The following is a 62101-nucleotide window of genomic DNA, read 5'->3' as shown; positions in this document are numbered from 1 at the left end:
TCCTCCTCGCCGCCGCATGTCGTCCTCCTTGCCGTCGCCGTCGTCCTCCTCGCCGCCGCCTGCCGTCCTCCTCGCCGTCGTCGACGCCCTCCCCTCCCACTCCGGCCGGTAAGCCCCCCGCCCCCTCCTCCGCAACACTCCGGCCGGTAGAAGAAAAGAAGAAAAAGGAGAAGAAAAGAAGAAAAAGGAGAAGAAAAGAAGAAAAAGGAGAAGAAAAGAAGAAAAAGGAGAAGAAAAGTTTTTTTATCATTTAATTCCTATTGTTATTAGGTTTGTGCTAGATTATTAGGGTTAGTAATATTTAGAATTAGGTTAGGGTTACAAGAAGAAGAAAGATGAACAAAAATAAGAAAATAAGATTAGGAAAAAGGAAAATAAGAAGAGGAGGAGAAGAAAAGAAGAAAAAGGAGAATGAGAAGAGGAGGACTGGAGAAGAAGAGGAAAAATAGAAGAAGAGGAGAAGTAGAAGAAGAGAAGTTGAAGAAGAAGCGGAGAAGAAAATAAGAAAGAAGAAGAAGAAGAAGAAGAAGAAGAAGACATTTCTACGTATATAGATGGTTAATTAGTGTTTCTTAGATTATTGCTTAATTTTGCTATTGTATATGCTTAAGTGTTAATAGTTTATTTTACTATATATACAATTAGTTTATTTTTAGCAAGAAAATTAATAGAACTAGTTTATTTTTTTAGTTCATTTTACGATGCCTATCCCGCATCCTCGTCGTCGACTCGGCGGAGGACACCTGCTTGATCAGAGGGGCCGTGTCTGGGACTGGGCTCCGCCCGGCTGGTATTGGGAGGTGCTACCTTCTGGGGGGCGTAGGTTGGTGAGGAGCCAGCCCGTTGTTGACCCGATCCTTGTTTGGTGGCGGTCGCGTGGGCCAGTGACGGTGTCGAGGCTTCCGGACACCGCGGAGGTGGGTACGTCACCATGTTAGCGAGGAGGATGAGCACGCCCGTCACTACATGGTTGCGTTGGAGGGCAGGTTCGAGCATACCTGACAGGTTCTTCAGGGATCTCACTGGAGCTATGATCCTGTGATGGTTCCTTCTCTTTGGGTGTCCATCGCCCGCGACGATACCCATCGGGCGTTACGATTCTAGTTGTATCAGTGATGCTATATGTATGATAGTATTCGAGGAGTATTAGTGATAATATTCGACGATGTACGGACAAAAGAGATGATGTAGTTTTGCTTATAATTGAATGCATGCTAATTTGAATACTACTTTATTTTACGATTTGGTTTTGCTTATTGAATGCTCAAATTGGAAAAGTACTCCTACTTTGAATACTATGCAGAAATCTAGGAGTCCCGGGTGGAGCCACGACCCGGGACTAAAGTTGTTTTGGAACAGAGTTTCTGATAGAATAATTCTTTTTTGGTACAAAGTTCAACAAATTCCTTTGACACTAGACAATGTGACATATAGAAGGGTAGATGAGATCAGGAAAAATAGGATCATTTTCTACACATCTAGAATGTCGCCATTTTGTTAAATCCTTAAAGGTTAAGAGAATCCGTTAGACATATTTTAGAGTTTAGGTTCTAGCCAAGACCCGGGACTAAAGGTCCTCCTATATAAAACGACACTTCGAAGTTTCCAACCCCTCTTATATAGTTTGTTAGTTTATTAGTTAACCAAATGTCCGTTTTTTACAGAACTATGGATCCACATATCAGGAACCTCGAAGAGGAAGAACTTCTCGAAGATATAATCAAAGACGGCCCTGACGTTGAACCAGCTGAATCTCCGTCGTCATATCTAAACCCCTCCGGATATGGAATGGAGGTCGACCGACACGAAGATGAAGCCGATGGGGCAGGAGATAGGTCCAATGACGAAGAAGGTGATAGCTCCACTGATGGAGAAGCCGGTGGAGAAATAATAAAGTCCGGCAAGGTATACATATGAAGTTCGACAATCACTTGTAATATGTGAAAAATATTGGAGATAGCTCTATATTGTATACATATACATTCATTTGACGAATGTTTCTCCCTCTTAGGCCTCCACATCGAGCAAAGCTACGAAACAAGGCCCGACTAGAAAGTTGGATGCACGGACGCATTACACCTTTGAGGTGATATTGCCTACGGGCGAACCCAAGCTTCCTAAGAATGCTGCTGACACATTCAAGAAGCAATGCGGAGTTCTCATTAGGGATCACGTCCCGATCACCGTTCGGGAGTGGAACAAGCGCAAAGGGGCAGCCGATAGTGACTATGTCGCCGAAAGGTACAAAGATAATCTTTGAAATGATCTCATGTCACATTTCAACCTGCCAGAATGTGAGAATGAAGACGCTGCAAAAAAACTGAGGGCCAAAGTCAAGCAGTGGACTCTAAAGAAGAAGGCCGAACTGTTCCGTAGCTGGAAGAAGAAGCTATGGAAAAACTATCTGAAGACAAAGAAAGTGCCAGTATTCAAGGGGTATCTAGCCAAGCAGGCGAATCACCGGAAGGCATTTCAAGAGTACAAGGAGTCAGAAGATGCCCATGCATTATCAGAAAAGAACAAGAAAAATGCCGACAAGATGAAATATCACCACAAGCTGGGGCTAGGGGGCTATGAGACTGCCATCCCAAAGTGGGATAAGAAAGAGCAAGATCTGCTAGCTAAAGGCATCATACCTGAACCACTCCGTGATGAGTGGGAATTGAGAGCAAGAAATTGGTTCCTTGCGCATGGTGGTTCGTACCATGAAGAAACAGGGGACCTCATCTGTAGTGACGGTCTTAGAATACCCAGGGAGAATTGGAAAAAGATAGTGAAAGAAATTAAGGAGGGAAAAAGACAGTTCACTGCAGATAGAGAGAAAGATTTGCTCACACTGGTCCTCGGCAATGACGAACATGGAGGACGAACGCGAGGCTTCGGTCCTTCTTACCCGTGGTGGCTTGGGTTTGCCAAAGACCAAGACACTTACAGAAGCCGAGCGAGAGCAAAGAAGCGACAGCAGGATGAGGAGAATGACAAGTTCAACCAGTTGCTTGCCAGGATTAACGAGCAACAGAAGCAGATTGATGAGCTTAGAGGAGTAGCGCGGCAGAAAGATCCTGCACTCGATATTACCGGCGCCCCATCTAAGCGGAAAAGCAGCGTGGCTGAATCTGAGGCCCCGCCCGACGATGCACGAAGAATGATAGAGGGCGGTCCCGGCTACCCCGTGGATGGAATCAAGGAGTCAACATCATGTGAACTCCATCAGAAATTCAAGAACATATCCATGAAGGTGGCCGTCGGACAAGCTTTACCTTCTGGCCCTGATGCACACTGGCATGGCCATGAGATTCCAGCTGGCTTTGCTAAAGTCGGGGTGGATGAAATCATGACGGGGTTTCATGAGATGGAGCTCGACATAGCTGGACCCAAAGATGAGAGGACACTCGGAGAAGTACTAGGTGGAGTCATCCTATGGGACAAGAACTACATCAAGCTTCCAGGCTCGGCCCCAAGGACAACACCGCCTCCGAGTCATCACAGGTCACCTACACCTCCATCACCTCCAAGCCCTCCACATGACGACAGCCAGCACAACACGAGTTCATCTCGATCACCGCCGCCGGACTTGGGTCGTCCGTCTCCGCCGTCGCCCGCTCCAGATACTAAGCGGAAGCGTGCCAGCAAGAACGCTCCGCCGATGATTTCTAAGCGACGGAGCTCCCCAAAGCGCAAACTGTCGCCCCTCCCAAAGGTACCTCATGCTAATCTTCCTATCAGACCTTATGATCGTACCGCCGAGGAAAACGCCAGGATAACAAAGGAACATCATGATGCGCAGATGAAAAAGAAGGAACCCGAGCCCCGCCCGGAATACACCGAGAAGCAAATAGCATTTGCAAAATACTTCACGAACCTTCCATCACAGTATGACTTACACCATAAGCCTGATGACTATACACGCACATTGCAGAAGGAAGTGAAAAAGAGCAGATCACGTGCAAGTGCAAGTGGGAGCAAATCAAGTTCAACTACAAGCAAAAAAAGATCAGACGTTCCTCAGCTTGGACAACAGGCCAAACAGTCGATCCCACTCCTCAGGGTGTTACCCGAGAATGTCCCCCCTCTGGTGCAGGGGCAAGATTTGGATTTAGCAAAGAAGTGGGCGGATGAATGGGGTATCCCGGTTGAAGACGTTCTGGCTTCCCAAGACGACAGGTTACCCAAGGCTGTGGTAGCCCCTAAGCCACAGTTTGTCATGGGAGCGCCTTTGATCAGCAAAGATGATCTCGCAACAAATATGCGTTACTTGCATACATGGTACTTAAGTGAATCAAAGAATGAGAGAACGATGATCGTGGTGAGTGTCCCACGGAAGTACTACGGCCGCCCCGAAGAAATCCATATCAACTTTGATGAACTCTTCCAGATGTACAATGCCGACACCCTCGACAAATCGCTTATGAGTTGCTATTGTCTGTAAGTTTTTTAATTCGTTGTCTACATATAACTCGTTTAGTTATTTCAATTCATTGTCTACATATAACTTGTACTCTATTATGCAGAATGAAGATTCTGGATTGTAAAAATAGAAACATCCTAAATATTGGGTTTATTGACCCAGATAAAATACATATAGCGACGCTAACTGATAAACCCAAGGAGACGGAGGAAAACCTTCTAAGGTTTCTAGCAGATCAAAATTTCTGTGACCACATACTGTTTCCATACAACTTCAGGTGAGGGTCTTTACTCTGTTGTGTCCATTCACTTATACGTGTAATTGATAAGTTACACACACACACACACACACACATATATATATATATATATATATATATATATATATATATATATATATATATATATATATATATATATATATATGCAGCTTTCGTTGGATTCTGTTGGACATTCAAATTGATAAGGGAAGAGTTGATGCCTTCGACCCATTATCGAAACCCTTGGAACAGTTCCAAAGCCTGCAAGACATGTTCCAAGGGTAATTTCAATCATTCTTGCGCTCTATCGGTCTCTTTCAATGATATTCTGATATATCAATTAATGAAAAACTTAGCAAATCATTTTCCTTATCGGGCAGGGTTTGGAAGTGGTTTAAGTGCGTGAATCCCGGTATCGAGCCTGAGAAGCTGACCTTTAGAGCGGCTCAGGTAAGTAGTAGTATGATATACTTCTATTTTCAATACATTTATGATGCTAGATTATTATTTTAATTATATATATTCTATTCTCGTAAAGTGCGACCAGCAGCCACGGGAGACGCATATATGCGGATACTATATTTGTGAGACCATTCGCACGTTTATCTCTGAGCACAAGGATCACAGATACGACGTAAGCAATGAACATTCACACCTTTATTTTTACCCGTCATTCTTTGTTATCATGATTGATATTCATATTCATCTTCTCTTCTTATATAGTACACGACCATGAGGGAGAAGTCCCTACCAGAGCAACGCGCGATTGCTGTTGCAGAGGAGCTTGCGACCTTTCTGAGGACGGAAGCTATAGATGACAAAGGACAATTTAGTGTAGCTAGGGGCCATTACTGATGTTGGTCCATATAATCGAATAGACGGGCTCTAATCCCGATAATTCAGATCTCCATGTAATTGTATACATATGCTCGCTTGTAAGATAAGTTAATCTTATATATATATATATATATATATATATATATATATATGCATAATTATTTCTATTTAGAATTATATAAAAACTAATTCCCGAACACGAAACGAGGCATCACGTGAATCTCCCGAACACCTAAATCTTAAAACTCTAAAACCCAAAAATAAACAAAATCTGCAGAAATTCTTTAGTCCCGGTCCGTGTTAAGACCCGGGGCTAAAGGGCCTGCCCCTGAGGGCGCTCCGAGACGCCCACGTGGAGCAACTTTGGTCCCGGCTTGGAACAGGGCCGGGACTAAAGGTTAGGCCTTTAGTCCCACCCCTTTAGTCCCAGTTGGTGAACCGGGACTAAAGCCCCTAGTGTTTGTTTCTCGATGAATCGACCGTGTACCTCGGTTTAATTCTAACACAAACTAGATCTAGAACTAGTAGGTCGATTGACCAAGTGTGATGAGCTGAAAGAGATGCCCACAAAAGACCGCAAGACGATGTCGAATCGCCCATGCATCACCATGGCGCGGCCGCCAGCTGCAGCACAGCAATAGCATGGCCCCTCCTCCTCTCCTCCGCGATCTCCTCCATCTCCGTGTCCATCTCCTTGAGAGCATCCTTCAGGCTCGCCATCTTCGACTCGAGGGCCCTCACCTTATCCGCAGCGCGACCACGCTCCAGCTTCATCACCTCCTCGTTGTACTTGTACCCCTCCTCCGGCGCCGCGTGACCATCCAATGATGGCCGGGCGGCGTCGAGGAGGAAAAGGAGCTCGTCGACACGCTTGCGCATGAAGCCCACGTCCATGCCCAGCAGCTCCATGGACTCCAGGGTCTTCTTCCATGCCGCGAGGTCCTCGCAGGTGGTGGGGTCGTAGGACCTGATACCCTCGGCGATGCTGGCCGTCTCCACGATCACTCCCGCGGCTAGCGTCGGGTTTATGTTCTCCGGCAGACGCCTGTGGAGGAGCGCCTTCTTGGCGCCGCAGAGCTTGTAGTACGTCCTAAGCAGGCGATCGGGGACTAGTTTGCGGTCGATGACAGCAGAACTGTCGATGGCGGTCTTGAAGGCTCTGAATGTTTTCATCATGGCGTTAAAATCAGGGCCTGGATCTGCATCTGCCGATCTGATGTAGTCGTTTCCTGCTTCTTCACTGAAAAGGTCATTGCAGCTATCATCTTCGGATGCCTTGTTGGTGATGACTTTGGTGACCTCTGGATCCTCCTCCTTGGACTTTGCATCTTCATCCCAAGTTTCTTCATCTTTTTCTGGGTCACAGAGAAAGACAACACATACATGATTAGAAACAAATATTTCGTAACATTGCAAGATGAAGATGATCATACTTTTACTTACCGTCGGGTATGTTGTTCTCCATGGACGTGTCTAAACTCAAGAGACCAAGCGCTCCATCGGTTGTAGTGAACTTATTCTCTCTCAGTATATACACCTGCCCACAACAGTGAATTATCAAATCATACCATTATCAGTATCATGAAGGAACAACTAGCTAGTACCCTTGTCGTGCACTCGGGAAAGGGATCTTATAAAAGAATTACAGAGCAGTGGACATAACATTTGTGAGGCACTCACCTTAAATCTTTTCAGTCCCACTAGTTGAAATATCACGGCATCGCCGACCTTAAGACCATGGCGTACCACAAACCCATGCCACCCACCACTTAGTCCCTGCTTGCGAGCTAGGTAATTTGTATCAAACCGGTGTCCATCCTCATCTTCTAATGCAATTGTAACATCATCTTTTGGAAGATGATCTCTACAAAAGCTGAGCGGGACACCCTGGGATAGCAACACAAAATTCAAATGCGATGGAAGGAAAAAAAATAAGGTAAAAACTAATCGGGGCACTTGATTCCCGGCTCCTCTCTCTAAAAAGCTGAATATCACAAATGTAGACGCGCTCTAAATTTTATGGCTGCATTTTCTGGAGATATCAACTGCCTTGTAAATTAACCTTCTAAATAAAAAGTCCGTAAGAATAAAAAAATCACCAGATTATTCGGCACTGAGAAAGAAAATCAAACACCTAATAAATAGATACTTACCAGCCAAAAACCCTTAACAACATGTGATTTCCTCATAAGCTTGACGAAGCTTGGACCTTCTGCTGGCAATTTGTTTTCTACCTCTAAAGCTCTGTCAAAAGCACTGCCATAGAAGCCCGAAACACTATATAGTTTGTTTGAAGATTCAGATGCATAATTCAGATAGACACACTTGACAACTTTTGAACACTCTGCTGACGAGAAAACAACAAAAGTTGAAATACCTTGCATATTTCTTCCGGACATCACCATCAGGTATCTGTCAAGTCATAAGTTGTTCACAGTTAGTCTATTTTGTCGAAATAAGAAATTTTGACTATACCATCCATATTCGATAATGCCGTACACATATTGGCCTGCTTATACTCAGTTACAACATCATATTTTGTTTAAAGGGTGTGATATATCAACAAGTAATTACTGGGATCTTACCTCTGGTTCAAAATCAGCATCCATGTCTTTATTGCTCTTACTAATATTGGTGTTGTCAACCAACATTGGCTTTTTCACTATCTTTCTCTTGCTATATCTCTTGGAACCTGCTGGCCTCCCTGTCTTCTTCCTCTGAAAATAGTGTAACCATCCAAAACAGAACAATGAATTCGGTACTCCCTCCGTCCCAAAATAAGTGACTCAACTTTGCGCTAGTGCAAAGTTGAGTCACTTATGAGTCACTTATTTTGGGACGGAGGAAGTATATGTTTATATATGCGACTGGATATAACAAATAATCTGAGTTGTGAAATTTTTGGATGAGCCAAAATCAAGCATTACGAGTTTATTTATTTTTTTCTCTCAAACACCGATCAAAATGTGTATCTTTTTGTATTAGAAAAAAAGGAAACCAAGAAGACATGATACTTACATGACTGCGAACCAAATGAGCCAAAAAAAAAATCAAGAAACTCTACACATAATAGAACTATTGGTAAAGAAAAATCTAGAGACCAGTAAAAGAAAGACAAAAGAAGCAAAGAAAAGCTACTCTTAACATTATCCAACCATAAGAGGCATCTTGAATTCATAATGTATTTGTACACAATTTATTTATTTATTGTTCATATCACACTCCTTTTCCAAAAAAATATCACACACATACAAGGATGGAATAAGGGAGTGTATCTTACTTTAGAAGTTTTAGTGATAGTTCTCTGGGCTTTGTGCTTATATCGAAAGCCGGGATGCTTTCCAGGCTCACTCTTCACATTCTTTGTTCTCATCATCTGCCATAATGAGATTACACTAATAATTTAGATGATTGTATTTTATGAAAATTATGATCGAGATGGAAACGAAAACGAGGAACTATTGCAATGATGCCAGACATTATGTTTTCACCAAAATTGATGCTGTGAATGGGTCCATGTGTGGTGTAATGTAATTGGTGCATATACAAGAGAACTAAAGCAATAAAACACTCACTATCAGTGGAACAAAGTTGTCATCGCTGTCATCAACTGCCGTATTCTTCTGACGAACATCAGCAGCGAACTCCTCATCCTATAATTGCCAAGTTTTTATTATCGCGTCACGAGAAGTTCAAAATTAGTAAATATTTAAAAAATGTGTACATATGATATATTCTACTCCCTCCGTTCCAAAATATAAGACATTTTAGGGATTCCACTAGGAGACCACATACGGAGCAAAATGAGTGAATCTATACTCTAAAATATGTCTATGTACATCCGTATGTAGTTTATAGTGCAATCTCTAAAAGGTCTTATATTTAGGAACGGAGGGAGTAATAACATGGAGGATGCTATGCGGTCACTGTGTACTTGTGCTAGTCGCTGCGGTACTAATGAGCGCTACAAGAAAAACAAAACATAAGCAGTTAATTTTCAGTTTGTCTGGCGGTTCCAGAAGGTAAGCGTGACCGAAGATTCAGAAAGAAAGGAGAAAAGGCAAATGAAATGGTTGCCAAAAACAAAAGAGAGCTGTGGTTGCATGCATCTTATTGATGCAGAGGCAGGAGGAAATCCTGCTTTTCTTAAAAAAAAAAAAGAGCTGCCTCGTAACAAAAGTGAGATGAGATGGTTCCACAAAGGTTCTCACCACCGGCTCAAAATTAATCAATAATTTTGTCACCAAATGCCATGTAGCGATTTACCAACAATCGATGATTCAGAAACACAAGACTAACGAAATACAGTAGTTGACAAAAAAAAAGACTACTGAAGTGGCCTCGTAGCATGCATTTTGGTACTCTGGATACTGGAGGAACAGAGGTGCCTGAAACTGAAATGCAATGCAGCAAGCAGTGTGAGCTCAGAGAGGTTCTCACCATCGTCTCAAAATTGTCGTCGTCGTCGTCTTCGTGTCTGCTGCCTTCATCAAGCAAAGCACGGTTTCGATGGACCATCTTCTGCCCCATCTTGGACTTTGCAGCGTGGGGATCACCCGCTGGCGTCCCTCTCTTCCTCTGGAAATTAGTCAGGCAAGCAATCAATAATTTTTGCTACCAAATTTCATCCAGTGATCTAGCAATAACTAGTAGCAGTAGTTATTTATTCCGTAGAAAGAAAATCCCCTCGCTCTCTAGATAAAACGATGGGGGCTTTTTTTTTTTCCCTTCTTCTTCTCAAGAATCAATCACCTCCCTCTCTGTTTCTATTTGCATAAATCAACCAAATTAACACAAGGAGGTAATCACTCACCGGAAAGACAGAAATAGCATGAAGAAACCCCGATAATTTTTTTTACCATAAATAAAATAAATAAGTGAGTTGAGTGGGGCAGAGAGAGAGAGAGAAGCAGAGGAGGAGGGGGGTTACTTTGGTGGGCTCGTCGATCGCCATGGCTGGCCAGATGCACTTGCTTCGGGAGCTCCGACGGGTGCAGTGAGAGTGAATGTGAGTGTGAGTGTGAGCCAGAGGAGGAGGAGGAAGAAGACACTGGTAAATACTCCTAGAGATACACCGCGTCCCTTCGAGCTGACACGTGTCCAACATGCAGTTTTTTGGCCGGGGGTGGCAAATTTAAGTCCTGCCATTTTTCTTGGAAACGTTTACATTCAGCTGATGGATCTTTTACACGAGCGATCCATCGGCTCTTCTTTTGACATAACTTTATTTATGTTGTAAAATTCTCTTCCCTAACAACATATATGTTGTAAAATATATAAACAAAGAAAACCTGGAAAAAAATTCTATAACATTGTCTGTGTTGCATTTTTTTTAAAACAACACAAATATCCCCTAATAATAAAGCACGCACTGCTTCTACCGTCCGTCGCGGCATTTTTGCAAAAACACTCCTGTAGTTTCCTCTAATTAACCCGCGGTACGTTTTTAAAGTGAGGCTCAACCGTTTTTTTTCACATTTTACACAAAACCCCCTTACTTTCGTGCTAAATAAGCCGCGGTCCAAATTATATTCAGAGCGAATCATTTTTTTAGTTTTTTACGTACACCTCTCACATATGCGTTAATAACCTAGAAATCCATTCAGAATAAATATGTATTTTCAAATAACAATATCTTTTAAACCGTAAATCCAATTTAAACATGTTATATATGAAACTTGATTAGAAAAATGTGTAGAGTTTGAATATGTTATTATTTTACATATTAAATATTTAAAAAAATACTATTTAGGATACAATGCTAATCAATATTTGTCTTTATTTCGTACCGACTATTTGTATTGTAACATGTTAACTTAAGCATCAATATTTGGGAAATGTTATAATCTTTGGACATGATATACTTGCATTAGGTTCTTTCTTTGTACATATTTTATAATCTAAGACCTTACGTACATGCCTTTTTTTGACAGTATCCACGCGCGTTTTTACCAATGGACTACACTTTTTTTATTGTTCATTTTTCTCCCGTTACAAGGGCATTTGTGCTAGTATTACAAAAATATGGAATCCGCAATACAATTCCTGTTGTAAAAAAGTTCCGCAACATACTCTTTGTTGTGCAAAAATTCTGCAACACAATCTCTGTTATAAATATTTCCGCGACAAGGTTTTTGTTGCAAAACGGAAGAAAAGTTCATCTCGTCACATCCTACGGCACACGAGAAAGATCCGTCGACCGATGCGTAGCAGTTCCTTTTTTTATTCTGAAAAGAAACACCCTCAACCATATTTCGGATAAAAATGATTCGAACCCTTGGATCGTCGTCCACATGGTGTCTTGGGAGCAACTAGGATTCCCCCAGGCCACCCTCCTCCTCCTTCGTATCATTGGTCGTCACTAGAGGATGACGATGGAAATGGCCGACAAACATGGTGAAGGTGGCAGCGGGGCTCGCGTTGCTCCGTTTCTCATGCGGAGGGTATTGAACGCCGGGGCAGCAGCCGTTCCTTGTAGGTCCTGGTGGCCGGATTCCTCTGTCCATTGAGCGGCAAGGTGTTGGCGAGTGGTGGCCGATGTTGAAAATATGCCCTAGAGGCAATAATAAATTAGTTATTATTATATTTCCTTGTTCATTATAATTGTTTATTATCCATGCAGAATTGTATTGATTGAAAACTCAAATACATCTGTGGATACATAGACAACACACTGTTCCTAGTGAGCCTCTGAAGGGCTAACTCGTTGATCAAAGATGGTCAAGGTTTCCTCACCATAGACATGAGATGTCGTTTGATAACGGGATCACATCATTAGAAGAATGATGTGATGGACAAGACCCAAACTATGAACGTAACATATGATCGTGACAGTTTATTGCTATTGTTTTCTGCATGTCAAGTATCTGTTCCTATGACCATGAGATCATGCGACTCCCGGACACCGAAAAAATACCTTGTGTGTATCAAACGTCACAACATAACTGGGTGACTATAAAGGTGCTCTACAGGTATCTCCGAGGGTGTCTATTGGGTTGGCGTGAATCAAGACTGGAATTTGTCACTACGTATGACGGGGAGGTATCTCGGGGCCCACTCGATAATACAACATCACAATAAGCCTTGCAAGCAATGTGACTAAGTAGTTAGTCATGGGATCTTGTATTACAGTACGAGTAAAGAGACTTGTTGGTAACGAGATTGAACTAGGTATAGAGATACCGACATTCGAATCTCGGGCAAGTAACATACTGATAGACAAAGGGAACAACATACGGGATTAACTGAATCCTTGACAACTGATAAAGATCTTCGTAGAATTTGTAGGAGCCAATATGGGCATCTAGGTCTCATTATTGGTTATTGACCCAAGAGTGTCTCAGGTCATGTCTATATAGTTCTCGAACCCGCAGGGTTTGCACACTTAAAGCTCGGTGACGTTTCGGTATTGTTGAGTTATGTATGTTGGTGACTGAAAGTTGTTCGGAGTTCCGGATGCGACCATGGACGTCACGAGGAGTTTCGGAATGGCCCGGAGACGAAGATTGATATATAGAAAAAGGGTATTTTGGACTTCGGAGTGGTTTCGGGAATTTCCGGTAGTACACCGGGAATGACGAATGGGTTCTGGGGGTCCATCAGAAAAAGTCCACCCACCCCATGGGACACATGGGCCTAAGAGGTGGCTCACCAGCCATTAGTGGGCTGGACAACCAGCCGCTAAAGGCCCTTGTGCCAAGGAGGTGGGAGGAGGCCAAGTGGGAGGGAGTCCTACTAGGAGTAGGACTCCACCTCCCTTAGTGGAGGAGGATTCCTCCTCTTTTGGTTCGGCCGACCCTAGAGAGGAATCTCTAGGGCGCCACCCCTTCCTCCTCCCTCCTATATATACTAGAGGGGAGAGAGGGCAACCAACACAATCTAAGGCACATCCCCTCTCCCTCCCTCTGGTTTCTTCTTCCTCTAGATTAGTCTGCAGAGCTTGGCGAAGCCCTGCTGGATTAGTTCATCACCTCCACCACCACGCTGTCGTGCTGGAGAACTCATCTACCTCTCCGCCTTTCGTGCTGGATTAAGAAGGCGAAGATCGTCATCGAGCTGTACGTGTGCTGAACGCGGAGGTGCCATCTGTTCGGCACTAGATCGGGATGGATCGTGCTGCGGTCGCGGGATGGACTGCGATTTGGACCGCGAAGATGTTCCACTATATCAACCGTGTTATATACGTTTCCGCTTAGCGATTTACAAGGCTATGTGGATCCGATCTCTCCTCTCGCAGATGGTCATCACCATGGATAGATCTTATGATGACGCAGGATTTTTTGTTTTGTTTTCCATGCAACGTTCCCCATCTGTCGAGGCTAAGGGCCTTCTTAGGCTTTCACCCCTAGATATACAAAGATAAAGCCCCCTCCCGCCTCTCTGGATCACTCCTCCTCGTCAATACTAGTGCACAACGGCCTCGGCCAAATGTCCTCTTTGTCAGCGAGGTGATGGCGGCACAATTTTGGCTTCAGGGTAATCCCTGGCTGGTTAGTTCGAGTATAACAACGACGGCGTTCAAGGGTGCCACATTCCTTCCTGCGGGGGTTGTTGAAGACTTTTTCTCCCATAATCGATCATTTTTCCGAACAAAAAGCTCGAAATCCATTGTGGATTGGTCGGCACATGCTCAAAACTCCGTCAAATTTTCACAACTTCTCCATAGCTTAGAGGTTAGACAAACTTTGAAATCATCCAAACACAAAACTTCCTTCTCAGGAACCAAAATTTGAAATCACACAAACACAAACCTCCTTCTCAAAAGCCAAAATTCGGCGCAATCCCAACAAGCGAGCAAGATCCAGTCACAGTCAGGGTCACAGGGACGAGAGCAGAGAAATCCACAGCCCCAGATCAGATCCACGGCGCGCATGGCGGCGGTGGGCGGCGACGCGGCGAGCATGGTGGCGGTGGGCCTGGTGTGGGGCGCCACCAACGCGCTGATGCGCCGGGGCGCGCTCGTCTGGGACCGCCGCTCCCGCTCCCTCCCGGCCGGCACCGGCGCCGTCCGGCGGTGGGCCGACCTGCTCCTCACGTGGCAGTACTCGGCGCCGTTCCTCGCCAACCTATCCGCCTCCGCCGCCTTCTTCCGGCTCCTCGGTGACGCGCCCATCTCCGTCGCCGTGCCCGTCACCAACGCCACCACCTTCGCCGCCACCGCCGTCGCCGCCGCGCTCCTCGGGGAGGCCACTCGCGCCGCCCCCGCCGCGCTCGGCACCGCGCTCATCGTCCTCGGCGTCTGGGTCTGCATCTCCTAGCACGCTAACCCCCGTCCGTTCCAAGGGTCTGACTGAGATCATCGAATTGCACGAGCTGGGGCATCATCTTGCTCACAGTTCTCATCTTTCTTCAGTCTTGTCTGTAGATTTTTTCTCTTTCTATCAGTAGAATTAGTTCGAATTTGGTGGTCTACTTGTGTAAATCTGTGGGTTCATAATGCGTGCATTTGATGCTAAAATGTAGGCTGTTTGTCATTTGGGCCTTCAGCAATCTTGCTTGTTTCAGAACTGGATAAGGAACATGGTACTACAGTTACTTGTGTAAATCTGTCGGGTCATAATATCACATGGTGTACTGAACAACATACGCACAAATACTGCAGCATCTCAATTCATTGATTCTTCCTGTTTGTGCCTTCTGAATCAGCTCTGTTTGTATCCAGAATCAGTTACCTACAAGAATCAGTGTTACCCTGTTACCAACATAGCGGTTTTGCCATGTGTCAAGTAAGGGCAGATTGATGATGCCTTCAACTAATTATCCGTTTGAGGTCCGACCTCGGTAAAGCATGCGGAAGCTGCTCTGGTGTGCTTGTTAATAAGGATGACTTTCATACTTTTGCAGGTCCATACTTGAATGCTCTGTTTTGGTCCTGGTACATATACCTGGTTCCTCCTAGTTCATGGCACACAAGATCATGGCTGTGATCTGAGGGACAAGCATCCGCTTGACTGCATGCTTAATCCTACGAAGGTATGTTTTTCTTTTTCAAAGCAACACAAAAAGCTTCACATTTTGTTTTGATGTATTATTGGAAAAAAGGTCTATCTGCAACTCTAGTGATGCACATAAGCACGGTCATACAAACTTATACTACTAGGTTTGGACCTCTTCATGCATACATTATTAGACAGACATATTTTTTCATTAACTCTGCAAAACTCCTAAACTAAGACAGTTTAATAATATTTCCTATTTACAAACATACAGATAATTTTTACTCAAATCAAATGTTACATGTCCTCCTTCTGGAGAAACCCGCTTCGTCCTTTCCTCCGTAGGCGGCGCTTGCACCTTACAACTTATCGTTTAGTTGTAGTTGGGCGGTATGCGAGATCTCCTAGCAAGAGCCTCAAATTTTCCTCCATGGACTTATCGTTTAGTTTGTGCTTCTGAATGCAAGCGACTTGAGAAAAATGCCAGTAAGCTTCTTGAGGGAGATAGTCCAACCGAGGTGATTGTGTTATGTTTTTATGAAAATTATAATCATTTTTAGAGTGGTTAAGCTATAAATAATTTCATATTTTTTGATAAAGTACCCAAGAGTTTGCTATACCAACCCATACTAGCATTATTGCGCATTGGGGAGGCTGGTATGTAGGTTGCTTGTACACCATTTTGGTCTTTATCCCTTGCTACTGGAACTACATTGCGGATCGCAAAATTCAGTAAAAAAAAACCTTTCTCCCTATTGATTCATTGGATTCCTTTTTGTTCCACTCAAAAGATAGAAGACACAGCTTAGTTCATTGGATGATAGCCAAGAATCCAACAACTTAATTTTACCTCTATCATTACCTCCTCACATATCTTTTTCTCTACTCTTGTCTCCATGTTCAAGGATTATTAGAAGGCTTAGGTTACATAGTACACATACTATCAGGATCAATAGGATATGGACTCAAGTACTTAACTTTATAAATCCAACTTGTCTTGGACTCTAGTTTAACCGACGATGCAAACATTGCCTTGACTCTGTAAGTACTTACGCAAACACAAGCACAATGTACTCTGGCATGGATAACCTTGTACTACAATATGATGACTCCATGCCTAGTGCCTACACGATAACATACATATATGTTAACACGATAACAGGCATACATGATGTGAGTCCCGAACAGTGTGTTACTCAAATCAAATGTTCTCCCTCCTGATGCACACGCTTTTTCCTTCCTACTGTAAGTTGTGGTGGTTGCACCTTACAGCTTATCGTGTAGTTGTAGTAGGGTGGTATCCGAGACCTCCATGCAAGAGCCTCAAATTTCCCACGTGGTAGTGTACCACCACGTCCTAAGATGATGTCGTGCACACTGATCTTGGGGACTTCCTCGCTGGAATCCAACTGATGATGGTTGCAAACCAAGAAATATTTGCTGCTCCTCGCTAATGTCCAATAATACACTGGTTCATCTTCTCGCAAACAAAGGTTTGGGTGCTTGTCAGACATAAGGAGATGTGCCTGTTTATATGCTCTCACACTTTCAAGAACTATGCGCCAGAATCGAGCATTAAAGTTATCTCGCAGTAACCCACCAATGATAAGCGCACTCTTGGAACACTGTGTCTGCTCCAAAGCAATCTCCATGGTCATTGCTGCTAGTTTTGGCTGCTCATCAGGGTTTGTGCTTCCGAATGCAAGCGACTTGAAGAAATGCCAATAATCTTCTGGGGGGAGGAAGTCCAGTCGAAGTGCTTCTGTTGTTCCCAGATTCACAATTCTATCTGACCGACTTGTGACTATGATTTTGCTCCCACCACACGGTGTCATGCTGGTTGCCAAAGATTTCAACCTTCTCCATGTTCGCTCATTAATATCCTCTTGCGTTTCAACAATAATCAGCAACCTGTTTGGAGAAACAGAATTTTGATGTCTGACTAGACTGTTAATATTGTTTCCTTTCAGGTCAATCACTCCTTCATCCTTGAGACTACCTTCTGGAAAGAACATGATCATCGAGAAGCCATCGCGCACACTCTCATCCCTACAGACATACTCAACAAGAGTGCTCTTCCCTACTCTTATTGGCCCAACAATTGGAAGTACAGCCAAGTCTGAAGTAGCACTGGGACAAAGCAAGAAATTCAGAACCCGTAGCCGTTCTGTTTGGCGACCAAACATGCAGTTGTCCAATAGTAAATATGTGCCATAAGGTCGACGGAGTATCCGAGGATACGCCTCCAAGAAGAAAATAAACTCCTTCATGCCAGCCATGGTGTCTTCAAGGGTATCAACCATCCGCTGCAGCTCTTCCAGCATGTTGCTGTTTGTGCCAAACAACAGTGCTAGTCTGTTGCTGCTGCCACTGCCGGTCCGAGAGAAACGGAGCCGTTTGGCTGGACTGGATTTATACAGCGCAGATGATGTGTGGCTTAGCTCCTCCTCATCGAGGGCGGCTTGGAATCTCAAGGAATCAAGAACATAGTGGCCTCTTTACATTCCTTGCCTCAACATCTTGAGCTGACGGAGCATCCCTGGTTGGTGATGTTCCGCTCCTCGGCCTCCTCGACGACGATGTCGATTCTCGGTAGAACACTCTGTAACCTTTGGACAATCTTGTCGATGTCAGGCTGCTGCTGGAAGTATTTGCTGATAAAAAACGACGCTGACCTGCTGGCGAGGTCACCTAGGATTGCAGAGACAAGGATATCCATTGATTGTGAACCTCCTTGTCTTAGAGTTCGAGCGATGCAATGGGCGGGGGATAAAATTAGCAGTGAGTGATACTGCCTATTTAGGCATCGAGTGTTCTGTATGGAATATTTGAAGGAGAGTGACTATGGTGAAGGAGGTATTGTGAGGCAGTGGGGCTAGTGCTGGATGGATCAGCATGCAATATATATATGATGTGGTGGTGCCCTGCCAATTTCTGAGTGGTTCTTTGCCTGCCTTGTGGAATTGAGACCCTTTTTCCCTTGTCGAATTTCTCCTTTCACGTGTTATAACTTGGACTTAATTTGGGCAGACAGTTCTACGAGGAGTGGTGGTTCGTTAAAAACGGTGGGTTAGTCAAAAACTACCGGTGAGACACGGAGTAGAAAAACCTTGCTGTTTGTTGACTCGAGGGTTGAATTTTGATAAAAGAGTGAGAAATGAATGGCAAGGCAGTCTAGAAGAAGGCCTTTTGGTCTTTGGCTCCAGGAATAGTCGACTTAGATTTGCTTTCTGTATTCAGCGAGAGAAAGCACCCGTGTTTCTTCAGAAGAGCGATGTGACCGAAGTATCGGCATACCAGTTCTTTTTTTTACCGAGGTTAGCAGTATTTTTCTGACACTCATGCTGCAGTTAGCAGTATTTTTCTGACACTCATGCTGCAGTTAGCAGTAACTTGGTAAGCAAACTGAATTAACAACGAGAGGAGCAAAGTCAGGCCCATAGATACCAGCCATTCATTCCTGCTTTGCTAGCAGTGACAAACACCGGCCGGTAACTGAATTTGTATCTTCAGTTTCAGGTGTCGATGTATTCAGTTCAGAGTAGCTGGAGCTCCAGATGGCCTCCTTGGCGAGCGCTTCGTCCTTCCCAGTCCTCTGATCTTGCTGGCTGGCCGCTGGCCTTGCTGTCGTCTCCTGAGCTCCAGCCTCCAGGTACTGCAGCTTTGTTCCCCCCATTCAAGCAACAATGTGGTCAGGCCAATTAGATCTCGTGCTTATCCAATGTGGATGGGGTAATCATAATCGGTCCAGTGCTAACTGCTGAAGCCTTGTTCTTGCAACGGACCAAGCAAACTGGAACAGAGTAAAACCTTAATGCCGAACCACTACAACGAGATTTTGCAGGCATGTTGGTCTGTAAATAGAAGCAACAAAAATTATAATTTTGCATACTCCCTCCATTTTTATATACTCCCTCCATACCAGTGCATAGGGCACATTACGAAAACCAGGTATTCCCAAATCACTTAGGCACAAGTCATTAAATATCCTCCTCGCGCCCCTCCCAGCCTCGTTCCCTGGCCACGTCTCCTCGTTTGCCTCGAAATTTCCCCGAGAAAACCTCTCCCCTCCCCATCTGTTCGATTCTAGATGTGAAACCAGGCTGCATGGCATGCATGCCCTTCCCTCTCCCTCTCCTCCATTATTTAAATAGATGAACAGATTGGTTCAATGGACTGAGGGAGAAGAAAAAGGCCACATAAGAGAGGAGCATCTGCAGCAACAGTACGGCACCATGGGGAAGGAGCTAGTGCAGCAGCAGTATGGCGCCATGGGTGAGGAGTTTGTGCAGCAGGAGCAGCAGCATGGCGCCATGGAGGAGAAGAACTTGGAGCAGCAGCAGCTTGGCGCCATGGAGGAGGAGAAGAACCTGGAGCAGCAGCATCTTGGCGCCATGGAGGAGGAGAAGAACGTGGAGCAGCAGCAGCTTGGCGCCATGGAGGAGAAGAACGTGGAGCAGCAACAGCTTGCCGCAATGAAGGAGGAGAAGAATGTGGAGCAGCAGCGGCAGCAACATGGCGCCATGGGAGAGAAGGTATACTCCATGGATAACAAGGTTTTAGAACTCCCATACGTCCCTATACATGAGTTGGATGTTGCCTTTGGTGTTGAGGTAGTGCCGGATGATGTCCCTCTTGTGAACCCTGATGCGGAGACGCAAGACACTCGAGAGTTGCTCCTCTCCAGAATATGGAAGAAGAAGGTTGGCACCATGAATGTGGGAGTGCAGGTTGGTGGCGGCGACCTGCTTCCTCCATCCTCTCCGCCACGACCTGCTCCATCCTCTCCACCTTCCTCTATTTGCGGTGGATTGTTGAGATCAAAGATGGCCATTGACGGGAGGAGGAAGATGAATGGGAGAGGTTGCAACCATCTGGCCTATTTGTACACATATTTTACAGCTTCGCGCCGTCGATCTAAAACGAAAAATTACACCTAAACCTGACGCCGGGACGAAGAAGATACGCGGGAGGAAGATTTGGGCTGGAATTTTTGGCCAAAGCTGGCGCTGGGAGGAAGAAGATGAGCGGGAAGCAGGCGTTGGGAGGAAATAGGATGAGCGCTGAAGATGCATGCAACGTTGATTAGTATTGCATGCCATTAAAGTATGTGGGCCTGCAAGGGGAGATCAGTGGACGCTGTATTAAGTAGCCATCAAAGTATGTGGGCCTGGAGTAGAAAATTCACAGCTCCAGTTGCTTCTCCACGCCCAATCTACAGCCACCTAGGTCGCGATGCACTCTCTAAAGTGCCCTATACACTGGTATGGAGGGAGTACAAGGCCACTATCAAAATTACAATGTGCATATATACAAGGCCACTAACACTAATCGATGCAATATTAATGGTGTTTGCCTCGTAGTACTAGCAAAGGAGGACATTAATTATCCCTTGCATGCATGCAGGAGTGAGATCATTGGTTTGATATGCATGAGAGAGAAAAATACACATTAATTTACACGGTAAATAAGAAGACAAGTTGTCTTGCAACATTGACTTAGAAGGCATTAACTTTTGCCTTGCTACCTGTAATGTGGGATTGTGGCCTTGTATATAAAAATGGAGGGAGTATTATTGATCAAGGAGCATACTTGGAGATTTTTTTTGTCAGATTATCTTATTTCATTCCATAAAGATTATCTTGTATCATTCCGTAAAGATGAGACTGGAGCTTTCATATATCAGTGTTGTAATTGCTTTTCTTTCATAGTCTACTGTAGGGATGAATCAATATGTACAATGCGCACAACATCTGAACTACCACAGTTACCAATAACATTCGTCTTCTCTCAAAACTTGCAGGCAGTATGGTGGGCTTCACCTTCAACCTTTTTGCCAGCTAGTCAGTCAGTTGCCCCTGATCCTAGCCATATCTTGTTACTCCAGGCAGCATTTTGTTCCTAGCTCTGTTAACCGGAACGGCTCTGTTAACAGTTGGCATAGCCTGTCATAATGTCAATGCTGGAGAAATTGGCCAAGCACCATTGGAGCAATCCAACTTGAATGATGAGCAACTGCTGCACAGTGCATCTTTAACATATGGGTGGGTAATAACTTTTTGTGTGGTAAAGATCACCCCGCCTCCTCCCGGGCAGGTTTCAACTCATATCATTGATTCGGTACTGAATCATGGGAAACAAGTGTGGATTATAATATATTGTGATATGAAATGACTATCTGATCTATTCTTCCCTTCTCTACTATTAATAAGGCATTTGTTCCTTCAGCAGCACATAGCATGAGTTTCATCTGAATATCTGACTGGCTAATAAGTCAAAAAAAGCACTCATTCCGTTTCTACTCTATTTATTTTATTGCATACGTCTCCACTTAGTCGTGTCAAATTTTGATCTGCAACGCTTTTGATAATTGACAGCTATTTATTTTTAGGATTTTTGTAAACCATGCTTTTGATGATTGACAACTATCTATTTTTAGGATTTTTTGTAAACCACAGTTGTGTTGTCCGAAATCACACAACATCATTAAATATCGTTTTTTTTGTTTGCCTTTGTCAAGTAGCATATGGAGTGATTTAAGAGTTGTTTTATAAGTTACACATATTTAGAAACGTGTCCCATATTTAAGATTTTGTTTTTACCAATCAGCCCTTTAGTGTCAAGATGGATTATGAGCAGCACGGAAGAATGGTTGGAGCAATAAAGGATAGATCGTATATATAGCCCACAACTGTCAACAATTTTGCGCAACATACCCTTACTGTTGAACCCCAATATTGTTAGCCAAAGCATGCAGCTGGACTGCAAAATATATCATATATCTCATAACAGCTATGGTGTCAAAGTCTAATTCAGAACCTTTTCCATGTCGAATCTCTCTTTGGCGTGTTATCAAGGATTTTGGTGTTGCATGCTTACTACGCTTGGCACGTGGTTCTCCCATTTTATACTTGACGTTTGCGTAGCTTGTTTTATTGCAGGTGGTCAATGAGACACAATGTAGAAAAATTGAGCAGTTCTCTTGACTGGATGATTCGATTTTGACAAAGGTTGTCTAGAATCCTCATTTTTTTTTGAAACTGCGGCAAAATATTTGCCTCATATATTTATTAAGAGAGGAGTAGAATGTTTGATACAACTGCCAACACAGCCACACTCAGAAGAGAGAAAGGATTACTCTTCCAACATTATGTTCCTCAATTTCTTTGTACTGCAGCCACCCAAAGGGGAGCATCATCTTTAATGGAGTTCAGTAAAATCGTAGGCGGAGCGTTCTTGTTGCGAAAGACCCTAGCATTCCCCTCATTCCAAATGGTCCAACCTATGAGCATTGTGAGGGACGCCATGGCCTTTCTGTTTGCCACTGATGAGTCTGACCTTCTTGTCCACCATTCCTTGACGGAGGTCTCTTGATGCCAATCGTCAGTGTTAATGTTTTCTAGGTGAAGCCAATCTTTTACCAAGTTCTAAAGACGCTTAGTGAATCAACACTTGTAAAAGAGGTGTGTTCCGAAATCTTGTTCCCGCTTGCAAAGCGGACAAAGGCCACAATTTGGCCACCTTCTCTTTGCCAATCTATCGGATGTTCAAAGTCTATCTTGCGTGGCCAACCAGGCGAAGAACTTGACTCTAGGTGGAGCCCGCTTGCTCCAAGGGCGAGTAGAAAGTTCCCAAGAATTGTGCCTTATACGCGGAGGATGCAGAATATTGACTATCACTTGTGTGCTTCCATATGATTTCATCTTCGGTGTTGTCATCAAGCTGAAAATCATGAATGGTTGTCCACAGTAGCACGAATTGACGGATGTGCTCGAAAGTGAAGTCAGCCGTTATCTTGATCTTAGAAACCCAAAAGCGCATCTTTAATCTTACAGTTCTTCCTCTGTGATGCCGCATAAATGAGAGGTGCAATCACCTTAGGCTTGCAATTATTGATCCATGGAGCATCCCAAAAAGGCGTCTTCGCACCATTCCCGATGGTTATGGTGGTCGACCCATAAAAGAGGTTAAGATCTTGCTCGTCACAAGGGGTGCCCATGGCCACCCATAGCTTTGAAGGCTCCTTCCACTCATACCATGACCATCTGAGACGTAAGGCTCTTCAAATTTTGCGGTGTTAAGCACACCAAGGCCACCCCGCTCAAAGGGGCGACAAACCACCTTCCAATTCACCTTGCACTTTTCCCTGGTCGTCTTGTCCGAGCCGGACCACAAGAAAGCACACTCTAGCTTATTCATGCTGTGAAGGGTGCTAGGTGGAATAGTGAGGGGAGTGATGTAGTAGACCTCCTGGGCGGATAGCACTGATTTGACGAGAGTCGCACGTCCAATAGTAGTGATGCCATTCCCTTCCCACGGAGGGATCTTGACAGCCACCTTGTCCACTAAAAACTGAAAATCAACTTTCTTGAGCTTCCAAACCGAAAGGGGCAGCCCCAGATATCACATGGGGAAGGTAGCGGGTTTAGCTGGCAAGCTTTGGAGAATGGTGCCCAGTTGCATGCCCCGGCATCTGATGGGCACCACCGAGCTTTTGTGGAAGTTAGTGTGGAGTCCCGTGGCCTCTCCAAACCCCTTAAGGACGGTGGCGAGGTTGTCGATGTCTCTCTTAATGGGCTTCATGAACATGATCGCGTCATCTGCATACAGAGAGGTACGCACAACGGGCCGTTGACCTCTAATCTTGTGGAGAAGCCCTTTCATCGTGGCCACCTCAAGGAGATGCTGAAGCGGGTCAATGGAAATGATGAAGAGAAGGGGTGAGAGCAGCTCCCCTTGTTGTAACCCCTTCGCATGTCTAATTGGCAGTCCATGCACCCCATTCAGCAGGATCCGAGAGGTAGAAGTGGAGAACAGCGTGGAAATCCATCCTCTGAATTTGGTTGGGAAGCCTCTGCGCTGTAGAAGATCAAGAATGTACTCCCATTTGACTGAGTCGAACACCTTGCGGATGTCAAGCTTAAAAAGGAGGGCAGGGGACTTGCTCGTGTTTGACAGCTAGGAATCGAGTAGCTATCATTCCAGCGATTTTTTCTGAACGTTGTCATGTTTGTTTGAACTTGTCAGTGCTTGTTAATTAATATAGTAGAATAATTATTCAAAGATTGGCAAACACCTACTTCTCCGTATATCTGAACTGTAAATTGAGACATCATTTGTAAATTTCAGGTTACATATTCCTATGACAACAGCTTAAGTGAAATGTAGTTTGTACCACCAGAAATTTTGGAGCACTACTGCACACTTGGATTGGTGTTCTTTTTATACACAAATGAAGAGATATATTGTTTGGTCTTGCATGGTTGCAAGTGTATTTGCTTCGAATTGAGCGTATCATTGTATCTTGACAGATTTCTAAAGTGTAAACTGTATGAAGTTTTTTTTCTTTCTAAATCAAGAGTTTTTTTCCCTTCCTAAATGAAGCCAATTCGTGGACCGTCCTTTTTTGCGGTTTGGTTTATGATCTTCTTAAGTATATGGGCAAGACTTAAAAAAATAGCAACCACAACCAATAAATAACAAATTACCTCACAAATAAAATAAATAAGTAACATATTTGTAGGACAGGAGATTGTACAAACATAATATAGTATCCCATGTTTCAAATTTAAAAGATAGAGATGAGAAGGCATACACCCTTCTCATGTACGAGTAACACATATAAAGGTTTTGGTGCTTAACTACAAGACACAATGGACTTGTATTGTCACTTATTTTAATTGAAATGGCTAACACGCCAAGTCTTTGGAACTTTTATTCTGCAAGTATATAGACTTTTGTAACTATAGCAAATAAATTGCTCCCAGTTGACTACTCGCGCGGTTCATCTTGGCTCACTGCTTCACTTGGCTGGAGTGGCCCAGTTGCACTGCTATCCGCTGAAATCTGGGGTGCTGTAGAGGAAAACCCAACCTCCGCTTCAGATTGTGCATCAGCTTCTAGAATTGCAGCAGCATTACGGAACGAGCGTGCAAGCTGCAGAAAACAGTACATGTAATAAGACTGATAACTTGAGCAAATATCTAGCAAGAATGATCGTTATGACATGAAGTAAAGCCTTGATGTTTGCAAAATTGTGGTATCCAATGTGAAGGAATCGAGGCAGCCATAACTAACAAAGCAGACCACATGAAACTAGATATTGATTCTAGAAACATGAATAAGTACAATAGTTTTTCTATCTCAAATATTTTGGATTGCAAGAAAAATGTATTGGTTATTTACACTATACGCTCAATTAGGACCTGAAAGTTTGAAGATGTGGATAAGTTTTGTAGACAATAGAACATGCCATTAGATAGAGTGCATCTCAGCAGAAAATAAAGAACTGAGTGTAGTTTGGACTGATCATGTTAATTAATTTGAAGAAAACCACACTTAGCAGCATATTGGCAAATGGAGAGATGTGTCTCACGCTAGGTACAATAGGACTAGTTTTGGGTAAAATTATCAGAACAAGTCAACATTGTAGCTCGGGGCACACACTAGTGGGTTTACTAAGCCACTTGGATGCACAAGGTGTTATCTCCAAATTTGTTTTCGTTGTCAAAATGTGACAACCCAATCCAATATGTTTTGGTAGCTAGAGAAGCCAAACCAACACGTGCTACCAAAATTTAAGATTGGTCAAGTTGCCACAAATGCCTCACTATCTATGAGAACATCATCTCCCACCGAAAGAATATCCCCTCCTTAACGAGACACTTGATGTTAAACCTAGGGTTTAATCTCTTGTGGACCAGGAGTACAACCATCCAACCACATATTGATTCTCTAGTCTACTGTTTTTATGGTAGACCTACACCATTAGGTAGTTGCATCTTTGACTTGACTTCCACGAAAAACCCCGTGGGGTAGGATAGTAAAAAGTTGATTATAGGGAAAGCTAGGATTTCGCTTCTGATATTGACGCAATACCGATGACAATGACTGAATGACATTAATAGACGATGAGAATTGATCGATGCATATCCCTAGAAGTGTGTCAAATTTATCCTGTTTGTGTTGTCATCTCATAAATGTTGGTGATGGTAGCTTGTCGATGACTCAACATGTTGTATCTTTGGTTTCCGCCCATTTTTGAAAAATAGAATATGCTGTTCTCAATTGGTGAAACAAGATCAAGATTTTGCCTCTGATTTCGAAAATACACATTCGTAATAAGGTATATCCAGTTTTCTTTGTACTACATATTTCTCGAGGAAGGTACTTATTATGTTTTTGAGTGCTCAATTATTTGTTGCCGACAACTATTTCAAAAATAGTAAAGTTATGGATTTCAGTCATAAGTAGTATACTAGAAACATGAACACAACACTAACAAACTAGATCAATTAGTGATCTATCTTTGTTTTGGAAAATTTGATAATTAATGCCTAACTTCATTGCTTCAAGGAAATAAACGATCATTTTACATGCAGTGCTCTTAATTTATGTGTATAGATATTTTTCAATTTTTTTTTGTCATGTTTGAAATATAGCAAGTTAATTTATACCTATCTAATTGAAGACTTACTTTCATAATCTATATCGGACAAGCATCTTCATTCTTCATTGTTTGATTGGACTACATGTTTTCATATATCTCCTTTAAAAACCACTGAAAAATAGCGCGCTCTACCGCCGCTAATAGCACGCTATAGCGTATGGAGAATTGTCTCGCTAGATTGATCAGTGTATAGTGTCTCGCTAATAGCACGCCTTAGCATGCTACACGCTAATAGCATATTCTAAGGGGTGATGCTATTTGTATAGCGTCCTATTTTTGTCCTTGCTAAAAACACTCTATTGAATTATATGTTTGTTGAGTTTTGAAGTACAATGTATAGAATAATAAAAGTCTAAACTGATATGATGGGTTTGTCCTAAAAACATTGTGTTCTCAAGCTTCAATTACTCATTTTCTTTATTTATGCATTGCTTATGTGCTGAATTTGAAGTGTCAATCTGACGCAACTCGTTAAACTTGTAAATACACATTATTGTTTTAATAATAGCAAATATTAAAAATCATCTATGTTTATTGACTGGGCAGTTACTCAATTAGAGGCGACATCTACAACCAAAATGAACCTCTCAAAATGTAAATGTGATAATTTTTGTATAAACACTTGATATAAATGTTTATTGTTTTTTTGCAAGATATACACATACTTAATTATTAATATCTTTGGAATCATATTTTGATCTATATTGGTGTAGTTTTTAGATCCTATATTATCAATATTTTGGCTATTTTTGTTGCAGTTGCACATATTTGGTGGAACAAATTTAAATTTCTTATTTACCCTATGATCAATAGTCATAAATGGCATAGTCACACACTTGATTTATTCCAAAAATAGTTAGAACATACTACCGCCTCCCTCCACACCCCCACGGGGCGAAAAGGATTTGTTGTATGATATATCTCATTGGGTGTTGAAAGTCAGTTTGCCTGTTATACAGGGTGCTACTTTTATTAAGTGTTGGCTATTTTCTAGATATTTTTGGAAATACTTCTGATCCATGTAATGGTATGAGGGTAAGGCTTAATCCAAACCTTAAATTTTATTCCTTGCCAAGAAAGGTCTAATGTGGTACATCCGAACATGTTCTAGGAACACATCACAAAAGAAATTTCCTAATTTAACCATTTTGAAAAGAACATTTCTTTAGATACACATTAAAATGAGTGAGGTTACTTCATAAACCATCTAGATGCTAACATGGGTGCAATTTGTTTAACCTGAATATGTAAATAAGACACACTTTTGCATTATATTTCAAATTCCATGTATCCATCGTCATCATATTCAGCCATAAGAATTATATTCTCATGCTAAATTTCTTTCACATATTTTTGTAATGTTTTTTTATTACAATGCAACAACTTCAACCATTTGGTGTTTAGCTATTAAATATGATATAAATATATTATTCAGTTGTCAATATTCTATATCTAGCAATAATATTCTCTAGTCTTAATTTAGAAATAATGCATGACATAAGTGCTATAGTATATTGTTGTATGTCTTGGATCTACTTTGGCAAACCTTAGCTTTCAGGTAGGCATTTTCAGCCTTCAGGCAAGAAACACATCGGTATGTCCTCAACGCCTCACGCATTTTTTCGTTCTCAATCGCCAATACTTTGTTCTCAATCGCTAGAAGCTCATTCTGTTGCTTGATGGAGGGCTTCTGTGATGAATACCATTGTTTAGTTTAGTATATTTGTAGTATTATATTTAAATATGATAATATGGTAAATATTAATTTCCAATTACTGTAATCAAGACTACATAACAACAATAACATTGTGGCATGTCCAAACAAAATATTATACACTTGATAAAATTAAAGGTTTTTGCTTGATAAAAATCACATAAATGTTTGTTGGTGCCTAGGAGATTAAGACACACACACATGAATAAATATATATGGTTTTGTGTTGTGACTTTGCGACCTTAATCCGAGGAGCCTTCTTCGTTACCAACAACTTAGCTCGTTTTGATGAAGACCTTGAGTTTCCATCCATTTTGGTGATATTCTCACGACTGATGAAAAGTTCTCCAATATGACTGTTGAAACAATAAAGTGTATGTATCAAAAACTTTAAGACCCGTGGAATAGTATGATGTTTTATTATGTGGAAAGAAACAAATTGCCTACTATATACATATATACATGAATAATTATAAGTATATACATGAATATTTTAAGCCTCCCATGACTATACATATATGCGAAAACATAAGTCTATATGTGAACTCCTGCCTTCCAATGACTACCACAAAATTTGTAGCAGGTAAAGATAAGTTTATTCTGTTTTTGCATTGGTGTGAATATTTTAACAAAAAGTAGATATTTATTGCACAAAATATTAATCTATTGTCAAAGATAGCACAAATCATGGGAACAAATATGTTATGTATTCCAAAGCATTATTAGTTTTCCAAATTGAAAAACTAACAAGGAAATTTCAATGACAAGAAAGAGATTACGTTTCATGGAAATAAAATGGTGTATATGGACTAGTTTATATGTAAACTACAAAATCTTAATTTGGTGTTTTGTTGTTCTGATCCTTTAGCGATCATGTGAGCATTGTCTCTAACGAATAGGGAAATATCTTCTACTTTAGTCAATCAAGTTAAAAAGATCTTCCACTTTACAAGAGGGAATGTTTTTATTAAGTGAGTCATTTTAGGGTGATTTTCTTTAATCAAAGAGAAAAAAATCCAAAATATTTCAAGTTCTTGGTCCGAACTTTCATGTGTAAAAAACTCCGGAGACATGGAAAGTGACAAATCTGTGAAATAAAACATGAAACTTCAGCTATCATTTATCTTCAGAAAGACTATTTTTTCCATCAATACTCTAACATAATACATCTGAACAAAAAGAACACAAATATGCATTGATGTATACTTGAAAACATACAATAACCTATTGTGAGTACTTCACAAACATAATTGCTTATCTACCATTAAAGACCCCATGACGTGCATGACCAAGGAAAAAAGTTATTCAAACATACATAGTATGTAGGAAAATAAAATAATTTTGGGAACCTTGCCAACAAAGACAAACAACAATCCTTCTTTGGTGCGAGCATATACTACAAAAACAAGCTATGATTTTTGAAAATACAAAATACAATAACTCGTAATTTGAAGTTATGCATAGTATGCCTATGATTTTTCAAAGGAAGAATGCCCTTCATAACTATGAAAAGCATACCAGGTAGCGTCCTTACGCTGTGAGCCCTCTTAGATCATAGGGATCAATGCTTCTTGCATTATGCGGGAGAGAAAGTGGTGCTTTATAGGATGGTCACACCGAGTGGTATCAATTTTTGGTCATTACAATATCCATGCCCCGCATTTAAGTAGGATTGGTGCCTAAAGATGTATGCCGCACTATAGATAGATATGGACTGTGTTATTTGGAATAAAAGGAAACTATGGCTCAAATCCTATCGATCGCCTTTTCTAAGTGATAGGGTATGACCTCAGGAGTCATAGGATACATAAGATCCCAAGAAAGATAGAGTTGAAGTTATGCATATATTTTCCCCGACACACTTTCGGTGCGCATGAGACGTAAGAGCCTAAGGAAGATAGAGTTGAAGATATACACATCCATTTTCTGACACACTTTCGGCGCATAGATAGATGGTGCACTAATTTGATAAGTACCCCTCCGTTCCTAAATATAGGATGTTTTGACAGTTCAAAACTGAACTGCCAAAACATCATATATTTAGGAACAGAGGGAGTAATGCATAAAATGTAGGTCTATCTTTTGCTCTTTAGTCCTAGTACTACACCCATTGTACTCATCTAGTGATATGTGGCGTCGATGGGAGGATGTGGGCTACCAGTTTGTGCAAGTCTAGAAGACGTAGTGTCGCGGCTAGGTCATCGTGGGTGGGCTCCTAGGAGGTTTAATAGCTTCAAATAATGATGTGCAATGCTTCAATGTATTGGTGGTACGTCATGTAGTATTGAGAGTATATCGACTAGAGGGTGGGTGAATAGGATATTTCAAATTTATTTTGAAATTTGAAAACTCTCGGTACATCACAACAGAAAATAAATCTAAGCACAAAAAATCTACAAAATATTATCACGCTAGAAGATAAACTATATAGAACGAGAAGATTAGACGAAGGACTACGAAAGAGATGATACCATCAAATTCTCATCAAGTTTTTTTTGGAGTTATGGGTATTTGTGGAATCAATAGAATTGTGTTAAGGGGTCATATTTCAGCATCAAGAAATGAGGAGGGGCATCTTCCCACTCTCCTCTGATTGTGTCAGCATTCCTCTAGGGGCACGGTGATCATCGCCATCTCGACAACCATCTTCTTCCTTTGTATTGGGGCTCCTCCATCACAAAGCCTATTACTACTTAGGCACACATGATTGTGTTATGAATTATTTCCCAACTATTTATTTCATGTTTACCTCTATATATGTTTGAGTAGTTATTTGTTTGATGGCATCGACGAAATAGTATGAAGGTTGGTTGCACATATTTACATTACTCCCTCTATTTGGTATAACGCACTTCAACGTTCATGTCAAACTTTGACTTATAATTTTGGTCAACAAAATATGGGTTATATGCCATATAAATATATCGTCGTAAAGTTCTTTGAAATGTGCATACAACGACATACTTTTTGTGGCATAACTCACATTTTGTTGGTGCAATCAATGGCCAAAGTTGGATATAAAAATATGAAGTGGCCTTGTATACAAAAAGAGAGGTAGTATTTTCTATGATATCATTTGTGGCTTTTGTATGAATGCACACATATATTAAGGGAACACATGCGTTTTCTAATGCATTATGATGAAGGATGAAGGGGATCTTGTGGGAAATATGCCTTAGAGGCAATTATAAATGGGTTATTATCATATTTTCTTGTTCATGATAAACAATTATTATCCATGCTAGAATTATATTGACAAAAACATAGACACATGTGTGGATACATAAACAACACCATGTCCCTAGTGCACCTCTACTAGACTAGCTCGTTGATAAAAGATGGTTAAGGTTTTCTAACGATAGACATGAGTTGTCATTTGATAACAGGATCACATCATTAGGAGAATGATGTGATGGACAAGACCCAACCATAAGCTTAGCATATGATCGTATCACTTCAGTTTATTGCTATAAATTTCTTCATGTCAAGTAACTGTTCCTAAGACCATGAGGTCATGCAATTCCGTGACACTGGAGGAATACCTTGTGTTCTATCAAATGTCACTCTGTAACTGGGTGATCATAAAGGTTCTCTATAGGTATCTCCGAAGTTGTCTGTTGGATTCGCATGGATTGACACTGGGATTTTTCAGTCCATATGTCGGAGACGTATCTCTGAGCCCTCTCGGCAATACAACATCTTAAAGAGCTTGCAAGCAATGTGTCTAATGAGTTTAGTCATGGGATCTTGTACTAAGGAACGAGTGAAGCAACTTACTGGTAGCGAGATTGAACTAGGATTTAGAACTAGGGGAATCAGTAAGTTTGCCGCCAGGCAATAACAGACAACAAATGTCTGTATACAGACGGCAAAGCTTTTATCGTCTACCAACAGACGACAAAGCTTGACGACATCCTATGAATGGGGAAAGAGGTTCTTTGCCGCGAGCTTGCATCAGGCAGACGACAAAGATTTTGCCGTTAGTGTAACTAGTTTGTCGTAAGTGTAACTAGTTTTTTTTGATTGGAGTAAGTGTAACTAGTTTGCCGTCAGTTAAATTTCAACAAACGACAAAGAAAAGTAGTTCACGGCTCTGTTGTTGATAACAGAGTTAACCTCTTTGCCGTTAGCCGCACTTTCTTACAGACGGTAAATATTTTATTTTTATTTTTACAAAGATACGCACAACACTTGAACATCAAAACAAAAACGCATAGGTATGACATTGAGGTGATATTGGAGAGAAAACACATAGGTATAACATTGTACTTTGCATTTCCATTAAAGCAATCTATAATAATGACAATCACTTTATCACAAAATAGTCAATTGCCTAGAACACTTGATCCCATTGGATATCATTAATTCCTTCACGACCATAACACACTCACTCTCTTTAGTTCTTTCAAACTATTTAATAATAACAACACACACTTTAATTGACTTGCCTCTCAAACTAAATAACACATATTCACTTGAATATTTGTGAAGTAATCACTAAAAATATTAGATAACATACATAACTTTAGAGATAGGGGACTACTGACTAGCTACTTTGGGATTTCAACACGAGATACATCCAAATCCATAATTGGAAAGTGCTATAATTATATTTACATTTTACAAAACATATAACTCATTATTTAGGGCAATTCATGTAGTTACATTTTACAAAACATATAATTCCACAAACTCCTAAAATCAACTAAGAAAGTTAATTGAAGTTGCCTTTTCAACCCCTCTACTCAGCATGGTTCATCCTTCAATGTGTTTGGTAATGAGAGAGCAAGCGCTCCTCTTTTCTATGTACATTCTTGAGACAAGGTAGTGCCCACGAGGGAGAAGGATGCCCTATGTTTCCATTCATGCCTACAAAGGACACGATGTCATACACATGGTCTCACATCATAGGTGGATGAGCATGTTAGCCACCTTATTAATGGCAACGCATTATGGTGATGTTAGCGCGAGTCATCATAGGGTTCCATGATGTGGCATGCATTACAAGTTTTTTCGCCTATGTCGTCTTCTAGAAATTAATTCAATATGGACGTGCTTCTCCCTCCCATAATACGATGCATATGCTTTTCACCCCTCGGGCACATCATCGCGTAGGGGTTTGTGGCAGCTAACATGGAGGGTCTTCAGAAGTATCTCACCAATCATATGACCGGCACATGATACTCTTGATGCATCTATCGATGCATGAGTTCCTTATTGTTTCTTTTTTAACTACCAATGCATTTTCATGTTGTCGTCTCTGTAAAGGTTGCCATCGTGGTCAATTCCTTGGTCGTCATGGTTGCCTATGGGGAGAAGCTCATGCCATCTAGGCTTAAGAGGGGGGGGGGGTGAGGAATGCTATGTAAACCGAGGTACGAGCCAATAGCTGCACTTTCATGTCAAACCATTTTGGTTTCATGTTTCTTTAGATCTTATTATTGCTAATGCTAGATTGAATAGACAAATTACCTCATTTTATATCTATTGTTGTTTTCTACATGTTTGAATTGGCACAACATAATTCTCTACTTGATTTGAAAACAATAGATTACCCACAGGTGAGTGTTTGATGTAAGGTAGATATATATTGAGTAGCTGGTGGACTACTACACAACATTAGGTTAGAAGACACATCCAACTATGATAGCCATTGATGACATATGAGGATGAAAAAAAGATAGTGTCGGCAATTGAGGAGATTGTGGCAAGATACTAAGGTTAGCTTGGTGGGAAGAGGTTGAGGCAAATCTGCTGGCACCAATAGCTTTCTAAGATATGAGAATTAGTCAAGGACAACTGAGGAGGCATATGTAGAGCGATATGTTTTTAGTTTGGTTTTATGAGTTGGGAGATGGAGAGAAGGTGGGGACTGTTGAGGATCGTAGTAATTTCAAAATTTTCCTACGCCATACAAGGATCTATCTATGAGAAACCAACAATGAGTGAAGTAGTAGAGCATCTTCATACCTTTGAAGATCACTAAGCGGAAGCGTTGCTAGAACGCGGTTGATGAAGTCGTACTCGCAGCGATTCTGATCTATGCACCGAACGACGGTGCCTCCGCGTTCAACACACGTACAGCCCGGTGTTTTCTCCTCCTTCTTGATCCAGCAAGGAGAGAGGAGAAGTTGAGGGAGAGCTCCGACAGCACGACAACGTGGTGACAGTGGAGCTACGTGGTAACTCCGACAGGGCTTCGCCAAGCACTACGGAGGACGAGGAGGAGGAGGAGTATGGCTGCACCGTGGAGAGATGAATTGTGTGTCTCAAAAGGGCCAAAACCTCAAGTATATATAGGAGGAGGGAGAGGGAGGGCTGCCTTGGCCCCTCCTCCAAGGAGGAGAGGTTCGGCCGAGCTAGGGAGGAGTCCACCTCCCACAAGGGAGGTGGATCCCTTCCTTTTAAATCCCGTTTAGCATTATCTCTTTATCCCTAGCCGCATGGGCCTTTATGGAAGGCCTTGGTCAGCCCAATAAGGGTTGGTCCACCTCCTCTATCAGCCCATGAAGTCCTTTGGTCGTCACACCCCTCAGGGTCCTCCGGCACCCTCCCCGTACTCCCGGTACAGTACTAATGAGCCCAAAACTTTTCCGGTGACCAAAACAGGACTTCCTATATATCAATCTTTACCTCCGGACCATTCTGGAGCTCCTCGTGACGTCCGGGATCTCATCTGGGACTCCGAACAACCTTCGGTAACCACGTACACTATTTCCCTATAACCCTAGCGTCATCCAACCTTAAGTGTGTAGACCCTACGGGTTCGGGAGACATGTAGACATGACCGAGGCATCTCTCCGGTTAATAACCAACAACAGGGTCTGGATATCCATGTTGGTTCCCACATGTTCCACGATGATCTCATCAGATGAACCACAATATCAAGGATTCAATGAACCCCGTATGCAATTCCCTTTGTCTACTGGTATGATACTTGCTCGAGATTCGGTCGTCGGTATCCCTATACCTTGTTCAATCTCGTTATTGGCAAGTCTCTTTACTCGTTCCGTAAAACATCATCCCGTCGCTAACTTCTTAGTCACACTGAGCTCAATATGATGATGGATTACCGAGTGGGCCCAGAGATACCCCTCTGTCACACGGAGTGACAAATCCCAGTCCCGATTTGTACAACCCAACACACACTTTCGGAGATACCTGTAGTGCACCTTTATAATCACCCAGTTACGTTGTGACGTTTGATACACCCAAAGCACTCCTACGGTATCCGGGAGTTGCACAATCTCATGGTCTAAGGAAATGATACTTGACATTAGAAAGCTTTAGCAGACAAACAACACGATCTAGTGCTATGCTTAGGATTGGGTCTTGTCCATCACATCATTCCCCAATGATGTGGTCCCATTATCAATGACATCCAATGTCCATGATCAGGAAACCATGATCATCTATTGATCAACAAGCTAGCCAACTAGAGGCTCACTAGGGGCACATTGTGATCTATATATTCACACATGTATTACGATTTCTGGTTAATACAATTATAGCATGAATAATAGACAATTATCACGAACTTGAAATATAATAATAACCATTTTATTATTGCCTCTAGGGCATATTTCCAACAGTCTCCCACTTGCACTAGACTTAGTAATATAGTTACATTGTGATGAATCGAACACCCATAGAGTTCTGGTGCTGATCATGTTTTGCTCGTGGACGAGGTTTAGTCAATGGGTCCGCGACATTCAGATTTGTGTGTACTTTACAAATATCTATATCTCCATCCTGGATGTATCCACGAATGGAGTTGAAGCGACGCCTGATGTGCTTGGTCTTCTTGTGAAACCTGGGATCCTTTGCAATGGAAATAGCTCAAGTGTTGTCACATAACAGATTCATCGGGCCTGACGCACTTGGAATCACTCCTAGGTCGGTGATGAACTCCTTCATCCAGACTCCTTCCTGTGCTGCTTCTGAAGCAGCTATGTACTCCGCTTCACATGTAGATGCCGCCACAACGCTTTGCTTGCAACTGCACCAGATAATTCTCCCATTATTCAAAATGTACACGAATCCGGTTTGTGACTTGGAGTCATTCGGATCTGTGTCGAAGCTAGCATCGACGTAACCCTTTATGACGAGCTCTTCGGCACCTCCATAGATGAGAAACATATCTTTAGTCCTTTTCAGGTACTTAAGGATGTTCTTGACCGCTGTCCAGTGATCCACTCCTGGATCACTCTAGTACCTCCCTACCAAACTTATGGCAAGGTTCACATCAGGTCTGGAACACAACATGGCATACATGATAGAGCCTATGGCTGAAGCAGAGGGGACGATACTCATCTTTTCTCTATCCTCCGTCGTGGTCGGTCGTTGAGTCGTACTCAACCTCACACCTTGTAATACAGGCAAGAACCCCTTCTTACTTTCTCCATATTGAACTTCTTTAATATCTTCTCAAGGTATGTGCTTTGTGAAAGAACAATGAGGTGTCTCGATCTATCTCTACATATCTTGATGCCTAATATGTAAGCAACTTCTCCAAGGTCCTTCATTGAACAACTCTTATTCAAATAGGCCTTTATGCTTTCTAATAGTTCTATATCATTTCCCATCAACAATATGTCATCCATATATAATATGAGAAATGCTACAGAGCTCCCACTAACTTTCTTGTAAAGACAAGCTTCTCCATAAGTCTGTACAAACCCAAACGCTTTGATCACCTAATCAAAGCGAATGTTCCAACTCCGAGATGCTTGCACGAGCCAATAGATGGAGGCTGGAGCTTGCATAACTTGTCAACATTGTTAGGATCGACAAAGACTTCTGGCTGTATCATATACAATTCTTCCTTAAGAAAGCCGTTCGGGAATGCTGTTTTGACGTCCATTTGCGAGATTTCATAATCATAGAATGCGGCAATTGCTAACATGATTCGGACCAACTTTAGCATCGCTACGGGTGAGAAGGTCTCATCGTAGTCAATTCCTTGAACTTGTCTATAACTCTTAGCGACAAGTCGAGCCTTATAGATGGTCACATTACCATCCGCGTCAGTCTTCTTCTTGAAGATTCATTTATTTTCTATGGCTCGCCGATCATCAGGCAAGTCCACCAAATTCCATACTTTGTTCTCATACATGGATCCTATCTCAGATTTCATGTCCTCAAGCCATTTGTTGGAATCCGGGCCCACCATCGCTTCTTCATAGTTCGAAGGTTCACTGTTGTCCAACAACATGATTTCCATGACAGGGTTGCCGTACCACTCTGGTGCAGAACTTACCCTTGTCGACCTTCGAGGTTCAATATCAACTTGATCCAAAGTTTCATGATCATCATCATTAACTTCATCTCGAGCCGGTGCAGGCGCCTCAGAAACATTTTCTTGCGCTGCGCTACTCTCCGGTTCGAGAGGAGGTACAATTACCTCATCAAGTTCTATTTTCCTCCCACTTACTTCTTTCAAGAGAAACTCTTTCTCTAGAAAGGATCCGTTGCTAGCAACAAAGATCTTACCTTTCGATCTAAGATAGAAGGTGTACCCAATAGTTTCCTAAGGGTATCCTATGAAGACACATTTTTTCGCTTTGGGTTCGAGCTTCTCTGGTTGAAGTTTCTTCACATAAGCATCGCAGCCCCAAACTTTCAGAAACGATAGCTTAGATTTCTTGCCAAACCATATTCATACGGTGTCATCTCAACGGATTTAGACGGTGCCCTATTTAAAATGAATGCGGTAGTTTCCAATCCATAGCCCAAAATAATAGCGGTAAATCGGTAAGAGACATCATAGATCGTACCATATCCAATAGAGTGCGATTACGACGTTCAGACACACCGTTACACTGTGGTGTGCCAAGCGGCGTGAGTTGTGAAACAATTCCACATTTCCTTAGGTGCGTGCCAAACTTGTTACTCAAATATTGTTCTCCACGATCAGATCATAGAAACTTTATTTTCTTGTCACATTGATTCTCCACCTCACTCTGAAATTCCTTGAACTTTTCAAAGGTTTCAGACTTGTGCTTCATTAAGTAGGCATACCCATATCTACTCAAATCATCAGTGCGGGTGAGAACATAACGATAGCCTCTGCGAGCTTCAACACTCATTGGACCGCATACATCGGTATGTATTATTTCCAATAAGTTGGTTGCTCGCTCCATTATTCCGGAGAATGCTGTCTTGGTCATCTTGCCCATGAGGCATGGCTTGCATGTGTCAAATGATTCAAAATCAAGAGACTCCAAAAGTCCATCATTATGGAGTTTCTTCATGCGCTTTACCTCAATATGACCAAGGCGGCACTGCCACAAGTATGTGGGACTATCATTATCAACCTTACATCTTTTGGTACTCACACTATGAATATGTGTATCATCACGATCGAGATTCATCAGGAATAAACCATTTACCAGCGGGGCATGACCATAAAACGTACCACTCAGATAAATAGAACAACCATTATTCTCAGATTTAAATAAGTAGTCATCTTGCCTCAAGCGAGATCCCGATACAATGTTCATGATTAAAGCTGGTACTAAATAACAATTATTAAGGTTTATAACTAATCCTGAAGGTAGATGTAGAGGTAGCGTGCCGACAGCGATCACATCGACCTTGGAACCATTCCCGACGCGCATCGTCACCTCCTCCTTAGCCAACCTACGCTTGTTCTGCACTTCCTGCTTAGAGTTGCAAATGTGAGAAACAACACCGGTATCAAATACCCAGGAGCTACTACGAGCGCTGGTAAGGTACACATCAATAACAAGTATATCACATATATCTTTGACGTTGCCGGCCTTCTTGTCCACCTAGAGGCAATGATAAAATAGTTATTATTATATTTCCTGTTTCAAGATAATTGTTTATTATCCATGCTATAATTGTATTGAATGAAAGCATAAATGCATGTGTAGATATATAGACAAAACAATGTCCCTAGTAAGCCTCTAGTTGACTAGCAAGTTGATCAAGGATGGTTAAGGTTTTCTGACCATATGCAAGTGTTGTCACTTGATGACTGGATCACATCATTAGGAGAATGATGTGATGGACAAGACCCAAATTATGAACGTAGCATGTGATCGTGTCATTTCGTTGCTATTGTTTTCTGCGTGTCAAGTATTCATTCCTATGACCATGAGATCATGTAACTCACCGACACCGGAGGAATACCTTGTGTGTATCAAACGTCGCAATGTTACCGGGTGACTATAAAGGTACTCTACAGGTATCTCCAAAGGTGTCCGCTGAGTTAGCACGGATAAAGACTGGGATTTGTCACTCCACGTGATGGAGAGGAATCTCGGGGCACACTCGCTAATACAACATCATATATAAGCCTTGCAAGCAATATGACTCAAGTGTTAGTCACGGGATTTTGTATTACGAAACGAGTAAAGAGACTTGCCGGTAACGAGATTGAAATAGGTGTAGGGATACCGATGATCAAATCTCGGGCAAGTAACATACCGAAGGACAAAGAGAATGGTATACGGAATTATATGAATCCTTGGCATAGAGGTTTAACCGATAAGATCTTTGTAGAATATGTAGGATCCAATATGGACATATAGGTCCCGCTGTTGGATATTGACCGGGGAGTGTCTCAGGTCATGTCTACATAGTTCTCAAACCCGCAGGGTCTGCACACTTAAGGTTCGGTGACGTTTCTGTATAGTTGAGTTATAGGTGTTGGTGACCGAAGGTTGTTCGGAGTCCCGGATGAGATCACGGACGTCACGAGGGTTTCCGGAATGGTCCTAAACAAAGATTTATATATAGTATTGTTTCATTTAGTGTCCGAAAAGATTTCGGGCATTACCGGCAGTGTACCGGGAGTGACGAATGGGTTCCAGGTTTTTACCGGGAGGGGCCCACCCACCCGGGAGTGAGCCTAATAGCCCAAGGGTGGTGCACCATCCCTTAGTGGGCTGGTGAAGCAAGCCCAAGTGGGCTATGTCGACTAGAAGAAGAAAAACCAAAGGAAAAAAAGAGGGAGGTGGGAAGGAAGGAGGGGACTCCTCCTTCTCCAAACCGAATTGGAGTTGGAGTCTCCTCCTCCTACTCTCAGCCAGCTCCCTAGGGGCTCCCTTGAGCCCCAAGGCTAGTCCCTCCCCTCCTCCTATATATACTAGAGGTTTTAGGGTTTTTGAGACACAACTTTGCCACGTGCAACCCTAAACCTCTACTTCGTAGTTCTTCCTCTAGATCGGTTTTCTGCGGAGCTTGGGCGGAGCCATGCAGGAATAGATCATCACCATCACCGGCGCGCTGTCATGCTGCCAGAGAACTCATCTACTTCCCGTCTCTCTTGCTGGATTAAGAAGGCGGAGATCGTCATCGAGCTGTACATGTGCTGAACGCGGAGGTGCCGTCCGTTCGGCGCTAGATCGGAACGGATCGTGGGACGATGGTAATTTGAATCACGAAGCTGTTCCACTACATCAACCGCGTTTGTTAAACGCTTCCCGCTTAGCGATCTACAAGGGTATGTGGATCCGATCTCCCTCTCGTAGATGAACATCACCATGATAGGTCTTCGAGTGCGTAGGAAATTTTTTGTTTCCCATGCAACGTTCGCCAACAGTGGCATCATGAGCTAGGTTCATGCGTAGATGTAATCTCGAGTAGAACACAAAAGTTTTTGTGGGCGTTGATGTTCGATTTGCTGCCCTCCTTAGTCTTCTATCGATTAGGCCGTATTGTTGGATTGAAGAGGCGCAGACCGACATTACTCGTACGCTTATGAGAGACCGGTTTCATCGACTAACATGCAACTCGTTGCATAAAAATGACTGGCAGGTGTCAGTTTCTTCAACTTTAGTTGAATTGGATTTGACCGAGGCGGTCCTTGGAGAGAGGTTAAATAGCAATTTGCACATCTCCGTTGTGGTTTTGCGTAAGTAAGATGCGATCATGCTAGATACCCATAGCCGCCACGTAAAACATACAACAACAAATTAGAGGACGTCTAACTTGTTTTTGCAGGGTATGCTTGTGATGTGATATGGCCAAAGACATGATGTGATATATTGGATGTATGAGATGATCATGTTGTAATAGTTAAATATCGACTTGCACATCAATGCTACGGCAACCGGCAGGAGCCATAGGGTTGTCTTTAAACTAACGTTTGTGTTTGCAGATGCGTTTACTATATTGTTAGGTTGTAGCTTTAGTAGTAATAGCATAGATAGCACGACAACCTCGATGGCGGCACGATGATGGAGATCATGGTGTGGTGCCGGTGACGATGAAGATCATGCCGGTGCTTTGGTGATGGAGATCAAGAAGCACAAGATCATGGCCATATCATGTCACTTTTGAATTGCATGTGATGTTAATCCTTTTATGCACCTTATCTTGCTTAGAACGACGGTAGCATGATAAGGTGATCCCTCACTAAAATTTCAAGATAAAATTGTGTTCTCCCCGACTGTGCACCGTTGCGATAGTTCGTCGTTTCGAGACACCACGTGATGATCGGGTGTGATAGACTCAACGTTCACATACAATGAGTGCAAAACAGTTGCACACGCGGAACACTCGGGTTAAACTTGACGAGCCTAGCATGTGCAGACATGGCCTCGGAACACAAGAGACCAAAAGGTCAAGCATGAATCGTATAGTTGATATTATTAGCATAGAGATGTTTACCACTGAAACTACACTCAACTCACGTGATGATCGTACTTGAGTCAATGAATTTGGATCATGCCACACTCAAGTAACTAGAGGGATGTCTATTTGAGTGGGAGTTTATTAGTAATTTGATTAGTTAAACTCTAATTGTCCTGAACATAGCCTAAGTCCACTTTGCAATATTTTATGTTGTAGATCAATGGCTCACACAGTAGCAATCCTGAATTTCAATACGTTCCTAGAGAAAGCTAAGCTGAAAGATGATGGTAGCAACTTTGTAGACTGGGCTCATAATCGTAGGCTCATCCTACAAGCTGGGAAAAAGAATTATGTCCTTGATGCAGTGCTAGGAGATGAACCACCTGCTACGTTTGATCAAGATGTTTTGAACGCTTGGCAAGCACGTGAACGCTTGAGCTGGGGATAGAACTCCCGCAAGAGGCTATCACTGACAGAATTCTTCAATCACTGCCACCTAGCTACATGAGCTTTGTGTTGAACTATAACATGCAAGGGATGAACAAGTCACTCGGCGAGTTATTCACGATGCTGAAAGTCGCAGAGTCAGAACTCCGGAAAGAACATCAAGTGTTGATGGTGAATCAGACCACTGGTTTCAAGAAAAGCGGCAAAGGCAAGAAGGGTAAATCCAAGAAGAGTGGCAAAGCTGTTGCTCCTCCGATGAAGAAACCCAAGGCTGGACCTAAGCCGGAAACTGAGTGCTATTATTGCAAAGGGATGGGTCACTGGAAGCGCAACTGCCCCAAGTATTTGGCTGATAAGAAGGCAGTTAACGCCAAACCAGGTATATGTGAATACATGTTATTGATGTGTACCTAACGAACGCTCGTACTAGTGCCTTGGTATTTGATACCGGTTCTGTTGCTCATATTTGCAACTCGAAGCAGGAACTGCGGAATAAACGAAGGCTGGCGAAGGATGAAGTAACGATGCGCGTGGGAAATGGTTCCAAGGTTGATGCAATCGCTGTCGGCACAGTCTCACTTCAGTTACCATCAGGATTAGTTATGAACTTAAATAATTGTTATTTAGTGCCTGCGTTAAGCATGAACATTACATGTGGATCTTTTTTATTGCAAGACGGTTACTCATTTAACTCAGAGAATAATGGTTGTTCTATTTTTATGAGTAATATCTTTTATGGTCATGCACCCAATGTGAGGGGTTTGTTCATATCGAATCTTGATTGTGATGACACATATATACATAACAGTGAGACGAAAAGATGTAGAGTTAACAATAATAGCGCCACCTTTTTGTGGCACTGCCGCTTAGGCCATATTGATGTAAAGCGCATGAAGAAACTCCATGCTGATGGACTTTTGGAGTCACTTGATTTTGAATCACTTGACACGCGCGAACCATGCCTCATGGGCAAGATGACTAAGACTTCGTTCTCCGGAACAATGGAGCGTGCAAGTGACTTGTTGGAGATCATACATACTGATGTGTGCGGTCCAATGAGTGTGGAGGTGCGTGGCGGATATCGTTATTTTCTCACCTTCACTGGTGATTTGAGTAGGTATGGATATATCTACTTGATGAAGCACAAGTCTGAAACGTTTGAAAAGTTCAAGCAATTTCAGAGTGAAGTTGAAAATCATCATAACAAGAAGATCAAGTTCGTACGATCTGATCGAGGGGGTGAATATCTGATTTTCGAGTTTGGTACTCACTTAAGACAATGTGGAATCGTTTCACAGTTGACACCGCCTGGAACACCACATCGTAATAGTGTGTTCGAACGTCGTAATCGTACTTTGTTAGATATGGTGCGATCTATGATGTCTGTTACCGATTTGCCATTATCGTTTTGGGGTTATGCATTAGCGACAGCTGCATTCTCTTTAAATAGGGCACCATCAAAGTCCGTTGAGACAACACCATATGAGCTATGGCATGGCAAGAGGCCAAAGTTATCGTTTCTTAAAGTTTGGGGATGTGATGCTTATGTCAAAAAGCTTCAGCCTAAAAAGCTGGAACGCAAAGCTGAAAGGTGCGTCTTCATAGGTTACCCAAAAGAGATAGTTGGGTGCACCTTCTATCTCAGATCCGAGGGAAAAGTGTTTGTTGCTAAGAACGGAGCTATTCTTGAGAAAGAGTTTCTCTCGAAGGAATTGAGTGGGAGGAAGATAGAACTTGATGAGGTTGTGGAACCTCTTCTCCCTCTAGATGGTGGCACAAGACAGAGGGAAATCTGTGTCGAGACAACACTGGTTGAGGAGGAAGCTAATGATGATGATCATTACGCTTCGGATCAAAAATCAGTGAGTAATAGCATGCAAAACTCACCAGAATAGGCCAAAACTCATCGTTTTGATGAGTTCCCCATAACCGGACCCCGGGGTTCCCAAAACGTTTGGATCGCAGCAGGACCCAAAATCAGTGACTAATAGCAAACAAAATGCGCGAGAATAGGCCAAACAGCGAGTTTTCACGAGTTCCACGTAACCGGACCCCGGGATTTCGCAAACGTTCGGATCGCATCGGGACCCAAATCAGTGAGTAATAGCATACAAAACTGACCGGAATAGGCCAACACTGCATGTTTTGACGAGTTCCATGTAACCGAACCCCACGGTTCCTAAAAAATTCGTCTTACATCGGGATCCAAAATTAGTGAGTAATAGCATACAAAACTGGCCACAATAGGCCAAAACTGTGATTTTTTACGAGTTCCCCGTAACCGGACCCCGGGTTTCCCGAAACGGTCAAATCGCAGCGGGATCCAAAACCAGTGACTAATAGCATACAAAACTGGCCAGAATAGGCCAAAACTGTGACTTTTCACGAGTTCCACGTAACCGTACCCCGGGGTTCCCGAAATGTTCGGATCGCAGCGGGATTCAAAATCAATGAGTAATAGCATACAAAACTGGCCACAATAGGCCAAAACTGCGATTTTTTACGAGTTCCCCGAAACTAGACCACGGAGTTCCCGAACCGTTCGGCTGCGCAGCGGGACCCAAAATCAGTGAATGATACGTCACCAACGTATCTATAATTTTTGATGGTTTCATGCTATTATCTTGTCAAACTTTGGATGTTTTGCATGCCTTCTATTTATTTTTTGGGACTAACTTATTAACTCAGTGCCAAGTGCCAGTTCCTGTTTTTTCCATGTTTTTGACCCCTTTCAGAGGAGATTTTGAAACGGAGTCCAAACGGAAGAAAATCCCCGAAAAGATTTTTTCTGGAACGGAAGAAGATCGGGGAGCTTGGTAGCCAAGGCAGGGGAGCCCCAGGGGCCCCACAAGCCCCCACCCCGCGACCAGGGGGAGGCCGCGCCATCCAGGCTTGTGGTCCCCCTGAGCATCCCCTGACCTAGGGGTTGCGCCTATATATTCCCTAAAATTCCTAAAAAAATCAGGAGATCATCGAAAGTACTTTTCTGCCGCCGCAAGCTTCTTTCTCCCCAAGATCCCATTTGGGGCATGTTCTGGTGCCCTGCTAGAGGGGGGATTCGGACATGGAGGGCTTCTTCATCAGCACCATGATCTCTCCGATGATGAGTGAGTAGTTCACCATAGACCTATGGGTCCATAGCTAGTAACTAGATGGCTTCTTCTCTCTCTTGGATCTTCAATACAAAGTTCTCCATGATCTTCATGGAGATCTATCCGATGTAATCTTCTTTTGCGGTGTGTTTGTCGAGATCCGATGAATTGTGGATTTATGATCAGATTATCTATGAATCTTATTTGAGTTTCTTCTGATCTCTTATGCATGATTTCATATCCTTGTAATTCTCTTCGGGTTGTGGGTTTTGTCTGGCCAACTAGATCTATGATTCTTGCAATGGGAGAAGTGCTTGGTTTTGGGTTCATACCGTGCGGTGACCTCACCCAGTGACAGAAGGGGTAGCGAGGCACGCATCGTGTTGTTGCCATCAAGGGTAAAAATATGGGGTTTTCATCATTGATTTGAGATTATCCCTCTACATCATGTCATCTTGCTTAAAGCGTTACTCTGTTCGTCATGAACTCAATACACTAGATGCATGCTGGATAGCGGTCGATGTGTGGAGTAATAGTAGTAGATGCAGAAAGTATCGGTCTACTTGTCTTGGACGTGATGCCTATATGTATGATCATTGCCTTAGATATCGTCATGACTTTGCGCGGTTCTATCAATTGCTCGACAGTAATTTGTTCACCCACCGTAATACTTGCTATTTTGAGAGAAGCCTCTAGTGAACATTATGGCCCCCAGGGTCTACTCCACACCATATTTTCAGCCTTACATTTTTTACTTCGTTGCTCTTTCCGCCTTAAGATCTCACTTTGCAAACAATCTTGAAGGGATTGACAACCCCTTTGAAACGTTGGGTGCAAGATTGTTTGTGTTTGCGTAGGTACTTTGGACTTGACGAGGCCCTCCTTCTCGATCGATACCTTGGTTCTCAAACTAAGGGAAATACTTACTGCTCCTGTGCTGCATCACCCTTTCCTCTTCAAGGGAAAAACCGACGCAAACCAGAGAAGTAACAAGAAGAATTCCTAAGCGCCAGGGAAGGACTTCTGTTGGTGCAACAGAAGAATTTCTGGCGCCGTTGCCGGGGAGGAAGATCAAGTCAAGAACTCATCCAAGTAGGTGTCGCAAACTCATCTCTTGCATTTAGTTTGTTTGGCAATTGCCTCTCGTTTTCCTCTCCCCCACTTCACCAATTTGCCTTTTTCGTTCCCCTTTTCGTTCGCCTTTTCGTTCGCCCTTTTCTCTTGCTTGCTTTCTGTTCGCTTGTGTGCCATGTGCCTTCAATATGCTTGTATCTTCGCTTGCTGAAAATCTAGTGATATGGATCCTCATCCACTTGTTAATCTCTTTAAGAGATCCAATTATGTTAATCCAATTGCTAGTGAGTTGAGTGCACTTGACTATCTTTATGGAGTTTTGCTTGAGATGCGTGAATTTGAAAATTGTGAGGAAGAAATTTATGAAGTGGTTCACGAGGGCTCCTTGGATGAAAATTAAAGCATGATTGCAATCGTTTCACTATAAATTCTATTAGTGACAATCATGCTAAAAATATGCAAAACCCTAAGCTTGGGGATGCTAGTTTTGCTATGTCCACTACTTGTTGCAATGATCATGAGTGGGGCGATGATTTTTCTTAAGATCTTGAAAATTTGTTTAAGCCTCATGATGAATATGATATTTGCAATATTATTGAAAGTGGGTTTGGAGAAGTCATGACTTTAGTTGATGATAATCCCACTATTTTTAAAGAGCGTCGACTTTGCATGCATGTGGATCATGAAAAGAATATCCTATGTGATAGTTACATTGTTGAATTCGAATATGATCCCACATGTAATTATTATGAGAGAGGAAAATATGGTGGTAGAAACTTTCATTTCACTAAATCACCTCTCGTTATGTTGAGATTGCTATTGTCTCTTTCTTCTTCCTTGCATATGGTAACTATTGGTTGTCTTGACAATCTGTTTTCCTATAAAGTGCCTATGCATAGGAAGTATGTTAGACTTAGATGTGATTTTCACATGCTTTATGATGCTCTCGTTGTGCTTCAATTCTTGTCTTTTGTGTGAGCATCATTGAATTATCAATGCCTAGCTAAGGGCGTTAAACAATACCGCTTGTTGGGAGGCAACCCAATGAATTTATCTTTTTCTTTCTGTTTTGTTGTGTCCACACCATCATAATTCTGTTGTGATTGTGTTTTTTGTGTTTCTTTTTGTGTTTGATCCAAGCAAAACCTTTATGACTAGTCTTGGTAATGGTTGTTTGATCCTCCTGGAAAAAGACAGAAACTTTTTGCTCACGAGATGATTTTTACTTTTTATTCAGAAAGAGATTTTGAGTTGATTCTTTTTGCTGCTGATTTATATGTTTTTTCCCAGGCCGTCGTAATTTTTCAGATTTGTTGAGGTACCAGAAGTATACGAAGTATACAGATTGCTACAGACTGGTCTGTTTTCGACAGATTCTGTTTTTGTTGAGTTGGTTGCTTGTTTTGGTGAAACTATGGTTAGTATCGGGGGGGGGGGGTACTAGCCATGGAAAAGTGAGAATACAGTAGCCCATCATCAATATAGATGGAATTCAAGTTTTCTGCAGTACCAAAAGAAGTGGTAGTTTGTTTTCTTGTACTAATGTTATCACGAGTTTCTGTTTAAGTTTTGTGTTGTGAAGTTTTCAAGTTTTGGGTGATGTTCTCATGGAAAAAGAGATAAGGAGTGGAAAGAGCTCAAGCTTGGGGATGCCCAAGGCATCCCAAGCCAAATTCAAGGACACCAAAAAGCCTAAGCTTGGGGATGCCCCGGGAAGGCATCCCCTCTTTCGTCTTCAATCCAACGGTAACATTACTTGGAGCTATATTTTTATTCACCACATGATATGTGTTTTGCTTGGAGCATCTTGTATCATAGGAGTCTTTTCTTTTTGTTGTGTCACAATCATCCTTGCTGCACACCTTTTTTTGAGAGAGAGAGACATGCACTCATCGTGATTTTGCTAGAATGCTCATAGTGCTTCACTTATATCTTTTAGGCTAGATACTTTTGCTCTTGTGCTTCACTTATATCTTTTGATATAGATACTTTTGCTCTTGTGCTTCACTTATATCTTTTAGAGCACGGCGGTGCGTGATTTGGTAGTTGGCTTATGGTATGAAAGTAGTCCCAAATGTGCTAGGTACCCAAAGAGGATGCAAAAACCTCCATCTTCATGTGCATTGAGTAGAAAGAGAAGTTTCGATTCCTCTCAATTAGTTTTGAGACATGGATTCAGTAATATTAAGAGTTATGTTAGTAGGGTGTTGTGAATCTAGAGATAATTGTGTTGGAGTTAGTGATTCCCGTAGCATGCACGTATGGTGAACCACTATGTTAGGAAGTCGGAGAATAATTGATCTATTGGTTGTCATCCTTTGTGTTGAGGTCGGGATCGCGCGGTTGTTTACACCTACCAACCCTTCCCCTCAGAGTATGCGTTTAGCACTTTGTTTCGATTACTAATAAAAACTTTCGCAACAATTATGTGAGTTCTTCATGACTAATGTGAGTCCATGGTATAGATGCACTTTCACCTTCCACCATTGCTAGCCTCTCTAGTGCCGCGCAATTCTCACCGATGCACAAACCCACCAAATTCCTTCCTCAAAACAGCCACCGTATCTACCTACTATGGCATTTTCATAGAAATTCCGAGATATATTGCCATGCAACTACCACCGTTCCATCTCATGACTTGTGTCGTCACTCTCATATTGCCATTGCATGATCGTAATATAGCTAGCGAGATGTTTCAACGTCATACGCCATGCTAGATCATTGCACATCCCGGTACATTGCTGGAGGCATTTCCTATAGAGTCATCACCATTTTGAGTTGTGAGTAAATAAAAGTGTGATGATCATCATTTTTAGAGCATTGTCCCATGTGAGGAAAAAAAGAGGCCAAAGAGCCCAAAAACAAAAAGAAAAGAGAAAAGAGAAAAAAGGAGGCCTAAGAGCCCAAATGAAAAAAAGAAAAGAGAGAAAAAGAGAGAAGGGACAATGCTACTATCTTTTTCCACACTTGTGCTTCATGTTAGCACCATGTTCTTCATGATTGAGAACTTCTTGCTTTATCATTACCATATGATAGTGGGAATCTTCACTATATAACTTGGCTTGTATATTCCAATGATGGGCTTCCTCAAAATTGCCCTAGGTCTTCGTGAGCAAGCAAGTTGGATGCACACCCACTAGTTTTCCTTTTGAGCTTTCACATACTTATAGCTCTAGTGCATCTCTTGTATGGAAATCCCTACTCATTCACATTGATATCTATTAATCGACATCTCCACAGCCTATTGATACGCCGAGTCAGTGTGACCATCTCCTCCTTTTTTGTCTCACAACCACCACCACACTCTATTCCACCTATAGTGCTATATTCATGGCTCGCGCTCATGTATTGCGTGATAGTTATAAAAAGTTTGAGAAAGTAAGAGTGCGAAAACAATTACTTGGCCAATTCCGGGGTTGTGCATGATTTACATTAGTTGTGTGAGGATGATGGAGCATAGCCAGACTATATGATTTTGTAGGGATAACTTTGTTTGGCCTTGTTATTTTGAAAGTTCATGATTACTTTGCTAGTTTGCTTGAAGTATTACTGTTTTCATGTCAATAGCAAACTATTGTTTTGAATCATACGGATCTGAACATTCATGTCACGTGAAAGAAGTTGCAAAGGACAACTATGCTAGGTAGCATTCCACATCAAAAATTCATTCTTTATCACTTCCCTACTCGAGGACGAGCAGGAGTTAAGCTTGGGGATGCTTGATACGTCTCCAACGTATCTATAATTTTTGATGGTTTCATGCTATTATCTTGTCAAACTTTGGATGTTTTGCATGCCTTTTATTTATTTTTTGGGACTAACTTATTAACTCAGTGTCAAGTGCCAGTTCCTGTTTTTTCCATGTTTTTGACCCCTTTTAGAGAAGATTTTGAAACGGAGTCCAACCGGAAGAAAATCCTAGAAAATATTTTTTCTGGAACGGAAGAAGATCGGGGAGCTTGGGAGCCAAGGCAGGGGAGCCCCAGGGTCCCTACAAGCCCCCACACCGCGGCTGGGGGGGGAGGCCGCGCCATCCAGGCTTGTGGGCCCCCTGAGCATCCCCTGACCTAGGGGTTGCGCCTATATATTCCCTAAAATTCCCAAAAAAATCAGGAGATCATCGAAAGTACTTTTCTGCCGCCGCAAGCTTCTGTCCCCGCAAGATCCCATCTGGGGCACGTTCTGGTGCCCTGCCGGAGGGGGGATTCGGACACGGAGGGCTTCTTCATCAACACCATGACCTCTCCGATGATGCGTGAGTAGTTCACCACAGACCTACGGGTCCATAGCTAGTAACTAGATGCCTTCTTCTCTCTCTTGGATCTTCAATACAAAGTTCTCCATGATCTTCATGGAGATCTATCCGATGTAATCTTCTTTTGCGGTGTGTTTGTCGAGATCCGATGAATTGTGGATTTATGATCAGATTATCCATGAATCTTATTTGAGTTTCTTCTGATCTCTCTTATGCATGATTTCATATCCTTGTAATTCTCTTCGAGTTGTGGGTTTTGTCTGGCCAACTAGATCTATGATTCTTGCAATGGGAGAAGTGCTTGGTTTTGGGTTCATACCGTGCGGTGACCTCACCCAGTGACAGAAGGGGTAGCGAGGAACGCATCATGTTGTTGCCATCAAGGGTAAAAAGATGGGGTTTTCATCATTGGTTTGAGATTATCCCTCTACATCATGTCATCTTGCTTAAAGCGTTACTCTGTTCGTCATGAACTCAATACACTAGATGCATGCTGTATAGCGATTGATGTGTGGAGTAATAGTAGTAGATGCAGAAATATCGGTCTACTTGTCTCGGACGTGATGCCTATATGTATGATCATTGCCTTCGATATCGTCATGACTTTGTGCGGTTCTATCAATTACTCGACAGTAATTTGTTCACCCACCGTAATACTTGCTATTTTGAGAGAAGCCTCTAGTGAACACTATGGCCCCCAGGGTCTACTCCACACCATATTTTCAGCCTTACACTTTTTACTTCGTTGCTCTTTCCGCCTTCAGATCTCACTTTGCAAACAATCTTGAAGGGATTGACAACCCCTTTGAAGCGTTGGGTGCAAGCTTGTTTGTGTTTGCGCATGTACTTTGGACTTGACGAGGCCCTCCTTCTCGATCGATACCTTGGTTCTCAAACTGAGGGAAATACTTACTGCTCCTGTGCTGCATCACCCTTTCCTCTTCAAGGGAAAAACCGACGCAAACGAGAGAAGTAACAAGAAGAATTCCTAAGCGCCACGGAAGGACTTCTGTTGCCGCAGCAGTGACTTATAACATACAAAACTGGCCGGAATAGGCCAAAATTGCGAGTTTTCATGATTTCCCCTTAACACGGCCTCGGGGATCCCGAAACATTCGGATCGCAGCGGGACCCCAAATCAGTCACTAATAGCGTACAAAACTTGTCGGAATAGGCCCAAACTGTGAGTTTTGACGAGTTCCCCGTAATCGGACCCCAGGGTTCCCGAAACGTTCGGATCGCAGCGGGAACCAAAATAAGTGAGTAATAGCATGCAAAACTCACCAGTTCATGCCAAAACTACGAGTTTTGAGGAGTTCCCCATAACCAGACCCCGGGGTTCCCAAAACGTTCGGATCGTAGCACGACCCAAAATCAGTGACTAATGGCATACAAAATGCGCCAGAATAGGCCAAACTGCGAGTTTTCACGAGTTCCACGTAACCGGACCCCGGGATTCCGGAAACGTTCGGATCGCATCGGGACCCAAAATCAGTGAGTAATAGCATACAAAACTGATCGGAATAGGCCAAAACTGCATGTTTTGACCGGACCCCGGGGTTCCCGAAAAATTCAGCTCACATCGGGATCCAAAATCACTGAGTAATAGCATACAAAACTGGCCACAATAGGGTAAAACTGCGATTTTTTATGAGTTCCCCATAACCGAACCCCGGGGTTCCCGAAATGGTCAAATCTCAGCGGGATCCAAAACCAGTGACAAATAGCATACAAAACTGGCCAGAATAGGCCAAAACTGCGACTTTTCACGAGTTCCACGTAACCGTACCTCGGGGTTCCTGAAACATTGGAATCGCAGCGTGATTCAAAATCAGTGAGTAATAGCATACAAAACTGGCCACAATAGACCAAAACTACGTTTTTGACGAGTTCCCCGAAACCAGACCACGGAGTTCCCGAACCGTTCGGCTGCGCAGCGAGACCCAAAATCAGTGACTAATAGCATACAAAACTGGCCGGAATAGGCCAAAACTGCGAGTTTTCATGATTTCCCCTTAATAGGACCCCGGGGATCCCGAAACATTCGGATCGCAGCGGGACCCCAAATCAGTCACTAATAGCATACAAAACTTGCCGGAATAGGCCAAAACTGCGAGTTTTGACGAGTTTCCCATAACCGAACCCAGAGTTCCCGAAACGTTCGGATCGCAGCGGGATCCATAATCAGTGAGTAATAGCATGCAAAACTCACAAGAATAGGCCAAAACTGTGAGTTTAGATGAGTTCCCCATAACCGGACCCCGGGGTTCCCAAAATGTTCGGATCGCAGCAGGACCCAAAATCAGTGACTAATAGCATACAAAATGTGCGAGAATAGGCCAAACTGCGAGTTTTCACGAGTTCGACATAACCAAACCAAGGGATTCCGAAAACGTTCGGATCGCATCAGGACCCAAAATCAGTGAGTAATAGCATGCAAAGCTGACCGGAATAGGCCAAAACTGCATGTTTTGACGAGTTCCATGTAACCGGACCCCGGGGTTCCCGAAAAATTTGGCTCACATCGGGATCCAAAATCAGTGAGTAATAGCATACAAAACAGGCCACAATAGGCCAAAACTATGATTTTTTACGAGTTCCCCGTAACAGGACCCTGGGTTCCCGAAACGGTCAAATTACAGCGGAACCCAAAACGAGTGAAAAAATAGCATACAAAAAAGACCAGAATAGGCCAAAACTGCGACTTTTCAAGAGTTACACATAACCGTACCTCGGGGTTCCCGAAACGTTCAGATCGCAACGGTATTCAAAATCATTGAGTAATAGCATACAAAACTGGCCACAATAGAACAATACTGCGATTTTCTACGAGTTACCCTAAACCAAACCACGGAGTTCCCGAATCGTTCGGCTGCGCAGCGGGACCCAAAATCAGTGACTAATAGCATACAAAACTGGCAGGAATAGGCCAAAACTGCGAGTTTTCATGATTTCCCCTTAACAAAACCCCGAGGATCCCGAAACATTCGGATCGCAACGGGACCCCAAATCAGTCACTAATAGCGTATAAAACTTGCGTAATAGGACAAAACTGCTAGTTTTGACGAGTTCCCCGTAACCGGAACCCAGGGTTCCTGAAACGTTCGGATCGTAGCAGGACCCAAAATCAGTTACTAATAGCATATAAAATGCACCAGAATAGGCCAAAACTGCATATCTTGGCTAGTTCCACGTAACCGGACCCCGGGGTTCCCGAAACATTCGGACCGCTAATAGCATACAAAACTCATCAGAATAGGCCAAAACTGCGAGTTTTGATGAGTTCCCCATAACCGGACCCCGGGGTTCCCAAAACGTTTGGATCGCAGCAGGACCCAAAATGAGTGACTAATAACATACAAAATGCGCCAGAATAGGCCAAACTGCGAGTTTTCATGAGTCCAACATAACCAGACCAAGGGATTCCGGAAACGTTCGGATCGCATCAGGACCCAAAATCAGTGAGTAATAGCATACAAAACTGACTGGAATAGGCCAAAACTGCATGTTTTGATGACTTCCATGTAACCGGACCCCGGGGTTCCCAAAAAATTCGGCTCACACCGGGATCCAAAATCAGTGAGTAATAGCATACAAAACTGGTCACAATAGGCCAAAACTACGCTTTTTACGAGTTCCCCGTAACAGGACCCCGGGGTTCCCGAAACGGTCAAATCACAGCGGGACCCAAAACCAGTGACAAATAGCATACAAAACTGGCCAGAATAGGCCAAAAATGCGACTTTTCATGAGTTCCACGTAACCGTACCCTGGGGTTCCTGAAACGTTCGGATCACAGTGGGATTCAAAATCAGTGAGTAATAGCATACAAAACTGGCCACAATAGGCCAAAACTGCGATTTTTTAGAGTTCCCCGAAACCAGACCACGGAGTTCCAGAACCGTTCGGCTGTGCAACAGGACCTAAATCAGTGCGTAATAGCATACAAAACTGGCCGGAATAGGCCATAACTGCGAGTTTTCATGATTTCCCCTTAACAGGACCCCGGGGATCCCGAAACATTCGGATCCCAGCGGGACCCCAATGTTGGAATTATGCCCTAGAGGCAATAATAAATGTATAGTTATTATTATAATTCTTGTATCAAGATAATAGTTTATTATCCATGCTATAATTGTATTGAATGAAGACTCATTTACATGTGTGGATACATAGACAAAACACCGTCCCTAGCATGCCTCTAGTTGGCTAGCCAGTTGATCGATGATAGTCAGTGTCTTCTGATTATGAACAAGGTGTTGTTGCTTGATAACTGGATCACGTCATTGGGAGAATCACGTGATGGACTAGACCCAAACTAATAGACGTAGCATGTTGATCGTGTCATTTTGTTGCTACTGTTTTCTGCGTGTCAAGTATTTATTCCTATGACCATGAGATCATATAACTCACTGACACCGGAGGAATGCTTTGTGTGTATCAAACGTCGCAACGTAACTGGGTGACTATAAAGATGCTCTACAGGTATCTCCGAAGGTGTTAGTTGAGTTAGTATGGATCAAGACTGGGATTTGTCACTCCGTATGACGGAGAGGTATCTCGGGGCCCACTCGGTAATACAACATCACACACAAGCCTTGCAAGCAATGTAACTTAGTGTAAGTTGCGGGATCTTGTATTACGGAATGAGTAAAGAGACTTGCCAGTAAACGAGATTGAAATTGGTATGCGGATACCGACGATCGAATCTCGGGCAAGTAACATACCGAAGGACAAAGGGAATGACATACGGGATTATACGAATCCTTGGCACTGAGGTTCAAACGATAAGATCTTCGTAGAATATGTAGGATCCAATATGGGCATCCAGATCCCGCTATTGGATATTGACCGAGGAGTCTCTCGGGTCATGTCTACATAGTTCTCGAACCCGCAGGGTCTGCACACTTAAGGTTCGACGTTGTTTTATGCGTATTTGAGTTATATGGTTGGTTACCGAATGTTGTTCGGAGTCCCGGATGAGATCACGGACGTCACGAGGGTTTCCGGAATGGTCCGGAAACGAAGATTGATATATAGGATGACCTCATTCGATTACCGGAAGGTTTTCGGAGTTACCGGGAATGTACCAGGAATGACGAATGGGTTCCGGGAGTTCACCGGGGGGGGGGGGGGGGCAACCCACCCCGGGGAAGCCCATAGGCTTTGGGGAGACACACCAGCCCTTAGTGGGCTGGTGGGACAGCCCCAAGTGGGCCTATGCGCCAAGGAAAAGAAATCAAAGGAAAAAGAAAAAAAAGAGGGAGGAAGTGGGAAGGGAGAGGGACTCCTCCCACCAAACCAAGTCCAACTCGGTTTGGGGGGGGGGAGTCCTCCCCCCTTTGGCTCGGCCGACCCCTTGAGGGTCCCTTGGACCCCAAGGCAAGGTCCCCCTCCCTCCTCCTATATATATGGAGCTTTTAGGGCAGATTTGAAACAACTTTCTCACGGCTGCCCGACCACATATCTCCATAGTTTTTCCTCTAGATCGCATTTCTGCGGAGCTCGGGCGGAGCCCTGCTGAGACAAGATCATCACCAACCTCCGGAGCACCGTCACGCTGCCGAAGAACTCTTCTACCTCTCTGTCTCTCTTGCTGGATCAAGAAGGCCGAGATCATCGTCCAGCTGTACGTGTGCTGAACGCGGAGGTGCCATCCGTTCGGTACTAGATCGTGGGACTGATCGCGGGATTGTTCGCGGGGCGGATCGAGGGACGTGAGGACGTTCCACTACATCAACCGCGTTCCCTAACGCTTCTGCTGTACGATCTACAAGGGTACGTAGATCACTCATCCCCTCTCGTAGATGGACATCACCATGATAGGTCTTCGTGCGCGTAGGAAATTTTTTGTTTCCCATGCGACGTTCCCCACCAGTGGCATCATGAGCTAGGTTCATGCGTAGATGTCTTCTCGAGTAGAACACAAAAGGTTTTGTGGGCGATGATGTGCGTTTTGCTGCCCTCCTTAGTCTTTTCTTGATTCCGCGGTATTGTTGGATTGAAGCGGCTTGGACCGACATTACTCATACGAGAGACTGGTTTCATCGTTACGAGCGCCCCCTTTGCTCAAAGATGACTGGCAAGTGACGGTTTCTCCAACTTTAGTTGAATCGGATTTGACCGAGGAGGTCCTTGGATGAGGTTAAATAGCAACTCATATATCTCCGTTGTGGTGTTTGCGTAAGTAAGACGCGATCCTACTAGATACCCTTGGTCACCATGTAAAACATGCAACAACAAAATTAGAGGACGTCTAACTTGTTTTTGCAGGGTATGATTGTGATGTGATATGGCCAACGATGTGATGTGATATATTGGATGTATGAGATGATCATGTTGTAATAGAAATATCGACTTGCACGTCGATGGTACGGCAACCGGCAGGAGCCATAGGGTTGTCTTTATACTAACATATGTGCTTGCAGATGCGTTTACTATTTTGCTAGGATGTAGCTTTAGTAGTAATAGCATAAGTAGCACGACAACCACGATGGCAACACGTTGATGGATGATCATGGTGTGGCGCCGGTGACAAGAAGATCGTGCCGGTGCTTTGGTGATGGTGATCAAGAAGCACGTGATGATGGCCATATCATGTCACTTATGAATTGCATGTGATGTTAATCCTTTTATGCACCTTATTTTGCTTAGAACGACGGTAGCATTATGAGGTGATCTCTCACTAAAATTTCAAGACTAAATTGTGTTCTCCCCGACTGTGCATCGTTGCTACAGTTCGTCGTTTCGAGACACCACGTGATGATCGGGTGTGATAGACTCAACGTTCACATACAACGGGTGCAAAACAGTTGCGCACGCGGAACACTCGGGTTAAGCTTGACGAGCCTAGCATGTGCAGACATGGCCTCGGAACACATGAGACCGAAAGGTCGATCATGAATCATATAGTTGATATGATTAGCATAGGGATGCTTACCACTGAAACTATACTCAACTCACATGATGATCGGACTTGGGATAGTGTAAGTGGATCATGAACCACTCAAATGACTAGAGAGATGTACTTTTTGAGTGGGAGTTTAGCATATAATTTGATTAAGTTGAACTCTAATTATCATGAACATAGTCTAAGTCCACTTTGAATATATTTGTGTTGTAGATCATGGCTCACGCAAGTGTCATCCTGAATTTTAATACGTTCCTAGAGAAAGCTAAGTTGAAAGATGATGGAAGCAACTTTGTAGACTGGGCTCGTAATCTTAAGCTAATCTTACAAGCTGGGAAGAAGGACTATGTCCTTAATGCTGCGCTAGGAGATGAACCACCCGCTACGGCTGATCAGGATGTTAAGAACGCTTGGTTAGCACGTAAGGAGGACTACTCAATAGTTCAGTGTGCAGTCTTGTATGGCTTAGAACCGGGACTTCAACGTCGCTTTGAGCGTCATGGAGCATTTGAGAAGTTCCAGGAGTTGAAGTTTATCTTTCAGAAGAACGCCCGGATCGAGAGGTATGAGACCTCCGATAAATTCTATGCTTGCAAGATGGAGGAAAACTCGTCTGTCAGTGAACACGTGCTCAAAATGTCTGGGTACTCAAACCGTCTAGCTGAACTGGGGATTGAACTCCCGCAAGAAGCTATCACTGACAGAATCCTTCAATCAGTGCCGCCAAGCTATAAAGGCTTTGTGTTGAACTACAACATGCAAGGGATGAACAAGTCTCCCGGCGAGTTGTTTGCGATGCTGAAAGTCGCAGAGTCTGAACTCCGTAAAGAGCATCAAGTGTTGATGGTGAATAAGACCACTAGTTTCAAGAGAAACGACAAAGGCAAGAAGGGCAATTCGAAGAAGAGCGGCAAGCCTGTTGCCAATCCGCCGAAGAAACCCAAGGCTGGACCTAAGCCTGAAACAGAGTGCTTCTATTGCAAGGGTATGGGTCACTGGAAGCGCAATTGCCCCAAGTATCTGGCAGATAAGAAGGCGGGCAAAGAAAAATCAGGTATATTTGATATACATGTTATTGATGTGTACTTAACTAGCTCTCGTAGTAGTGCCTGGGTATTTGATACCGGTTCTGTTGCTCATATTTGCAACTCGAAGCAGGAACTGTGGAATAGGCGAAGGCTGGCGAAAGACGAAGTGACGATGCGCGTAGGAAACGGTTCCAAGGTTGATGCAATCGCCGTCGGCACAGTGTCACTTCAGCTACCATCAGGATTAGTGATGAACTTAAATCATTGTTACTTAGTTCCTGCGTTGAGCATGAACATTATATCTGGATCTTGTTTATTGCGAGATGGTTACTCTTTTAAGTCTGAGAATAATGGTTGTTCTATTTCTATGAGTAACATCTTTTATGGTCATGCACCGAATGTGAGAGGATTGTTCATATTGAATCTTGATAGCAATACGCATATACATAACATTGAGACCAAAAGAGTTAGAGTAAACAATGATAGCACCATATTTTTGTGGCACTGCCGTTTAGGTCATATTGGTGTAAAGCGCATGAAGAAACTCCATGCTGATGGACTTTTGGAGTCACTTGACTTTGATTCACTTGACACGTGCGAACCATGCCTCATGGGCAAGATGACTAAAACTCCGTTCTCCGGAACAATGGAACGTGCAAGTGACTTGTTGGAAATCATACATACCGATGTGTGTGGTCCAATGAGCGTAGAGGCACGCGGCGGATATCGTTATTTCCTCACCTTCACTGACGATTTAAGTAGATATGGTTATGTCTACTTGATGAAGCACAAGTCTGAAACATTTGAAAAGTTCAAGCAATTTCAGAGTGAAGTGGAAAATCATCGTAACAAGAAGATCAAGTTCCTACGATCTGATCGTGGGGGTGAATATCTAAGTTTCGAGTTTGGTGCTCACTTAAGACAATGTGGAATTGTTTCGCAGTTAACACCGCCTGGAACACCACAGCGTAATGGTGTGTCCGAACGTCGTAGTCGTACTTTGTTAGAGATGGTGCGATCTATGATGTCTCTTACTGATTTGCCGTTATCATTTTGGGGTTATGCATTAGAAACAGCTGCATTCACTTTAAATAGGGCACCATCAAAATCCATTGAGACGACACCATACGAACTGTGGTGTGGCAAAAGGCCAAAGTTGTCGTTTCTTAAAGTTTGGGGATGTGATGCTTATGTCAAAAAGCTTCAGCCTGAAAAGCTGGAACCCAAAGCGGAAAAATGCGTTTTCATAGGTTACCCAAAAGAGACAGTTGGGTACACCTTCTATCTCAAATCCGAGAACAAAGTGTTTGTTGCTAAGAACGGAACTTTTCTCGAGAAGGAGTTTCTCTCGAGAGAATTGAGTGGGAGGAAGATAGAACTTGGCGAGGTTGTCGAACCTCTCATCCCTCTGGATGGTGGCGCAGGACAAGGGGAAACCTCTGTCGTTGTGACGCCAGGTGAGGAGGAAGTTAATGATGATGATCATGAAACTCCAGTTCAAGTTTCTGTCGAACAAAGTGTGGACTTTGGAGATACTGCCTGAGGGCCGCAAGGCTATTCAGAACAAATGGATCTTTAAGAAGAAGACGGACGCTGACGGTAATGTGACCGTTTATAAAGCTCGACTTGTGGCAAAGGGTTTTTCGCAAGTTCCAGGAGTTGACTACGATGAGACCTTCTCACCCGTAGCGATGCTTAAGTCTGTCAGAATCATGTTAGCAATAGCTGCATTTTTCGATTATGAAATCTGGCAGATGGATGTCAAAACGGCGTTCCTTAACGGTTTCCTTAAGGAAGAGTTGTATATGATGCAACCCGAAGGTTTTGTCGATCCTAAAAATGCTGACAAAGTGTGCAAGCTCCAGCGATCCATTTATGGACTGGTGCAAGCATCTCGGAGTTGGAACAAACGCTTTGATGAGGTGATCAAAGCATTTGGGTTTATACAAGTGGTTGGAGAATCTTGTATTTACAAGAAAGTGAGTGGGAGCTCTGTGGCGTTTCTAATATTGTATGTGGATGACATATTACTGATTGGAAACAACGTAGAGCTTTTGGAGAGCATAAAAGGTTATTTGAATAAAAGTTTCTCTATGAAGGACCTAGGAGAAGCTGCTTACATTCTAGGCATTAAGATCTATAGGGATAGATCAAAACGCCTGATAGGACTTTCACAAAGCACGTACCTTGATAAAGTTTTGAAGAGGTTCAAAATGGAACAGTCCAAGAAAGGGTTCTTGCCAGTGTTACAAGGTACGAGATTGAGTAAGACTCAGTGCCCAGCAACTAATGAAGATAAAGAGCATATGCGCTCCGTCCCCTATGCTTCGGCCATAGGTTCTATCATGTATGCAATGCTGTGCACTAGACCGGATGTTAGCCTGGCCATAAGTATGGCAGGTAGGTTCCAGAGTAATCCAGGAGTGGATCACTGGACAGCGGTCAAGAATATCCTAAAGTACCTGAAAAGGACTAAGGAGATGTTTCTCGTGTATGGAGGTGACGAAGAGCTCGCCGTAAAAGGTTACGTCGATGCAAGCTTTGACACAGATCCGGACGACTCTAAGTCGCAAACCGGATACGTATTTATTCTTAATGGGGGTGCAGTAAGCTGGTGCAATTCCAAGCAAAGCGTCGTAGCAGATTCTACATGTGAAGCAGAGTACATGGCTGCCTCGGAGGCAGCTAAGGAGGGTGTCTGGATAAAGCAGTTCATGACGGATCTTGGAGTGGTGCCAAGTGCACTGGATCCAATAACCTTGTTCTGTGACAACACTGGTGCCATTGCCTTAGCAAAGGAACCAAGGTTTCACAAGAAGACCAGACACATCAAACGACGCTTCAACCTTATCCGCGACTACGTCGAGGAGGAGGACGTAAATATATGCAAAGTGCACACGGATCTGAATGTAGCACACCCGCTGACTAAACCTCTTCCACGGCCAAAACATGATCGACACCAGAACTGTATGGGTGTTAGATTTATTACAATGTAATTCACATGGTGATGTGAGGGCTAGATTATTGACTCTAGTGCAAGTGGGAGACTGTTGGAATTATGCCCTAGAGGCAATAATAAATGTATAGT

General features: G+C 42.9%; 3 protein-coding genes and 1 pseudogene across 5 annotated transcripts; 1 reads left to right on the top strand and 3 right to left on the bottom strand.

Annotated features, from left to right (window-relative positions):
- Positions 1-5888: 5888 nt before the first annotated feature.
- On the bottom strand, positions 5889-10517 carry LOC123429021 (B3 domain-containing protein Os01g0234100-like). The gene is made up of 10 exons (XM_045113091.1): positions 10435-10517; positions 9945-10082; positions 9080-9157; positions 8785-8880; positions 8090-8221; positions 7882-7916; positions 7658-7760; positions 7185-7391; positions 6948-7041; positions 5889-6847 (listed from the first exon to the last, which is right to left on the bottom strand). The coding sequence occupies exons 1-10, from the start codon at positions 10456-10458 to the stop codon at positions 6108-6110; spliced, it is 1647 nt and encodes a 548-aa protein (XP_044969026.1). The 5' UTR covers positions 10459-10517; the 3' UTR covers positions 5889-6107.
- Positions 10518-14097: 3580 nt separating this feature from the next.
- On the top strand, positions 14098-21625 carry LOC123431478 (transmembrane protein 234 homolog). 3 transcript variants are annotated; one of them, XM_045115282.1, is made up of 5 exons: positions 14098-14746; positions 15348-15476; positions 17410-18756; positions 18953-19091; positions 21243-21625. In XM_045115282.1, exons 1-2 carry the CDS (start codon positions 14375-14377, stop codon positions 15357-15359), a joined length of 384 nt encoding a protein of 127 aa, XP_044971217.1. In that variant the 5' UTR covers positions 14098-14374; the 3' UTR covers positions 15360-15476; positions 17410-18756; positions 18953-19091; positions 21243-21625. The 3 variants fall into 3 exon arrangements, with proteins under 3 accessions (XP_044971217.1, XP_044971216.1, XP_044971218.1); XM_045115281.1 differs by having other exon boundaries at positions 17410-18757; positions 18790-19091; XM_045115283.1 differs by lacking the exon at positions 17410-18756.
- Positions 15490-18158, bottom strand: LOC123431476 (annotated as a pseudogene).
- Positions 21626-24971: 3346 nt separating the features above from the next.
- LOC123431479 lies at positions 24972-30294 on the bottom strand. Its single transcript, XM_045115285.1, has 4 exons — positions 30121-30294; positions 28844-28958; positions 28435-28578; positions 24972-25375 (listed from the first exon to the last, which is right to left on the bottom strand). Exons 2-4 carry the CDS (start codon positions 28913-28915, stop codon positions 25211-25213), a joined length of 381 nt encoding a protein of 126 aa, XP_044971220.1. The 5' UTR covers positions 28916-28958; positions 30121-30294; the 3' UTR covers positions 24972-25210.
- Positions 30295-62101: the final 31807 nt, after the last annotated feature.

Source organism: Hordeum vulgare, chromosome 2H, assembly GCF_904849725.1.
Source record: "Hordeum vulgare subsp. vulgare chromosome 2H, MorexV3_pseudomolecules_assembly, whole genome shotgun sequence".
NCBI lineage: Eukaryota > Viridiplantae > Streptophyta > Magnoliopsida > Poales > Poaceae > Hordeum > Hordeum vulgare.
Note: the sequence above shows the minus strand (reverse complement) of the source record. Positions and strands in the feature narration are given on the sequence as shown.

Bases quoted from the DNA above. Each gene is read 5' to 3' on its own strand.
- LOC123431478 (XM_045115283.1), top strand. From the start codon at position 14,375: ATGGCGGCGGTGGGCGGCGACGCGGCGAGCATGGTGGCGGTGGGCCTG.
- LOC123431479 (XM_045115285.1), bottom strand. From the start codon at position 28,915: ATGGATGGAAACTCAAGGTCTTCATCAAAACGAGCTAAGTTGTTGGTA. The intron at 28,579-28,843 runs GTCGCAAAGTCA...TATTCATCACAG, and splicing joins AGAAGGCTCCTCGGATTAAG to AAGCCCTCCATCAAGCAACA. The intron at 25,376-28,434 runs GTTTGCCAAAGT...TGTTTTCTGCAG, and splicing joins ATGCCTACCTGAAAGCTAAG to CTTGCACGCTCGTTCCGTAA.
- LOC123429021 (XM_045113091.1), bottom strand. From the start codon at position 10,458: ATGGCGATCGACGAGCCCACCAAA. The intron at 9,158-9,944 runs GTGAGAACCTCT...TGGCAATTATAG, and splicing joins ACGACAATTTTGAGACGATG to GATGAGGAGTTCGCTGCTGA. The intron at 8,222-8,784 runs GTAAGATACACT...CACTATTTTCAG, and splicing joins CTATCACTAAAACTTCTAAA to AGGAAGAAGACAGGGAGGCC.